Below are 71756 nucleotides of genomic sequence, written 5' to 3'. Positions count from 1 at the left end.
GAGCCATTAAGTTATAGATTATTGTGTGGCAAAGAGATCATATTTTCTCATATACTGACCTTTGAGAGTCAGAGAGTGTTATTTTTCCCTGATGAAAGTTTTGTCCATAACGACATTTAAATAAAAATTTTCTTAGATTGAGCTCATTTGTACATATAATGGCTGTAAACAGCATTCGGAACTGGATTGAAGACTTATTTTGGAAGCAGCTTGATATAAATTATCCAGGCATGCCTGATGCAATGGTGTGTTTGTTAAAGTTTGAGTTCAATTTATTTTTTGAAGTATGGACTGCCATTTCTGATATATTATTATTTGCTTCAGGTACACTATGGATTTTATTATGCATACCATAATACAACTTTGCGTCCAGCAATTTTAGATGCTGTTAGAAGAGCAAAGAAATTTTATGGAGATATTCAGATTATTGTGACAGGGCATTCAATGGGAGGGGCGATGGCAGCGTTTTGTGGGCTTGATTTAATGGTAACTGTAATTTAGGATTTTTTATTTGACCAGGAATCAAGAAATGCTGTTTTATGGCTTCAAGTTCTCTTTACTTCCTTTGCATGGTTAGTCTGTGTTTTGCTTTCAAGTAGGGGCATCCAATTTCGTTTGAAACAGTTGTTGCATTTGTTGAAAAGTGGGTTTGTCTGTTGTTAAAGGTGAAAGGCACAAGGCTAGTAAAACGCGTTTGTTTCAAAGCACTAGAAAGGCACATGCCCGATTGAAGTAAGGCACTACCATGTGAAAATGCATAATGTATAGACAACACATCATATTTAAAACGCTAATTGTAAATTTATTCAACCTTCATACTCCAAAAACTTGTGTCATATGAAGAAAACATAGATAAAAGTAGCAATCATGTTGTACATTATGAATAAATACTCCAGGAAATATCAACCAAGTCCCAAAGGCACGCTTTGAGTGCCTGAGTGAACCCATCGCCTCTCTTCACATGAGAGGCGATGAGGCTGTTCTGCTCCTTGCCTCAGCGCCTAAGGTGCAAAGGGATTTTACTATCGAACGTAGATTTTACTTATGTTTGTGATGGGATTTTACTGTCGAACGTAGATTTCAACTTTTTAATAAATGTGATTTTGTTTCAGAAGTAATAATGGAATAGTGCTGAAGCTAAGTTCTTTTATTGTAATGTTTTTCCTGGACCATGATTTTATGTTTTCACTTTATGATTGTCCTGTTTCATTAAGATGAAGTGGCGTATTTGTTTTCTTTTGCATGTTTACAGGTCAATGAAAATGCGCAGGATGTTCAGGTTATGACATTTGGACAACCTCGTGTTGGCAATGCTCCTTTTGCATCTTATTATAGCCAACTTGTGCCAAAGACAATCCGAGTCACAAATGAGCATGATATTGTTCCTCATTTGCCTCCATATTATTCTTATTTCCCTCACAAGACATACCACCACTTCCCAAGAGAGGTATGCCATGGTATATTGAATGATTGAAGTGATAGAATTTTCCCATTAAACCTGTAATGCCATGGTTGGTTGTCTGTCGAAATATCAAATATCAAGAATGACTATGTTACATGCAGTATACCTCTTTAGTGTTAATATTAGCTCTTGCTATTTCTCAAACATCTCCAATTGTCTCCTCCTGCTGAACTAATGGCTATCAAGATTCATGCGAGCTCACTATTGTATACTTGGCTGTCATTGATCATGTAAAATCAGAAATACTGCCAGTGTGCTAATTTGTGATGACAATATAATTTCATACCTATTTTAGGTTTGATTCATCAAATCTGCTGGGCTTGTCCACTGTCCAGCAATGGGAGAGGGTTTGGATTCTAAAATTCTCAGATCTTTTATCAATATTCTTTCTTGCTCCTTGTAAAGCATGAAATTTTCTGATGTTGTCTATGCTGTTTGCTTATGATCTATTGTCTTGGTTTAAAGTGGAAATTGACTAAGGTGCGGCATATCTTTTTAATTTATTTTCCAGTTCATAAAAGTGAGGAATTATTGTGAACTGCAGGTATGGCTTTATAGTATGAGATTTGGAAGTCTTGTTTATAAAGCTGAGAGAATTTGTGATAGATCTGGTGAAGATCCATCTTGTAGCATGTAAGTCTTTTTTTTTTTTTTGGTCACTATGTCATTGAAATCATAAAACCTGTAAAATTTTGCTTCTATTTGTATGCGTGATGTATGAATGATCAACTTGTGGGGGGAGCTTTTAGCTATTTTGCATAGGTAGCTGTTAGACAAAATACTAGAGAGAATAGTTAAAGTAGTGATAAAAACTTCATATGGCCATGCAGGTCAGTGAGTGGGAATAGTATCTCAGACCACTTAATCTATTTTGGCGTTACAATGCACTCAGAGACACCAGCATGCAGATTTATGATGGATCCTCATGTTCTGGGTTATAGTGAGAGAGATCAAGATGGAGACTTAATATTTTCCAGGGAACTTGCAGCTTCCCCTCTTGAATTGAGTTCCAAGGTTGAAATCCATGGAAAGCGTGTTAGCGTTGATTGAATCTACATATGATGTACATAGCAAGGTTTGTGCAAGAGATCTGCTGAGGAGGTAACATACTTGTGAATGATTTATTTATGCTTTCTTTAGGATCCTGACAGATGAATGGGTCATAAAGCGGATGAATTTTGTACAGATCTGTCAGAACTTAAAGGAGCTTGTGTAAATAGTAAAAGCGAACAAATTCTGTATATTCTCGTCTTTGTAAATATGTCAGGGACTACATTTTTAGGCGAAATTCCTTGTGTTTGCTAGCAGATTCTTCTCCTCTCCTCCTTTTTCGGCTATAGCTATCAGATTGCTCATTAAAAGCAGAGCATGTGGGGGAAAAAATATTTAATACCTAGTCATGTGATAGTGCTGTTGAGTTGTGAAACACCAATTGTCCGGCTTTTAGGGAAATCTTTGCTAACAATCATGTCAAAACTGCGTAGAAGTTTTAGTCTAGTGTATAGTATTAAATATCAAACAAATTATCAATTTTTTTTTGTTATTATTAGAAAATTATTGTTCTTTAGTTAATACTTGAAAAATTTCTTCAATTGGTCAAGTGCGTTTAGGCTGGCCTAAAAATAAAAAAATTTGGAATTTGTAACTGACAACAATCTTCTATCCTTGTATATAGAAATATAAATTTTTTTTTAACGAGAGTTGAATTTAATAGAATGAATTAATTTTTTATAATATGACAAATAAAATTTGAATTTCTATTAAAAAATGTGTATACAGTCAGTGTGAACATCGTATTTTATTCGGGCATTTTTTTTAAAATTTGATAATAAATAATAAAAAAATATAAAAATATAAAAATAAAATTTAATCCTTTTTAGGATTATATTTTAACAAAAAAAATCTTGTTTAAATCTTCTAAAATTCCTCTTCAAATTATCCCAACCATTTAAAATATTAGGAGTTAATTTTTGAGAATCAACTTTTTTTGAATTTCTTTATTTAAATTTTGTTATCTTCTAAAAAAATACATACTTGCTTAATTTCAAATTAGATTTTTTTCTCTTTTTTTTTCTCTTCTAATTTTTTTTAAATTAATAAACAGGATTTTAAAAGAAAAAAAAGAGAGAGAAGAAAGGATTATAGATTTTTTTTTCTCTTCAAAATATATATATATATATATATATAAACCAATGGGTTAAATCTTAACCCATTGGTTCCAAAATTTAGTGCTCAGAGTTAGAGGAAGACGAAGCCAGTGAAGAACAAGAAGGAAAGAAGTAGAGCAGCAACGTACGGCAATATCAGAGAAGACACAACAGAAACATGCAGAAAACAGAAACACGAGCGGAGAAACACAGCACACACACATGCAAAGAAAAGGAGTCAGAGACGCATGCAGAAAAAGAACACGCACGTACACTTTCGGCTGGGCGCAGAAGAAGCAAAACAGAGCAGAAAAAAAACAGCAAGCAACCGGAACACGTACGCATATGCTTTCGGCTAGCAGGAGAAAAGAAACAAAACCAAGGACGCACGCACACATGCAGGAGACGGCACAGCAGAGAAAGTAGATGGAACAACACAGAAAAAGTGAGAAGAAATAGAGGCAGAAATGCAGAAAAAATAGAGACGGAATAGCACAAAAAAAGGAGAAGAGACAGAGGCAGAAACGAAGAACAAGCAGAGCAGGAGAGTAATGATTCACATTTTCCATTCTCTATATAAGGAGAAGCTGGGTAATCGAAGAGAGGAGGCTGGGAAAAACTGAAGAAAAACAGGGGCTGGGCCAAAAAAAAACTAGAGGAGACGGAGGGAAGAAAAACTGAAGGAGAGAGAGAGCACATGGACGAGAAAACGAAAAACAGAGCATGAAGAAGGAGCAAAGAACCTGGACGAAAGTAGAAAAGGAGAGGAAGAGAAGAGAGAAAAGGAGGGAGCACTGATTCAAAACTGAAAAAAGAGAGCTAGAAATGAGAAGCAGAGCACCGAGAAGAGGAGGAAGAAAAGAGCACGAGAAGCAAAAAAAATAGAGGAGAGACGAAAGGAAAAAAGAGACAGCAAAAACGCGAGGGAGAGGTGAGTCTAAGGAAGAAAAGAGAGAGATGGAACGAAACTGGAAAGGAGAGAGGAGAATAGAAACAAAGCATAAAAGAGGAGAGTGAGGGAGTGAGAGGACAGCGATGGAGTACTCTGATGTGAAGAAACAGAGCATGCATGTGCACGTGGGTACTGAACGAGATTATCTTCTTCTTCTCCCTCAGTTACGTGGGCTCGGTTGCCAGCAATGCATAGGTTCTGATTCGGTCCATCAGTTGGAGGAAGTGATATGGCTTCGAAGCACATCTTGAAGGAGCTTAAGGACTTGCAGAAAGATCCATCAACTTCATTCTGCGCAGGTTCTGATTCGGTCCATCAGTTGGAGGAAGTGATATGGCTTCGAAGCACATCTTGAAGGAGCTTAAGGACTTGCAAAAAGATCCATCAACTTCATTCTGCACAGGTTCTAATACAAGTTTTTCATAACTTCATGCAGCCTTATATTATATCAGCCTTATATTATATCATTTCCTAATCTCAATGTATGCATAGCTTGTTATAAGATACAGTGATGGATATATCACACTATAGATTTGATTTTGGCCGCCTATAATTAAAACTCAAACATACTTTTACAAATTAGATTCTCTTAAGCTAAAAATCTTGATTATATAATGAATGTGTTTTTGAACAACCCATATCATAAGAAATTTTTTTTATCATAATAAAAAATTTAAATCCCCACAAAATGATCCTTTATCGTGGAAATCAATAAGATTTTGTGGGTACGAGGATCAATCTTGTAGGCATTTATATTCAAAGGCCCATTATTAAATTTTTTTATATAATAAATATTTAAATCTCACGTGAGATTTTAAGAATCTTCGTAGAGAATTAAATTAATCACATTATCGTGTGGGATAATAAATCCTCGCAGATATTGTGATTCACAATTTATACAGTAAATAAATAAATGAGTTTTGTAAATTAAATAAAAAACATTTTTTATAATTTTAATTAATTAAATTAATGAATTTAAATTATAATTATATTTACCCATTATATCTTTTGGTCATGTGAAATTTTTGAAACTCCGTAGACCTTTAGGATAATCGTACTACCGTGTGATTCAATAAGGCTTCGCAGGTATAACGATTAAGATTTCTATGTTTAAAAATATGCGTTGTATAATTACGCATTAAAATATATTCAAAGTGAATATTATTTAATCTTTTTATCATGTGAGACCTTGTATTTCTGCAGATATTTAGGATAATCTCGTATCATATAAATCAATAAGGTTTGCAGATATGAGAGTAAAACTTATATGTTAATATGGGTTCAAAAGGCCCATTATTAAATTTAACTTTCTTTTTTATAACCCAAATTAATAATATATTTAAATTTATGTGAGATTTCAAAAATCTTTGTAGAGATTTAAATTAATCACATCATCGTGGGGATAATAAGTCCTCACAAATATAGTTATTATCAATTTTTATAATAAATAAATATTTTTTGTAAATAATCATGTAATACACAATTTAGAAAAATTAATTAATCAAATTACTGAATTTAAGTAGTAATCACATTTACCGATTATATCTTTTAGTTATGTGAGATTTTTAATCTCCGCAGACTTCTAAGATAATCGTATTATCGTATAAGTCAATAAGACTCTGCAGATATAACGATTAAATTTTTATATATATATATATATATATTATATAATTAATTAAATCAATTAATTAAATTTAATTCCTTTATCGTGAGAGATTTTAGAATCTTCGCAGATATTTAGGATAAATCATATTACCGTATAAGCCAATAAGGCTATACAGGTATGATGATTAAAATTCTTTAAAAACATATATACATACTTAAGCAAACTATTATTAACACTTAAAAATAAATAAATTAAATTGCTAAATTCTTTTATCGTGTGAGGTTCCAGAACCTCCGTAGATACTTAGAATAATTGCATTACCGTATGAACTAATAAGGCTCTGCAGGTATAGCAGTTAAAATTCTCAATCATAAAACATAAAAAAAATAATAATTTTAAACCCTTTTCTTTCTTTATTCCAAAAATTTAAAAATGGAGAAAATAATTAAAATTAAATCACCTTTTACAATTTAAAACACACATATCAAAATTTCAGAAATTGTTTTATTTGCAAAATGGTGAATTATTTCTAATTAATTTTCCTTCAAAAAGTATTTTCACCAACAAATTTTTAAGCCCGAACTACGTGGACTTTGATCCCCATCACAGGGTACGTAGGCCTCAGAGTCAAATTCTAAGTCAAGTCCGTCCTCCCAAATAAATAAATATTTTTTACCTAATCTTATCATTTTTATATCAAACACATGAATATAAAAGGGATAATTAAAATAATTATAAAACTATATTAAAAAAGCACAACAAACTTTAGGTAACCGTTCTGACGAACGAGTGTTGTGGGGTGCCTAATACCTTCCCCACACTCAACCGACTCTCAAACCTATTCTCTGATTTCGCAGACCACCCTTATCCTCCCTTTAATCGGTTTCCCGAGATTTACCTCAAAATCTCGGTGGCGACTCCTCATTTCATCCGATTCCCGCCGCGAAGGCCGGGACCTCCGCTCGTGCGCCGTCCACATTGCATTTTTCTGGGTGCGACAGTTAGTTTTCAGTCATAATTTGAACAAGATTATTTTCATTAGAAGAAGGATACATGTGACTACTAATTGTTTTTTTTCAAACCCTAGTAACACTTACTAATTTGATGTTTATAAGAAAAAAATATAAGATGTATTTTGCAATTTTTCTAAAAATTTTATGAAATGATTTATTTTTTTAATCAAAGAAACTTCAAGTGTGTTTGGATTAAAAAATTCACAATTGAGGTTATGATTCAACTGAAGTTAGGAAAAAAGTAACATGATTTATGTTTGAATACTTTTTTTTTAAAGTTAGTTGAGCAAATTGAAATTTGTTTAGATGATTTGATTGAAAAGCCAGTTGAAATGAATAATGACAAAAATAAATATGAGTTTTGTTATATACATTTTTCTGACTAATTTGATATTTTTAGGAAAAAGATATTAAGTTTAAAATTACAATTTTTAAAAAATTAAATTACAAATATAAAATACATTAATAAGTCAAATATCTTAATTTTTAAAAAGGTAGAATTAAATAATAAAATTTGAAATATTCAAAAAAGATAAAATAAATTCATAAATTATAAAATATTGAATTCATATTATTTACAATTTAATTTTAGTGTGCAAATCTTATTTCATTCTAATCTTATTATATTTTCTCCCTCTATTTAATGTTTCACAAATAAAGTTATGTTAAATGGAGTGTATTTTAATTAAATAATGAAACAAGATTTTAATTGTTTTTCTTCCTTTACTGTCTTAATTTATAAATTATAATTAAATATTAAATAATGAAACACAATACAATTATCTTCTTCCTCCTCAAAGCTGAGCGCCGTGCATGCACACTCAAAAAACATACACAGTGTCACAGTGAGCACCTTCTTCCTCCTCCTTCTCCTACTCTCTTCCTCTAAGCTCTTTGTTTCTTCCTTATCTTGCAAAGTCTCCACAAACCCTTTCAACTTTATCTCCCTTCTACACTCCTTTCCTCCATCTGCTTCCCCCTCTCCCCACTACCGTGGATCTATCGTCTCCCTCTCTACCTCAATGAATGAAGGAAAGCAACAAAGATGGAGCAGACACGATGATCCTCAACCTCCATAGATGGTAACTGTGACTAGCGCTAATACAATTAACGGCAACAGTGTTGGAAATAACGGTTGGTGCTTATTAAAGTGAAGAATGCGCAGGTAAGGTGAGAGAATATGAATTGGAGAGAGGAATCTGACAAAATGCCCAGCCAACGTTCATAACATGCATCAAAAAAGCTTCCTCATCTGGCTTCGCAATCAACGCTCATTCAAATTTTTTTTTATCCAAACATGTTTTAATGAGCCTTTTTTATCTCAACTGAGGTTAGAGTCTCTCTAACCTCAATTAACAAGTAATCCAAACATGCACTTCATCACTCAAACAAAGAACAACAAACTCACATATTACATTTGCAAAAAACTGCATTTTCACAAGTAGAAATAATGAATTACTATATCAATATGTGGAATTCTTTCAATACACATGCCACGTGATCTAGTTGTATTAATATATTGAATTCAATATATACTATGCAGGCAAAAGTTTAAAGTATATATATAATAAAATAAAATTAACTCATATACATATATATATTATATGAAAAAAATTACTAAATCGGGAGGTAAATGACACTACATAGAGATCAACAATATAACTATTTTTTTTTAAAAAAAAACACTCATTTCAATGGAGGAAGTCCAAAGTTTTATTTTTTTATTTAAAATGTAAAATGAAAAGCAAGTATTTTTAAATTCTTTATAATTTCCACCCGAGAGTAATTGAGCCACAAAAAAGCAAAAAAAAACAAAAAAGAAAAAAAAATAGTGCCAAGATATTCCATGACACGTGGGATTCAAAGACATTTTAGGTGTTGATAAGATCGCGGTAACTTCCATCTTCTTGTCTCTTAAATATTTTTTCAACTTTCAGATCAGATCTCCGCTTTGGCATTGTCTTTTCCGTACATGGATACATAGAATCTCAATTATTGTGGGTTCCAATAATGACAATCTATTATTTATTTGATTAAAAGATTTAATTTACATGAAATTATTTATATTTTTATCACAAATTTATTCAATAATTTTAAATACAAACATAATTAATCTTAAAATATTTTAAAAATAAGTTGTAAATAATAATTTATACAAATTAAAATAAGTCTAATTATAATTTAAGAGTTTCATTTAAAATTTAAATATTTTATCAGTAATTGAAATGTTAAAATTTATAATTATTTAAATTGATATTTTTAATTTAAATTTTTAAAAACTATATTCAAAATTTAATTATATTAATTTAATTTTTTTTAGACTTGTATGTATTTTTTTTTAAAAAAAGGGTAAAGAGATAAAAACACCCACAAAGTGGTCAGTCAATGACACCCAATATCCTAAAGTGAGGAAAACGGCATGAATATCTATAACATTACATAGGTTAGTGTAAAAGTGACTAAATCATTAATTTTAACCTAATACTGTTAACTTTGATTGTTAAATGTCAACTGTACGTGCTACATGTCAGTTTTTACTGACGTGGACTAATAAAGGGGTAAAAATACTTAAAAAGTCATTGGTCAAGAGTAAAAATAGCATAACGTTACCAAAGTTGGTGTAAAAAAGATTAATTACTCAAATCACTTAAATGTTGACTATTTAACTGACGCCTACGCAAAAGTTGACAATTTTTTCACTGATATGGATAAAAAATATTCCAAATAAAATTTTTGGAGGTTAATGGTTCATTGTATGAACATCATGTGAGGAGTTTCATTTTGACAAAATATTAAATTAAATCGTTTGTTTCTTTACAGTAGTAGTGAAAACTATTTGACCGAATATCAAATTAAATTACTTGTTTCTTAAGGTAGGGCGACGTAGGAGGTATGCTCAGTCTTGATTTTTAATTGTGTACAACCTATCTCATTATGTTGAATCTCAAGTTTTACAGACAATAAAAATGAATGAAGAGAGAGGGAGGGAGAGGGCAAGATATGTGACAATAAAAAAAATCATGTTGCATGAATTTTGAAAGATTGGCCACTCTTCCACCTATTAAAGTAACATTATGGGTATCCATATGATAATCGATCAACATTCGTAAAAAATTTATCTCGAAATATTTTTTTTCTACATCAACAAAAAAAAAGTCAATTTTAACTTAAGTATCAACTAAATAATCAACATTTAAGAGATTAGATGTATTGGTCTTTTTTGTGCCAATTTTGGTAACATTATGTATATTTTTGCTCTTAGCCGATGATTTCATAAGTATTTTTATCCTTTTATTAGTCCACGTCAGTAAAGATTGATACGTGACATGCATAGTCAGTATTTAATGATCAAAATTAATAATATTAAATTAAAGTTAATGATTTAATCACTTTTACACTCACTTATATATCATATAAATATACCTGTTTCTATTATTTTATGAACATTTTTATCCTTTTATAAAAAAATAATAAAAATAAAAATCAGTGCAATCGATTTATTCGCTGATGTTTCGGCGGGTAATCCTTTTCTCTGTTGCGGAAGCAATCTGTTTCTCGCAAGGCAAGCCCACCATATTATCCTTTCTTTCTCTCTCTCTCTCTCTCTCTCTCTCTCTTTCGTCCCCAACAAGTGGGCATGTTAGTGATCATCCATTTATTGTTGTTGCTGCAGCAGCTACGCTTGCATTTTTGCCATTAAAATAATCTCATGATAAAGGATCTTTGTTCTTTAAGCATAATGGCTCCATTCCTCCTTGAGGATCACGACAATCCAATCCCACACTTCTTCCCAAGTCAGGAAACCCCTCTCTCCTTCTTCTTCTTCCCCTTCCCTCCTCAATCAGAGCCTTCCCTTTTGCCTCTTTTCCAAATCTCATGGAAGGCTCTGCCGATGAACGCCTTCACTTCGGCAAGATGGGATACGGGTACTAATCAATCGGAGCCTATCGCATTTGCTTTTTGTTCATTGATGGATTTCGTTGTTGTCGATGTTGTTTGCATTGCTTATTTGTTGATCTTTGGATGTTTATTTGATAGGTGCAAACATTATAGGAGAAGATGCATGATTCGAGCTCCTTGTTGCAATGAGATTTACTGGTGTCGTCATTGTCATAACGAGGCAGTGGTATTCCTCGATGTTCTCCTTTCTTTCTTTTTTTTCCTTCATTCTCTGCTCAAGTTTCTTGCGTTTGGCTGATCCGGATTCGTTTTTGTTTTCTTAGAGCATGTTGAGGAATATCTATGATCGGCATGAAATAGTACGCCAAGATGTTGAACAAGTAGGGTGAATTCGTGACTCTCTGGATACTCGGTTATTGAAAATAATATCTTTTTTTTTTTTGTGCTTTCTTTTGTATGAGTTACTGGTAAAAGACGATGATAACCATGCCGTTTTTACATTCCATTTCTGTTACAGGTTGTTTGTGCAGTTTGCGACACAGAGCAGCCAGTATGTATTCTTTTTGTTTTTTGATCCTTGATCGAGAACATTGGTTTTATATTATTTACGATTGGGTTTTAATTCTTCTTGTTTTTCTAAACTTATTCATTGAAGGTTGCTCAAGTTTGCACAAACTGTGGCGTCATGATGGGTGAATATTTCTGCGAAATCTGCAAATTCTTCGATGACGATGTAATGGTTCATTAAATAAATCTTCCTATTAAATTGCAATTTGAATATGATTGATCCTCCTCCACTTTGGCTTGTAATCATGCTTGTTATCTTTGATCTTATCCTTTTATGAACGACGCTGATTTTTGTCATGCAGACTGGGAAACAAGAGTTTCATTGCGACGATTGTGGGATCTGTAGGTGCGTTGAATGTGTTTGTGTTGAGATTTTTTTTTTCTGGGGCCTTTGAAATGGATCAGGTTTACAAAAAATGTGTTGGCTAATCTATTCATGAACACATACGAGTTTACCATAAAGGATATCTAACTTGTGTATGTGTATCTTCATGATTGACACCGTCTACTTATCTTTTACTCACCAATTCTAAAGAATCTCTGTTAGAGTATACATGTCTTTTTAGGCTCTCATTTCAGTTATGAATTCATAAACATTGATTTAATTCTTGGAAATGATGAATTATTTGTCATTGGAAACAGAGTCGGTGGTCGTCAGAATTATTATCACTGCAAGAAGTGTGGTATGTATTCATCACCACACCTCCAATATTGCTTGCTTCTTCATTTGGGCATGACAAATTGTTTCCTTGACATAAGGCTATGGTTTAAAATTGTTCATTCAAGTATTAATAGCAGATTCATGGCTTTGCCTCCTTTGTTTCTCAGTATTCACTAGTTCAGTAAACGTTAATTATTTCCTATGAGCCTGGCTTAAGGGCCAACTCATTTATCTTCTTTCATTACAAATAATAATTTGTGCTCAAGGGCAACTCATTGTTCATAGCTTGATTCAGACTTCCAAATTTCCAAACATGTGAAGTATTTTGCTGTCCATATCTTCCCCTGTCCTTATTACAACTTTTCAAAATCCATTTTGGGGACAAAAATTGATTTTAGAAAGAGGCATTCCTATGTAGGCTCAACATCCATAAGCTTACAAATCAGCATTTGTTACTCAATATTCAAGGTGCAAAGACTGATTCAGAGTTTCTAATGTTTTCATGGTTATTTTCACTTGTTTGTGAGTAGAGTCCATTAATATGTGCACGGCTGGGCAGAACAAATTAAAAAAAAAAAATCATTCTAGAAATAGATTGCTCAATGCACACATTTCTATTGGGGGTTTCTGTATTGAAAAAATGTTCTATATGCTGCAGGGTCCTGCTATTCAGTTGCCCTTCGTGATAATCATTCTTGTGTAGAAAACTCTATGAGGCATCACTGTCCAATTTGTTATGAGGTGTGTGCCTCTTTTCCACCGTCGTAGCTCAAGTTTCCAATCAAGGGGGAAATTTCATTGTACCTTGAGGTGGAAATTGAGAATACTCTGGTGTGACTTTATTGTGTTTGTGCAGTACCTTTTTGATTCATTGAAAGACACTACTGTGATGAAATGTGGTCACACGATGCATTGTGATTGTTATCAAGAGATGATAAAGCGTGACAAGTGAGCATATTACTTATTTGTTTGGTGTTCGTTTTATGAAAACATTTTCTACCCGTTAATATGAACTTGATTTGCTCTCATGGTTCAGGTTCTGTTGTCCCATATGCTCCAAGTCAGTGATCGATATGTCCAGTACGTGGAAGAGAATTGATGAAGAGGTAACCTCTTATATCAAAGTCTGTCGATGCATTTGCCCTAGTTGCATGCCTTTGATGGTGTGAAGGACCCTCTTCAACTCAGAAAACCCAAGATCAATGACTCCTTCAAGTTCAATGTGAAAGGATGTGATAGAGATTACATAAAATTATAGTCAGGCTTTAAACTTTTGGGACGAAATGTTTTTTTCTTTTGACATTTAGCATGCAATTATTTTGTCAAGAATATTACTTACAGAAATATCATATTTTTATTATGACGTCACTGTCTCATTTCTTCTTCATTTATGCTAATATCAGATAGAAGAAACAGTCATGCCTGAAGATTATCGGGACAGGAAGGTAACATATATTCTTTGAATATATATATATATATATATATGTATCCAACGTCCACTTCTATTTTTCTCTAAACCACTGTCCTTTACCATTTATTTTAGATTTCTACAATCCAGCAGTGAGTAGGATAACCATGCTAAATTAATGTAAATAAGAAAATGTTCATGATTTTAAACTTGTGTAATATGTGGCCATGACACTTGGTACATATCAGGGCACATGTAAATTTCAACTTCTTGAGATTTGCTTCTTGGTAGAACTTCTGAAAGAGCTAGCATGCACAATTCTCTTGAACCAGACATGTTTTGTCTAGTTAACGGAATGAATTGTATGTTTCATTGTTTGTGAATAATATGACATATTATAAATTGTTATGTAATGCAGGTTTGGATACTGTGCAATGACTGCAATGACACAACTGAAGTTTACTTCCACATTATTGGGCAAAAATGTGGTCACTGCAGCTCATACAATACTCGTACAATTGCTCCTCCTGTTCTTCCTCACTGACCTCCATATTCTTAAAGTAATTACCCCCCATCCCCATCGTTGTAGATTGTTCTGATTCAATAATTTTGTCCTTCGCTGGATATGAAGTGAATGAATTGCGTATGGTGCTTCTGGGGGGAATTCACTTCATCCTCATGGTGAATTGCCAGCAATTGTACTTCGGTACTTGTTAATGATGATGATGTATTTAAATTGGATTGTAGTGATACTTGTGTTTGCCATTGAATTTAATCAAAACACAATGCTTGCATTGCAAGGCATATGCTTTGCAATTCATTATGACTATCACTGAATTGTGATAGTTTGTTATCCTGTCTTTGTCACTCTCTGTTCTGCTGAGGTCCTTTCCTTGTCAAGACAGTTGATCTCTTCGTGATAAACTTGAATCTATTTATATTTTTCCCTTTATTTTTATTCATTATTTTGATATTTCTTTTGTAACCAATCCGGAGTATTCACTTGTTACTGTGCTTCTCTATCAATATTAATTAAAATTTGAAAAGCATTACTTTAAGTCTCTACATTTACTCGAGTTTTATTATATGTTCATGTATTTCTTTTTTTTTTTATGTTCTAGGTCTTTATATTTTTATTTTTTAATGTTTTAAGTTTCTAAAACATCATTCGGGTTTAGAATACTAAAAAACAAAAAAATAGAGATTTAGAATACACAAAAAAATATAGGGATTCAAAGTTATTCTATTAAAATTTATAATTCGTGAGAATGATATCTTGCTTTTTTCTTTCCTTCTTAATTTTCACCTTGATAAAGTGTGAGGAAGGGACTAAATATAATACTGAGAAGGGAAGTTTTAAACACTTCAAAATTGGAGAAGGGTCACTATATTCCATCAAACGTTTATCTACCCAGCTTAAAGAAACATCCTACTTGATCTGAATCAAATTTATGAGGAGTAACCACGGGCTAGTTTAATAGTAAAAATGAACATTTAATAGATACTTAATTGCAGTTAAAAAATACTGCTGGTGAATACTTTTAGTTCTTATTTGAGTGAATCATCTTTGACTTGAGGTCTATAACATTTGTCCTATCATATCTCAGCCACAAATTCTATAAATCATCATTATATTTGTGTATAACACAAACTCTAACATGTAATTTTCATGAGTTATAAACATTATGATTTTTTTCCCCCGGAACTCGATGCAGTGTACGGGGCTTCCAACAATTAAAAAACAAAAAGCTTGAATTAAACAACAACCATATGATGCCTTTTGTTGGAAATTTGTTTTCAGCTGTCGTAATCATCGACTTTCTTGTTTTAAAATATTTAACATAATTATTGTCAAACAAAGTAATTCTCCCAATTCTTTCCTGTGGAATTCTCGTTCCCAACTACACGGATTAGAGTTTTTCCTTATTGGAAAAGAATACAATTTTAGAAAAAAAAAAATTCTGTAATAAAAGAGAGCCAAAAAAAATTCTAATCCAACAGATCATACTTCAAATTTGGAATGGTATTTTCTGTTCAACAATTATTCCTGAAAAGATTATAACCTAGCAGTAAAAAAAAATGACATTGAATGTTTCATGGCAGAATAAAAAGTTTTTAACTCGTAAGATACACATAAACCCTTCAAAAAGTATATGGTTGTTTTGCGTGAAATGAAGGCAATTCCCAATTAATCTATCCTTTACAATAACTATAAATAAATCTTAAGGTCAATCATTACGCCATATCAAATTGTATTTAACAAAACTTATATTCACACATGATCAATTATATATAACATTATTAAGAGTAAAATGCACAGATAAACTGAATATTTTATTGCACGATCATGAAAACGTTGGTTCAAGTATAACAACAAATGTGGTAAACCAAGAAGTTTTTAGGAACTTGTGAGATCAGACATATTGTTCTTCCATTGTATGTCTAATGTCAAGAATGATTTGTAATGTATTACTTTCTCTTCCAAATTATAAAATACTTTTAAACAAAATCTTATACATCAATAAACCTCATTAAATATATTTAACTACTTTATCTTTTTAAAATAAAAATATAAACTTTCAAAAATACTCATCATTTAATATATTGAAAGAAAAATGATGAAAATTAATTATAAATAAAGAAATGGTCATATTGAAATTAGCACATCTAATTAAACTTTAATTTATTCAAAATCTTATATTTTGGGATAGAGAAATTCCTTCAAAAGTATTTTATAATTTGAAACCAAGGAAATATCATTTTCTAATTTGCTCTGGGCAGATTTCTCTGAAATGAAACAAGTTGAAGTGTATTTATTGTAGTATTTAACAAACCAATAGAGTTTTTATATATTCATAAATAAGTTGTGATAGACGGTAACATAAATTTGCAATGGTAAATTTTGAGTAGTCTGAAAGTTAAAAAGAAGAAGGAGAAGAAGAAGAAGAGACAAAAGGCAATATTGTTTCATTGCATATCATAAATTTCCAGTACAAATGAAAAAATGTGTTGCACTTCTGTGAGAGTAATGCATAATTATATTTTTCATGTTTCTCCCCCAAAAAAGTAATTTTAATGTTTATCTCTTATTTCTCACTGCCACTGAGGGGCTACTTGTCTCTCTACTCAAACTCCAACATTGATTCTTCTCTGTGTATAACTATATTGAAAAATAAAAAACAATCAAACCTTGAATCTACAAACCCAAAATCTCTCTCTTGATCTTCTCAGCAATTACATTTCCATCATCATTAACTAACAAAGCCGTGATTGCCAATGTCAATTCTCCATTGTTGACAGAAACATTCGCAGCCAAAATTTCAGCATTGTGCTTATAGAACACCTTGAAGATCATTGTGATCAAACCAAATCGAGCTTTTGATTGAACCCCAAAGAAGGCAACGTTTCCAGATACAGAGACTGTGATGGAGGAATTCTTGTTGCTTGAACATGGAAGCATCAACTTCCCTCCAGCTTCTTCTGGTTCCATTATTAACCCCTTAAGCTCTTCCAATCTTTTCTTCTTCTTCTCAAGGTCTTTGATATAGTTTATTGTTTCGTTCACAATCACTTCCCTCGTAGCCTGAAAGAAAAAATTTAAATGATAAACAGTTTTCAGTGAAGATCGTGAGTCAGAAACCAGAGAACACAGTTTGAATTCTAAAACAATCAAGATTGAAGAACACTCTTGTCTTCTCACATTCAAAACCCAGAAGACTCGCGAAACTCGTGGTTTTCAGACTATGATTCGCAAGATTAACTCAGTGTAGAATCATAAGACTCTGATTCTACATGAGAATGATCATAAATTTGAGGAAAGAGGGCGGAAACGCAATAAGATTGTCTAAAACAGTACATCAACCCTGTGAGATTGATTTACAGGAATGAACACAAACTACCAAAGGGGAGAACCTCATCATCAATAAAAACGAAGATCGAAGATCCGAAAAATGAAAATAATCAAAGAACCCGTTATTCATATTACGAACCTTGGGAAAGAGACCAGGAACGGTGGATTGAAGCTCATTGAACATGTGACTCATCTTCATCCTTCGATCACGCTCCAACACAAGGTCGCTCCTCTCTAGACCACCCATTTGTGTACTACTAGCACGCTTGCCGGGGGTTTTCCCCGTCTCGGCCATTGCAACAACAACAACAGGTTCATCAGAAGAAGAAGAAGGCGGAACTTGATCAGAGACTAATGGCAACAATGGTGTAACAGAGACAGTTCTGAAACGTTCCATGGCAGTGATTGGAAAACGATTTTGTTGATGATCGCGATTTCTCCGATCCCTTGTGACTTCTCAGTGAGCGAGCGAGTGTGGGTGTAAACACACACACACACACACACATGCATATAACCAAACGGTTTTGGAATGATTAGAGAGAGAGGAGGTAGTTTGATTTGTGAATATTGGTTTCAGAAACTGTTAGAGAAACTCATCATTGTGGGGTTGTGAGTGTGCAGAAATAGGACCTGCCATCGAGAGGCTACATCTCAGTAGTTTAGCTACGATTGTGCTTTTTATGTTCAAACCAAATTATAAGTCCTGCTTCTTTTGCCTGGAATGAGTTTTATGTACTTTCATTCTGAAAAAATATATATGCCCTGCCGACGAGGCGTGACATAAATATTAGGTTAATTTGAATTTTTTTTGTTAATACAAGGTCCACAGTAAAATTCATGCAAAATAATGACAAATCAAATCATGTCAAAATACAAAAAATCCATACACTCATTAGGTGGAATATAAAAAATCCTAACGTCTGAATTATTATTTAAAGCTTGAGGTACAAGCCAAATAGTATATTTATTCGTTTATTTAACGAGGTGATCAGACTTGATTATTTAGTTTCTCGTGACAAATTCCTTCATTTTTCTAATGATTTTAACGAGGAGGTAATTTTAAGATAATTTGTGTTGGATGAGTGTGAAAGCTTTGAGAGAGTCAAAATAAATGTTAACTTCATCAAACTTATCATTTCAATAAATTTTAATTTCTTCAAGGATACCCATTAGTGCTACCTCTGTAATAGAGTGGTAGTCAAGGTATTTAAGAAGTTTTAAATTTAATTATCTTAGTTGTCCTTCATGAGGATACCACAAGCAACAACAATGTAATTGTTAATTGAACCATCGAAACTGAGTCTTACCCAACCTACTTTAAGAGACATCATCTGATTTCAATTCTTTCACCTTGCCATTATAGGTGGTTGAGCCTTAATTGAAAGTTTAGATTATTAATTATATTTTGGGTGGGTATGAAAGTGATAAGTTTTTCAACAAATATGAGCAAAAAGTATTTACCAATAAGTTTTCCCCATATTTAATCCTCCAGCATTATTTTTTATATTTTATAACATCTAATCAACCAAAAGGGCATTTGTTAAAAGATGCATCCTTATTATTTGAATTCTTCAAGCATTTGACTGGGGTTTAAATTAAATTATCCCGTATCCTTTAGGAAGAATGACAAATAAGAATCTTGTAAAAATATTAATATCAAATTAAAATTTTTCAACACTAACGTTCTCAAATTTCAATACTCCTTCTATCATGTTTTAGTACTAAAGTTTTTAATCTAATATTAATATTCTTATAAAATTCTTACTTATCATTCTCCTTATACTTTAAGCATGTGACCCAGGCTCGATTCCTAGATTATGTGTATGAGAAAGCATTTGTTAAAAGATGTCATTCTTTAAATGGAATTTCAATGCCTCAAAGGACTAACCTCTAACACTTACATTGTGAATAGCAAGAGAAAATCCAACAAAAAGATGACCTTTCATTTTCTCTCTTATTCTCTACATTATTTTCTAAAATTTTTCTCCATATATTTTATACTCCTCTCAGTTTTTATTATAAGATAACTTCTAAAGAAGATTGATGATCTCTAATATGAGGCATTTGGTGGTATTATTAGTTACATTTTTTTTAAATATTATCCCTATTTAAATTTATTAATTATGATAGAGAATGTAATGCAAATTTTAAAAATATTTAAATATGAATAAAATTATTGGTTTATTCTTTTTTCAAATTACATTTTTTTATTCTAGTGAGATGGTTAAAAGTGCTTAGGAGGTATTGATTGATTTAAATTCAAATTGGATGGGACTAATTAGGGGAAAAACTCTTACAACATAGTTTTTCTATAAAAAAAAAGTATCAATACTTAAATTGAGGTTAATTAAAGACTATTGTTAAGCGACTTTATAATGCTACAAAATCCAATTAGCTTGTGATTTCCTGACGCGTGCCATGTTATTGTTGATATATTTGTCTAAAAGTTATTAAATAACAATAGTATTTTTGTTTTGGGTTAAATGGTCAACTTACCCTTAAACTATTAATTTAGGAGTGGTTTTTTTTATGCAATATTTTCCTTAATTTTTTTCAAATGGTACAATGTCATCTTTACCATTAACAAATGTCAATTGACAAAAAAAATATAAAAAAGGATCTCAAAAATTTTAAAAAGGGACTTTCTTGGTTTTTGTCTATAATTATCCTTTTTATTATTTTGTAGTTAATAAATGGTCAAAGTTAAATTTGTTACGGGGGTGATGTTTTTAAAAATTAAAGAAAAACATTGCACAAAATGATTTAGGGTCCTAAATATTTCAAAACTTATAGTTTAGAGTAAAATTGCTCATCCACCCTTATATTTTGTTGTTGTTGTATTCAATATTTATATTAATGAAAGGGTATTTCAGTACAAAAAAGTTACTTTTAATGATTTAATAGTTTGTTAACAATTGATAAAGAAAACTGAAATTTTCATAATAAATGGTAGGTTCGTGAGTGGAGGTTTGTCCATGTCTCCAAAATAGAAGAAAAATATTTTTAACTTGTCAACGTGAATCACTAGAAGGCTGATAATTAATAGTAATAGAATTACACAGTTGAAATACATTCTCCTTCCTGTCTTAAATATTAGATAGATTTTAAAGTTTTTTATCTTTAACATAAAATAAAATTAGAATAATTAATATTTTTTAAATTTTACTCTTTTTTATTTATTATAGTTTAAATTCTTAAACAGCGATTTAATGTATTATTGTTAATTGCAAAGAAAAGCAAAATTAAAAGTTACCTTTTTATTTTTAACAATTTTAAGGATATAACTATCATTTATTTATAAGCATAGAGTTAGTTAAATTTATCTTATATTAAAGATTTGAGGTAGTATAACATGAAAGAATGCAAATGAATGAATTTAATCAATCAAAACTAACCAAATCCATTAAACTAATATAGGTATTCATTTTCCTGTCACACACACATTACAATAAAACATTAATCAAGACCCCACAACATGATCACTTCCCTCACACATCCTTGCAATAAAAAAACCTTCATCAAGTTGATTGAGGAGGAGGAGGAGCTTCAACTTGATGGCAAAACCTCCCAAAGTTGCCACACACCTTGTTCCAATACACATGAGAGTTGCCTTGCAACCCAAGCAACCCTACCACCAACGCTGCTTCATTCCATGATAATGCCGCATACCCACATGCCATGGCATTTATGATCACCACCAAGTACCTATACATGCATAGGTATCAATATTAGTTAGTAATAACTATGTAATTTACCAAAACATGTGCGTGAGGGCACTTATCCTTAGTGAACATGCATAAAAGTAGAGAGATAGTGCCACTTGGCAATGAGAGGAACATTCAAAGGAAGCAAAAAAGGATGAGATTTGACGGGAACAATCTTTGTCTAATGATCAAAGCAAGAGTGAGAGCAACTACCACCATAGCTAGCACTAAAGCCACACCTCTGGTGTTGTGTGCATGGTGCGCACGCTAAAGCCACACCTCTAGCAACACCTTCATGTGTGTGTGTGTAAAGGGCCCTACAGTGGCAATAAGAAGGACAAGTGAGGGAAGAGGGTCCTACAGTGGCAATAAGAAGGACAAGTGAGGGAAGAGGGAGTGCCATACATTTTGTGTGGACAGCCATTTATAGCAAAGTATGTTATCCACCATCTTTACATGTCTCCTTTATCTCCTAACTCCTTCCTAAATGAGTGTCATCTACAATGAAATTTGAATATTCATACAAGTTTAGTTATATCTTCACATACAGTTAAGTTACATTATTATTATTATTATTTTATGAGCTTTCACTTTTTTAAAAGTTTGATAGAAATATTTCAATTCATATCTTTTTTTATATATCAATAAAATACTTTAGTTTTTTTCTTTCTTTCTTTTAAATGCATACAGCTATCCGAATTCCAATTCAATCACTATCTAAATTATAAAATATCTTAGTTTTTAATAACTATTATTATCTACGTATCTATCCACCTTTATCAATAACTCCACCATTCAGGCAATAAAAAAAATACCTTTATGATAGCTTTCCCTAAAAGCACTTTTTTAAATTGACACAAGCTTGAATTTAAGGTCTCATGCTTAAATTACCATAGCCTATTAGCATAAGAACTCGTTGGTGAATTGCCTCAGTTCTTAAAAGTCATTATTTTCATACAAGGTCCTTCATTGTCATTTTTCCCATGTAAGTCCATCAAATATCCAATCCAATGGTTGGGCTTTAGCATGAATATGGGCTTATGGGCTTACATACAACTAGCCCAATTACACATTTTTGTTCCCATCATAGTACGAGGAATTAAGACTTCATCTATTTATCCACACGTATATAATAAAGGGAATCAAGACTCCACATATTCATTCATAAATGTTTTTTCTTTTCTGTTCTTTTCTTTTTGTTTGATAAATTTATGAATATAATTAATGCATAGCATTTATCTGCTTTTCTTTTTCTCACTTTGAGGGGTATATAATTATTGAGAATTGGAAATTCAACATATGTGGAAATAGCCTAATATAATTGTAAATTACAATTTACAATAAATTTTCAATTAATATAAAATCTCACATACTTGAAAATACAGCGAAGACTTACCATGTATTGTGTAATTTCATCTTAATTTCTTTTTATTCTTTTATTCATCTTAATTGCTTGTAAATAAACTAAACAAGGGGCACCATGCTTTGTATTTATATAGACATATCTCGAAATGTTCTGAAAATTATATGAATTTATGTATGCATATCCGGATAATGTAACTTCAAATTCTTGTGTTTGGGTAGTTATAGATTTGGTTTTTTAAAATTAATTTTTATCATTTTAATCTTTAACATTTTGCAAACTTACATAAGTAGTCCTTAATTTCATGAGAGAAATTAGCATCATTAGTTTATATTAACATGGTTAACAAAATGATAAAGTGACAGCCATGTAAATAATAATAGAAATTAAATTTAAAAGACTAAATTGATAACTCTATCAAATATAAAGGATTAAAAGATGTTTATCACTTTATATTTTATACGTCATATAAAATTTATGGAAAATTACACTAGTAATAAATTATATATATAACGTGACTTATACTTACTAGTACTCCTTCAAAGTTCAAATTCAAAAATATAATTAATTTTGAAATGTCAACTTCAAGGATCTATCATTTCTTCACGGAATTTACAGTATTGGTGAAAGTGAAATTAAGGTGAAGTGCAGATCCTGCTGCTTCCCACTAAAAATACGAAGTTTAAAATTTAATTCTTTTTTAAAATTAAACAGATCACATGTACTTATTTTTTTATGAAAGTGAAAAGAGACTCTGAAGTTTTTTTCTTGACGGAGAGAACACTATACGGTGTATAAAAATTCTCTGAAATTTATTTTCCCCCTCAATTTTTTATTTTCATACTTATTTAGAATGGAAAAAATTCTTACCTACTCAATACTCTCTTCATCTCTATATATAAAGTATTTTTAATTAAATTCTGCATACAAATAAATATTTATTATTTAATTAAACTTACATAAAAATACAATAATTTCTCAATTTTACTTTTAATAATATTATAATTAATATTATGATGATGGTAAAAAAAATATACAATTAATGATTTATTTTATTTTTAGAGAATAATAAAATTATCTAATTATTTAAAAATATTATTGTCACTCATTATATTTAAGAATAAAATAAATTTTTAAAAAATATTTTATATATAAAAATAAAGAGAGTATATATGTGTGTAATTCAAATCTCTAAGGTTGAGGATAGAATGAGAGTCACCATATCCGAGCACTTGAGAACCTACCAAATTCATTAAATTCGTAGTAAGTTCAATCACGCATTTGACTATGCCCATCTATGTGTGTATATATATATATATATATATATATATATATATGAGTTTTATCTTACCAAAACAACCCCACCTTCTTTGCTAACATCTTTGTATTAATTTTTATACTTTCATGGAAGAATGATAAATAACACTCGTTCAAATAAGTAAATGATAAAAGAGGACTATAAAATAGGGTAATTATTATGAAGTTTTTAAAGATTTATTTGACGTTATTTTTTTTCACAAAATAACCATAACGCTCTAAAGGTAAATGATAACTTCATAGTAATAAATGAATATTTTTATCAAGCGAGTGGTTAAAATAATTATTTGACATTATTTTTGTTTCTTAATTTATTTCAAAATGTTGAAACGTAAAAAAAAAAAAAAGTAAATGACAATTTCATGATGGTAAATAGCTACTTCCATTCAGTAAGTGACTAAATATTGTAGGAAATGATTACTTTGATTTCTCAATATTTCATTTCATAAATGTTGAATCATTGTGACAGTTTCATAGTAATTAAATGATTATTTTCATTAAGCGAGTGACTAAAATAATATAGAAAATAATTACTTTCATTTCTCAATTTTATTTAGTAAATATTGAGAAATAGAAGTAATCATTTCTTACAATACTGCAACCACTCGTTTAATAAAAATAGTTATTTGCTATTCTTAGATTGTCATTTACATTTGAAAGTATTATGGTCATTTCTTCAAAAAGAAAAATTAATATCATATGATTCTTTAGGAGCTTCAAAATAATTACCCCAATTTATGGCTTTGTTGTGTCATTTGTTTTTTATGAGATTTATCGGTGATTCTCCCTATTTTGACACTCTTCTATGATATTTAAGTTAAATTTAACTATTATCATATCTGAGTAAGAGTATTATTCTCAAGGTGATCTTTTTCTACAAAAAAAAAAAATTGAATTTGGATCCAACAAGCACTTTAATGAGTGTCTTATATGGCATGATAATAAAGATTTAATTTAATTAAACAGCTATTAAAAATTTTGTTATATAATATTAAAACAGTAGCCAATCTTAAATTTTTGAAGGAGACAATACAAATAAAGAGTGCTTTGATCGTGTTGATTGTTTTAAATATTTTTAAAAAATGTCTTTAATAATTTTTAAACATTTATGAAATCTAACTGTTATAATTGAGACTCTCATTAAGTGGGTATACTTAGAATATTCACCAAATTTAAATTCAAAATTCAAATGCTCAGCTTGAAATCATATATTTCTTTTAAAAGATTTTTCTTATTTTAATATAATGCCAATAATATGCGTAGGTATGGTCACCTTTTTGTCCAAACGCATGAAAGATCATGGAAACAAAATCGAGGAACCTGTATTTCAATGTCATGAGGTTCAATTTGACAAGAAAAAACCTACTACATTCAATTGTCCTGTGTGTGACTACACATAACGTAACGTGCTATTTATTTATTTATTTAATGGATGTAATTTTTATATTTGCTTCACTTGTACGATAACATCGATGGCCATCTATTGTTACATCACATATTGTCAACGTTTTAATTATCTGTAATAGAAAAAATCGTCTCAAGAAAACAACTCCTGATAAGGCCGTACTTCAGTATGAGACAATAATACTAGATTTCATATAATTGAAAAAAAAAAGTTAAATCTTATTTCCAGTTAAATCTTAAAATCAACAATTTCAATTAAAGCAATGAGAGTGAATTATTTGACATTTGATAGATATTTGAAAGTAAAACCTGCAAAGTTTTTCTAGAAATAAAAATACCAAATAAATCATGCATATTCTTAATTTAGATTGTAGCAGAGAATATAAATAATGTCTGTGACTAAATATATTTCAGATTTTAATTTCCAATACTTTTTTCATGTAATTGTAATCATGCAAATAAGTATGGAATTTATATTTAAGAGAGAATGACAGTTTGGTTTCAAAAAATAAAATTGATGACATGTTCCCAACAATTTTTTCTTAAAAATGAATTGCAAATGTTGACTTAAACAAATCTAAATTAAAGAGTCTCAACTCTCAATTGTAAAGAAGACATTTTTTTAAGCCAACAAAAGACATTTAAATTTTAAATGTAACTCTTTGCTTGTAATTGATATTTTTTGTTTCCAACTATTTGAATTGGTATTTAAAACTAATTTTTTAGGAAAATGTTTTCAAAGACTTACTGTCATTAATTTAATCTTGAGACTTAAATATCATTCCTCATTAGTTAAGCTTGATACACTCTTATTGATTATATTCTACTCCTTCTAGTCCTTAAATTAACCAACTTCGTACTCAGTTAAAAAATATTAATTATAACTTTAAAATTGTAAAAAAAATTGTAACTTTTTAATTTTTTCCTTCTTTACAATTAATAACCATAAAAAAATTACCTAACAATTCAAATGACAATAAATAAATAATGAGTAAAATTTAAAAAGGTATTAATTACTCTAACTTTATCTTATAATTAAGGATAAAGAAAAGGAGATAATGAAACTTTTATCCCTTAAATTTGTCTAAACTATCAATTTGATCTCTTAAGTTTAATTTTTTTAAGTTAATCTCTTATGTTTTCTTAAATTATTATGCAGTTCTTTTAAGTTTTAAAATACATATTGACTCAAAATAATTTAATATATAAAGTACATTGATAATTTAACATGTATATGTAGCTAAATAAAAATAAATTAACCTTCAAATAAATTTAATTTTTATCTATATAATCCCTTATAATATGTTTTGTTATCTTTTTTTAAAAAATTTATTTTTTTATATATAAATAATTATACTTATTTTTATTAATTTACATGACTACATCAATATTTTATTTATTCAAGTTAAAAAATTTTTAACAATGTAACTTTTTTAAAAAAATAATACGAATTAAAATAAATTTAAAATATTAAATTAAAAAAATTAAATTTGAGAGATCAAGTCAATAATTGAGATAAATATAAAAAATTAAAAATTATATTATTTTAAAAAAAACTTTTAAACTTTATCTTGTATTAAAAATTGAAGAAAATATATCTAATGTATAGAAAATATTTATGTTGCTATTATTGAAGAACTTTTTGGGTTAAGAAAACGTCAAATCACCGAGAAACTCCCTCCCAATTATGCGCCCCTTCTCTCTCTATACTATTATTCTCTTTTTGTCAGATCGGATTCAGATTATTATTCCCTTTTTTTAGTATAAGAGGAATTGTTAAATGTTTATTTATTTTTCATAAGTGAAATTATAAATTTCAAAAAATATAAATATTTTTTAAAATTATTCCTGAAAAACTTAATGTTTAGTTTCACGAGACAAATCTATTTCATTAATTACTTGAATAATTTAATCTAATTTTTTAATTTCAGAATAATAATTATATTTAATCAACAATTTTTTGAAATTATGTGAGTTGATTATTATGTTTCTTACCTTTTAAAATCGAATGTAGTATTTCTTTGCTAATTATTAGTGGCTATGGTTTGTTTCTTGGTGAAGCTTCATATATACTCTTTCGTAGCAGAAGAATGGTAGGTGCTACGTATTCATTTTCACAAGTTAAAATGAAATTGGCCAACTTCACATTAACAAAAGATATTTCTACAATAAACAAATGAAAAATAAAAACAAAGTAGGCCACCCACATACGAATCATTGAATGTATCTATCATTGGATTCTTTCTAGTAGGTCCCAACCATTATTATATATTTTAACAAAGTCGGATTTGTTTAAGAAAAATCCTAATATTAAAGCCAAGCTTTTCTAATTAAACTAATTGAAATATAAAGAATCGTTGCTTCAAAAGTGGAATCCTAAGATCTAAAATTATACTCTCTCAATTATAATATAAGACAATGGTAATTATTGTACTATTTTTAAAAAATTAGGTAAAATTTTAATCTCTAAAAATTATAATTAAAATTTTCAATACATCATTATTTTCAGAAAAAATATAAATAAAATAAGGGTAAATGGGAAAATAATTATAAAATCTATCTAGTACCCTATATATATCAACCAAGGTTTTTAGAATATATCATAGGGAGAATGATAGAGAGATCCTAAAAGAATCAATTAATTCAAATTAAATATCAAGTATCAAAGTTCAGGAATTTGCAGCTCAATCTCTTAATTTTGTAACTTTACTGTAATGAATTTACAACTTATATTCTAAATTTTAACAAAAAAATAATTTTTTTATTCTTCAATCATGATAAAATTTAAAAAATAAGTTATAAATTCATTACAATACAGTTACAAATTAAGAGATTAAATTATAAATTTCTAAAATTTGACATTTAAAACCTAACTTGAATTAATTAATCTTTTCAAGACTTCTTTGTCATCCTCTCTATATCAAATATTGTGATCGAAAAGAGCAAAAGATAGTACAGTTATAAAAATATTTACAATTATTATATCAATAAGTTCACTGAAATTTGAGTTTATATTTTTATTAAATATGAGCCAAGCTTAGCAATTCGAATGAGTTTTAATTTGCTTCAGAGTTGAGAATTGAGATAAGCAACCTATACAAGGCTTCTAGGACAAGAAGCATCCACATGAAGTTTATATATATATATATATATATATATCACTATTTTTTTCAATCATCTTCTTCTCCAAAATACACTTGACTTTATGTAATTCAGCTTCTTTCTAGTAATTTTGCTTTTAATTCACTGTTCAAATTACATGGCTAATTAAAACAATTCACTTGCAGATTATTCTTAATTTTTAAACTAATTTATATGGACATTTTATTAATTTTATAAAAAAATCAAATTTTATATCTATTTTAAAAATCTGCATGAACTTTATTTAAAATTATACATGGCATCCTTAAATTATGATAAAATCATGCATACCTCCATTTTTTAAGAAAAATTTGTTTTGATTTTAAAATAGGGAGAATAACAAGTATAATTATTTTCCATAATTTAACTTTTTTTTTCCTATGAAATATTCCAACCTAAAAGTCTAAGACAAGTCCAAAAATACACAGCCTAGATATCTCCACTCTCCACCTCTTATGAATAGATTTTGTCATAAGAATTAAAACAAACAGTGCTATTTATTATAATTATAAACAATGCAATTCATTTCTAATGAGACACAATACTTATTATATATATAACTTGAAATGCTTGAAAAAAAAATATAACATGCAACTAGGGGTGATATTTGTTTTGTGTGTGTGTGTGTGTTTTTTTTTTTTACAATATTTGTCTAATTAAGTAACTCTTAGAATTTTTAGTACTATTATTAAACTTTTATATTGAGAATAGCAGCAGCAGTAATAGTAAAATTGAACAAGCAAACGTAAAAAGTAAAGAGTCCGGATAATTCTTGATTATTCCAATATTTGTAAGGGAAAATCACAAATAACAACACGTGGAAATCAATAATAACCATTAATTACCATAAAATCTTGAAATTAAATTTAAATACCAAGGTCCTTTTATACAATTTACATATTGTTGTGACTAAAATACTTCTAAAAATAAGTGACCAAATTTTGCATTTAAGATGTGAATGTTTTAGTCGAAACATTATTTTTTACATTGTAAAAAAATAATGGTCCTTAAATTCAATTTCAACATATTGTGATCTTGAAATGATTACTACTTATTCTCAAGAGTACATAATTGCAAATTTTCTCTATTTTTAAGGGAGATTCACATGCAAAGATCTCCTAAAACAATTATTTGTCAAAAAGAGTCAGTAATAAGTAAAAAAAATTATTATTATTTTAATTACAAACATTTTCATATTAATCTTCATTTACGAATAATTTTTTTAAAAGTTGTTTGAATGTGATTAGAAGTTTGAAATATAATTTATTGATTATTAAATTTGATCCAACACTTCTATCATTGCAACGAGGAAAAGCAAATCCACTTACGTACTTGATTCCTCTACAGACTTCTTATTGGATGGCCTCAACTCTTTTCAGTTCACAAATCATCACCATAATTAATTCCCTCATAAAAGTTATGAATAAATAAATAAACTATTCTTTAAATTTTAAATTTAATAGTATCATACACTCTAAATTTTTTTATTATACAAATTATTTTATTAATTTTTAAAAATATATAATTTAATACTTATCATTAATAAAAGTTAACTTTTATTATTAATTAATAAAAAAATACAGAAAAGACATAAAAATTACATACAAAGATCTAAAAAATTATAAAAAATGATCAAAATTTTTTTGGATGTTGTCAGTAATTTTTGAGTCCTTTATTATAATTTTTTTGTCCTCACTTGTAAATTCTGATGTTGTTTCTATTATTTTATGATCAAATACCTATTACAATTAGCTTTTATTAAATATTATACTATTTTAAAAATTAAAAAATAATTTATACAATAAATAAGTTTAAGGTTTCCTATAGTGCTACTAGATCTAAAATTAGGAAATAATTTATTTATTTATTTACCTAAATTTTTATCAAATTTAAATAAATAGTTTTTTTTTCGTTCAACTGATGAATTATCAAACAATTTTTTTAATAACTATACGTAAAAGAAAAATATCTTTACATGCAATAATAATTCACCTGAACTAAATTATAATGTGTATAAGTACAGCTGATTAGATATCATAAATATCATTTACAAAATATCAAAAATCTAATGTTTAAAAGCGATAAATTGCCTGTTGGCCCAAAAAAGTCAATAGAATTTCTTTAAATCAATTTAGGCCCAAATTATTTTGTACACGTTTTATGATAAAATGTAAAATAAAAATAAAGATCGAAGAGGAAAATCAGATGAATTACTTGAGACACGAATAAAAATAGAAGAGAGGCTTGGCTTATACTATAACATAACACCTCTAACAGTGAAATTACAAAAATAACATTATTGCATGATAAGCTTTTACTAGTTGATAAAAAATATTTTTAACAGTGATTATAGAACTACTATTATTTCAAAAGATGTTAACAATATATAACTTTTAATAACGGTTGTTCAATTATTGTTAAAAATAAATTTTTAATAGTGATTATAAGTTTGCTGTGAAAAGTTGCTCATTGATTTTATTTTTTGACAAAAGAGAAGCTTTTAACAACGGTTAAAGGCATAATCGATAACAGTGATTTTTTTAAAAAAAATAATTCTATTCCAATTATTTTTTCAATTTTCTACAAAAAATAAATATTTTATACAATTTATTACCAGCCAGTCAATTCCAATACATATATTATATACAATTTATGTGCCCAATATGTGAGGATGTCATCAATTTTTTCCTCAAAAAATGAATTTGCAATATCAAATATCTAAATTAAAGTATAAAATTATAATTAAAATATTGACTAACTAATTCGAATGACAATAAAATTTGTTTTTAAAAATATAGTTATCTCATTTGTAAATTCAATTATTCCTAATGTGATGATGTTGAGCATGTGTTTCATTACATATACACATCACAAACTAGTCTTCTATGATTGCATATGACTCTATATAATATATATATATATATATATATATAAGCAATCAGGAATCGGCAATAAATATTGATAATTGAATAAGTTAATAAAATATTAATTCACTTACAACAAAAGGTGACATGTTAGAAATAAAAAATTATTTTATTTTTAAGTTTTAAAACTTTTTAATATGAGGTTAAACTACACCCAATGTTAAAAGTTTTTTTTATAGTGGTTTAATTTTAAGCCATTGTTAAAAGTTCTATGGTGATTGCAAATATTATAAAAATACTAACACCTTTACTTTCAATAGTGGGTACTTGTTAATTGATATTAAAAATCTCTTGTAAAAGATAAATTTTACACTAGTGTAACCCAATGCCTAAAAACCAACCGCATCATTTTAATTTTTAAAAGGTTAATTGTTCTATCGACTTTAATTATCCATAACTAATTTAGAACTAATATTTTGATTTCTGTCATTCGTTCGAAAGGGGTAATTCTTTCTTTCTTCTTCTTTTTTTTTTTAAGAAAAATTTTTGGTGAGTTAAATGTCAGGAGCTTATAACTTAAATTACACAGGTGTCAATGGGCAACTTATGAGACATCTTTTCCATTGAACATGTAATCTCTCTTGCAAACCTACGCCTCCAAGTCAATTAAAAGTTAATTTTTGATATACATAATTCCAAAGTTTTGTTAAAATGTCAATTCTACTGTAAAAAACTAATTTTATAAAATGTTATTCTCCATTCAAACCACATTATAAGGCATATATTAGATGTCATATTTTTTTTAAATATAGAACATTAAATAATTTTTATAATTATTGTTTATTATGCCTTTACTTTATTTATTATTATTTTTTTAAAAATATTATATTAAAATTTTAATTATCATTATCAAAATACTTATATAAGATATTTAATGATAGTATAATTAAAAGGATGTAATTTTTTTAAAAAATTTAGGTTTCAACTAATATATTTTTAAGAACCATAAATTAATTACTAATGTCCTATATTATAATTTGAAAAGAGTATATGCATCAATGGTGACTAATGGGGACAACATTAATGTTAATGAACTAAATCAAATCAAAGCATTTTAGCTAGAAAGGAACTCCAATTTTGATAGATTCTTTTTTTTATAGATTCCTTTTCATATTAGTTTTAATAAATTTTTTGATAAAAAGATCAATTATATTAACTACAGAAAAAAGGAAAAGAAAATCAAAAAATTAAATTTATATTAATAAACTTATATTAGTTTTAATAAATGGTGAGATTAATTTTTATACTCAAATTTGTTAATATTTTTATTATTCAATGTAATTTAAATCTAATTATGTACGTATTATTAAAGACGAAGGAGGAAGGACCACCAGGTGGCGATTTATGTCACTTTCCTCTAGTCCCATAGATACCAACATGTTTACCTCATTCTCACACCAATAATCAGTCAATAATTAATTATACAATTAACATCATTAAATGGTAATAGTAGTAACAACAATAATAACATCAGCCACCACCATTCTTACTCTTTCATCTCTCTTTATTTTTAACGTCTTATATAAACTCCTTTTTTAAAATTTGAAATAAAATAAAACAAATAGAAAAATCATGGCCGGAGAAGATTTAATTCCGTCTTAAATTATAAGACACTCTTAAAAAAAATTTAACGTCTCAAAATATAAGATACTTTGATAAAAATAAAGTTTTATTAATAATACTTTTTAATATTATCCTTATCATATACTCTCTCTCCTCAATATTATTTCATCAGTGAAGTATTAAATGAGAGCATTTTTAAAAGTTTATATTTTTATCTTTAAAAAGATAAAGTTGTAAAGTGTATTTAAGAAGTTTTATTAATATGTGAGAATTTATCTAAAAATATCCTATAGTTTGAGATGGGAGGAATAGTATTTATGGTATTTGGCCACAAATGAAACCTATTACTAGTAATTAAATTTTTATTTACAATTTTTCTATTATTTGTCCTCATGTTGGTAATCACTGAAAGATCATCAAAGTCATTAAATATTTTAGGTGATCATGTAAAATTTTGTTTTTTTTTTCTGTCCATTCTTATCATCAATTAAATGCCACAAATTTTAGATAACAAAAAAGAGTAACATATACTCCCTCTGATATAAATTATAAAACACTTTCAATCATATTTTACATACTAATAAAAGTAGTTATTTTTTTTTATTTCTTCCTTGAAAAAATAATATGGCTTTCAGTTTTTGCCCTTAATCCGAATGAGAAGAAGTATTTAGTCAAAGTTTATACTTTTAGACTTCTAATTTTACTTTGGTCTTGTAATTTTATAAAAATTTTTTTTTAATTTTTTAATTTTAACACCGTTAGTTTAATGTCAGAATTTTTGTTAATGAAACTAACAATAATAGGGTTAAATGATTGAAATTTTTTTATAAAATTAAGAGATCAAAATAAATTAAAATTTTAAAGTTTAAAAGCTTAAAGATGAATGTTAACCCTAGTCAAATTATATATGTTTCTCATACACACATTAGTTAATACAAAGATAAATTTAAAAAAATAACTTTGAAAGTAATAAGTGTTCTACATTTTGGATCAAGTTTAGCTGGAAAAAATCTCGAACAATTTGGACAGAAGAATCTTTTATACGGGGTATTTTCTAAGATATGACATATAATTACATTTAGATATTTGTACTGAGGTTTACTTAGGGGTCAAAATTAAAAATATGAAAAGTGAGATCCATGACAAGATATATATACTACGTTCACACACACACTACGTTCCTGGAGAGAGAAATTAATTGGTTGTCAAAAAAAAAAAAAAACAGAAAGATAGAAATCCATTTGGGGAGAGAGAGAGAGAGAGAGAGAGAGAGAGAGAGAAAAGAGAGAGGAAATTAAAGATCTTGAAGGACTGTTAGATGTATGAGGCTTATCTAATAAGGACCAACTAACGAGCCAATGTTCAAACCCACCCAGAGATCCCTTGTCGTGCAGGAAACTCTCTCTCTCTCTCTCTCTATATATATATATATATATGTATGTATATAGAAGTGATATATATACATGCAATAGCTAGCCAGCCAAGCTAAATCATTGCTCATTCAGACCTGCGACAAGCTCATATCATCATCACTAGCTACATGGCTTCTACCACAGAAAAGCCTGCCGACCCTGAATATAGGTCTGAGGCGGCGGCGCCGCCTACTCCTCCTCCGGCGGGCTTGTTGGATTACTTTCAGGCGGACGTGGCTCTGAGGTTTCTTCTGTTTGCGTCAAGTTTGGTGGCGATCGTCGTGATAGTGACGAGCCAGCAAACAGAGCTCGCGCCAACTCAACCGCTCGGAGGGCCTCCTCTTGTGCCTAAGCCTGCTAAGTTCAAATACTCTCCTGCCTACATGTAAGCTAAGCTCCATCATCATCATCACCATCACCATCACCATCATCATCATGGTGTATGTGCGTGTGTGAGATAGTGGTATCAGATATCTGGGTTTGTGGGAAAAAAGTTAACAATCCTACTTATAACTGAGGGTGTGTTTGGTTTTAACTCAACTAGGGTTTGATTTGAATGGTCCAAACTGGGATTTGGTTCTAAAACTTCAATTGGATTCAAGAACATCTTGTTTGGATAGAAATTGTAGGAAAATTAAATGGTTTTTGGCTCAAACTTTAAAAACTGTTTTTTTTTTTTTTGGATTTTGGCTTTTTGTGCTTATTTATCAATTTAGTTCAGATTTTTTTGAATTTTCAAATAATGCTTCTTAATTAATTATAGATGGTCCAAACTGGGATTTGGTTCTAAAACTTCAATTGGATTCAAAAACATCTTGTTTGGATAGAAATTGTAGGAAAATTAAATGGTTTTTGTCTCAAACTTTAGAAGCTGATTTTTTTTTTTGGATTTTGGCTTTTTGTGCTTATTTATCAATTTAGTTCATCTTTTTTTTTTAAATTTTCACATAATGCTTCTTAATTAATTATAGATGGGCTCTTTTTTATTTTTAAAAATTTTAATTTAAAGTTTAATATTTTCTCTTAAAGAGATCAAATTACACAAACAAATATATATATCATAAAATTCATTACATTTTCAATTATTATACGTCCAAACTTGCTTTTCAATTATTAATCATACAAATAAGTATTAGTTTGTTAAAATAACTTTTTAAGGGAAAAAAATATTCAAATGTAAATCACAGTAACTGCTTTTATAACCTAACTACGCATACGGATTCTTTTTAGTTCATTTGGGTGGGTTGAAAAGAAAAATTAAGCTTACCAAACACCTAAAGATCAATGAGTAAGGTGGAAATTTATTATTGAGGAAAGTTATAATTAAGCACTGGGTTTAATTTCATGAACTTCGCTCCAAGTATATCTGTATATATATATTGAAACGACAAATAAAGAAGAGAATTAAAGTGCTCTTTGATTATGGAAAGAAGTGAAAAGAAATAAATTAAAAAAATTAAAATAAAATAAATTAAATTATTTTTTTTTCTCATAACAAACATGATAAAACTTGTTAATATATAATATAAATATAAAAATTATTACACCCTTTAAAAATTTTATGAATTATAATTTTTAATTTTATTTTTTAATCTATTTTATTTTATTTCTTTTTACGTTAACCGAACAAACCTAAAATCTTTGACAAGGTTGAGAGTTTGTCCCTTTGGCTTTTTCATTTTTTTTTTCTTATATAGTAAATGACAAACAGTGGTACAATCGCATATTTGAGCAGCCAGAAGGGGAGTGACAGGACTTGGGAAGAATCCAAAGATAGCTTTTAAAGAACAAATTGCTTTGTTTTTTGGTATTCAATTATTTAACATATTAATTCAGAGAGCGGACTGGAAAAAGGAATATGCAGGCTTTTTCATCAGAAGATGCTTCTGGTTTAAAACACACCTGCATCACTCTGTGCTTCGATCTCATGCAATAATTATCTATTTTGTCTTATCTTTTTGGCCTCTATTTCTACTCAAATATGCGACAAATACATTATATACACACACACACACACTTCATTCTCTTTCTATTCTTGTCTTTCCACTAGAGAATTCTCAATTCGATAATAGGATCTCAACTTCGATTTAATAATAGTTAGGCCTCAAAATTTTTTGCTGAAGTTAAGGTTCAAATAACGTTACAAATAGGAAAAGTTTAAAATATAAAGTAGGAAGGTAAACTTAAAGATACTAGCTTGTGTCTCAAGTAAGGACGTATTTAAAATATTGTTGGTTGGTTGGTTGGTTAAGTGTTGGGTTAAACATATATATATATATATATATATATTCAGAAATTCAAATGTCAAAGTCTTCTGGTATGTTCCATTTCATCATAAAAGGCCATATATTTGAATTTCTGAGTGACACGTTTCAAAGAATGAAGATTTAGAGATTGTGACATGATGTGATAATGCAGATATTTTGTGACGGCGTTCTCTGTTGCTGGGCTTTATAGCATCCTCACCACTCTCGCATCAATCTCAGTCATGTCCAGACCTGACCTCAAACTCAAGTTCCTCCTCCATTTTATATTCTGGGACACAGTAAATTCACCAAACGAACCTTCTTTTTTCTTTTGCTTCAAAGCTTTCTTTAATTTGTATCCACTTAAAAGAATCTGCAACCATATGACATTACTATGCTTTGGCCATGTGCAGCTGATTCTGGGGATAGTGGCCTCAGCAACAGGGACAGCAGGGGCAGTGGCATACTCGAGTTTAAAGGGAAACGACCACTTTAATTGGAACGAAGTGTGTAATGTGTACGACAAATTCTGCAGACATCTTGCTGGCTCCTTGGCTGTCGCTTTGTTCGGCAGTGTTGTTGCCGTCTTGCTCGTCTGGCTTTCAGCCACTTCCCTTCACAGTCGAATTCCCAAGTAGAATGACGACGACGACGATTGTGTTGTGCTAGACTGCCTGCTTCTTGGATTCACCAAGTCATTCAGTGTGTATCATAATAATAAGTTCATCATAATGTTTGCATCCAAACACTCTGTTCCCTGGGTGTTCATTATTTGTGTAAATGACAGTTATCTATTCTCATGTGACCCCTTATGTATTTTGCATTCTATTTGAGTTGTAAATGATTTGTAATTATTCTATCTGTATCAGAAACAGACTTTGTCGTTTATATTTTCCAGATAGTTCTTTATCTTGTCACTTAAGGAAGTTATATGATAGAATCTCATGGTCAATGATATTTCTAAACGGTTAATAATTGTGGAGTTCCTCCTCCCAAATGCTTTGTTTTTCACAGATCTAGGAGAGAAAGAGAATGGAGGTGGTTCTGTTCTTGGATCTTAAAGTTTCAATCTGAGTTGCTAGTAATTCAAATGAATGATCAAAATGACAGCCACAAGTCAACAGCTTCCTAAGTTTTTTCTGAAATTTGAACGTATTTACATTGATAATTTTATTGTATGCGACTTCAGTGTTCCTGAACTTACAAACAGTGGTCAAGCAGACCAACAACAGCCAAATAGATAGATACTACGGGGCCACTTACCGGAAACATGCATCAGAACTCAACCTAATAAGCTTAAATATATGACAGCACGTACATTATGTTTTGTTGTGATAAACACTATACAACTATTAGTATTGCAAGGATATGGAAATAAACACCCCTAACCATGTCCCTGGGTGATCTGGGCAGACCAAGGGTTTGTGTGGTGATCTTCTTCGCTGGATATCTGAACACGTAAAACCTCATGAATTGCACCCCGGATAAGCACTGCCAGAAGGTGTTCATCATCATCAGTTGCCAAATCAGCTAATGAAGCCCATCGGGAATGCGACTCATCCCTCATGCGGAAGCCAAAGAACCATCTCCCAAGTTTCCACCACTTGACGCACACATGACGCTCTGCAATCTCACTCACCTGAAGAGCTTCTTTGAGTTGATCACCCTGCCAAGAGAGGAGGTTGGATACCAAAAAGCGAACCATGACATCATTTAAGATTTTCTTTTAGATTCCTCATCCAGTCCTTTAACAAGGTTAGGGCAACACTTTATCTCTATGTGCATTTTTTCTCCGTAGTGGTTTGATATCTGTCTAATGAAGAATGAGAAAAACAATATATATATATATATATGGATAAGACCAAGGTTCTCCCTTAAGTTTATTTGTTTTTTCTATATACAAGGTACAGAACAATTTGGGGAAATTTATTGAGATGTGCTGATAAGACTAAGGTTAAGATATCTACTGTCATGTTTTCATAGTAGAACTTGATAATAAAATCCTAAGGCATTTGCTTTAGTTTTGAATCTTATATGAGTACCATGAGAAGCAAGCATCTATATAATTTAATCCACCTGGCAACCTGGTTTGTGGCCTCATACTGAGGTGTACATATTTACAAGGGGCACGTCTTTCATAATTAAACATTGGATGCACTTCACTACCTTGAAACATTTTTAAGAAGGGCAAAAGAGAGAAAAAGGACTGCAAGATATAATATTGATTGTGATTCCACTTTTTTTGAAGAAATGTTCAGGTATAGGACCATAAAGAACAGGAATGAATTTCTAAACAACAGAGAAAAGCAGAGAGAAGAGAACTAAAATCTCTCAAGATGAGACCTCTTAAATTGAGCTTCTTTTGGAAGCTCCTCAAGAAGCAAACTTGTAAAGAAAGACAAAGGACACAGCAAGTTATATGAAGTTGCATGACCTGTGATGCCATTTCCTTGTAAATGAAAAGTCGAAAATAACTTTGAACCTGAATTTGCAAGAATTGATTAAACCATTAACAAAATTTCAAATAGCCATGCAAAATAAACAATTGAAGCATAACACAAGTTCATTTATTATTAATTTAACTTGGTCCTCAACAGTATGACGAAAATAATATTAGAGCTGCTGCAAAAAATCTGAAATACAGAAATCCACATTTAATTGTCAAAATTAACATTCATCAGTATAACACAAAACCCATGAAACAAACCTTCAACCAGTCCCATAGGAATACTTAGGTAAATCGTACATTGCTTCAGTATCATATATACAAACGTAAACTTTTGTAGTACTATGGCAATAAGAATAACTAAGCAGCAACTACAAAAAAAAAGCATGTACTACAAGGATAATCAAGAAACAGAGAACATTTTCATGTTGCTAATATATTTGCATATATTGAACTATCAATGATATCATGTCCAACTACAGGATAATCCAGAGGCAATAATTCAAGCATGTTCATAGCATCATTATGTACTAACTGATCAAGTCCTAAATGATCAATTTTACATAGTTATAAGAGTAGCTTTTAGTGTTTCTTTTTTTAATCCTCCTTGCTGTATTACGCTGTATAACATGAAGTGAAAATAAAAAGTTAAAGGTATCAAACGTGCAGCCAAGATATAAGTTTAAGGTTCATCACAGATAAAACTTAATAAAACAAAAGGTATTAAGTTTAAAGACATACTCTTTCAACTTAAGTGGAAACCATATTATAGGAATAAACTACAGAAGGATAATTTAAAAAAAAAAAAAAGTTTTCAGGAAAAAAAGCTTCACCCTGGATCCTACTAATGCAACATGAATCATGACAAATCCTAGTTGGCACTGAGTGACACATAATTGATGATCAAACAACTCCTTGGAAGGAACAAGAAAGGGGCTTGATTAGTTAAACTGCAAGTAAAATAATCACCGTATGGATGGAATGATGGGAATACCGGAATTCTAAGCCAAGTCAGGCAATAGTGCAGGCCAACCAAGTTAACCAGCACCTTCAGGTTAGGCCTGAAAAGGCACATCTGGACATCTTTGAAACCAAGCTTCATGTCATCCAAGATGCTAATTGCTTTCAGATAGTCCCCAACTTCGAGTGATTTAGAGGGCGAGCTCTCTTCCACAAACTTGGCAGCAGCTGCTGCTCTAACTGCCACCTCATTGTGCTTCTCGATGTACAATTTCCTCCATTCCTGTGGCCCAATTTCCAAGTAAATACATAATAATAAAACTGGCCCAATCTCAACTATGCCAATAGTAACAGGAAAAAAAAATGAGTACATTAAATATTTATGACCTTAATAGTTAGTCCCATTCCCATTGACCTTGAGTCTATGGTAATTAATACGCGCCCACGAGTTTATTGTTGAATACAACACTCTCCATGGAGTAATACCTTTGTTAAAGGTAAACTGGTCTGACTTTTAGGGCGCAAGTCATCAGCTTACTCCAGACAAAACGATGTGAAACGTTTTAATTTTTTCCATCCACGAACATATGATTAAGACATTAACACAATGATAATTACTTACCTTCGAAGCTCAGTAGGAGCAGGGTAAAGGACCTTGGGTATAGTCTATATATCAATAGACTTGGGTATAGTCTATATATCAATAGAAGTTATTAAAAATGAAAGAAATGTAATAACTTGCGGATGTTGATGATCAAATATTACAAAGTCACAATTCAGAAGCTAAAAGAAGATAGCTGGATAACCCTTGAAAAAATTGGGGATACCTTGAAATTGGGAGCGTTGGGAGGAGCGGAAGAAGAAGACGAAGCAGAGAAATCAAAGCACACAAGAGAAGGCCATCTTTCTCTAGTTAAAGACTCCCAAATACAATCTGAGCCACAAAGTTCCCTCCAAAACCTAGAGCAACAGCCCAAGGCGCACAAATCTCGTACCTTCTCGCACAAACCCAAGGAATCAAACAAATGAAAAGACCAATAATTGGAATTCATGTATGCTATGGTGGGTATAAAATCATACCGAAAGCATCGAAACTATTTTGAGGGCAACATCTCCAGGTAGCGTGTTTTGGATAACTTCGAATTGCTTCATTTCTCTTCGGTCTTCGCGGAAGGACAGCACATGAAGAACGGATCGCTCAGGAGTACGCAGCGAAGGATGGACAACGGAAACGAAATAGATCAAACGGCAGGGACAGTTTAGGGAAAACATTATGATTAAATTAAATTAAATTAAATATTAGTAGTAAATAAATAAGGGAAAATTAATTTTTTAGTCCTTCAACTTTTAACTCACTTGTAACTCAATCCCTCAATTATAACTCGATGCGACTCAATCCTTCAACTATAACTCGCTGCAACTCAATCCCTCAACTTTTGATTTACCTATAACTCAGTTCTTATTTTTTAATTTTTTTTTAAATTTTTTTATCAAATAAGAGAGGTAAAAAAATGCTCATATATTATTTTAAAATACCATCTTCTTATTTATTAATGTGAGATAGAAGTTAACATAAAAAAAATTAACAAAAGTTAAGGGACTAATTTGTAAGTGATTTAAAAGTTGAGGGACTGAGTCATAGGCGAGTTATAGTTAAGGGACTAAGTCATAACGAGTCATAATTGACGAATTGAGTTACAAATGACTTAAAAATTGAAGGATTAAAAAATTAATTTTTTTAATAAATAAATAATAGCAATATGGTTTCTCGATATTATTCATAATACAGAGGGCCCATCTCAACTTTTTTTTAAAAAAAATACACACCTTCAATCAACTATGTTAACTATTGCTTTTGCCCCCCCCCCAAAAAAAAAAAACCTTCTTAACTATTGCAAAGTCCTGTGTGTTTATGTTAACATAAATTCCTAGAATTTTTTAAAATAAACAAATAATTAGTAGTTTTACGTGAGATTTAATTTTTTGAAAAAAAATGTTGTTATTGATTGTCGGACATGATGTTGGCATATTTAATTATTTTTCATCTCTCTTATTTGTTCATCTCTATCTCCCTCTCAACATAAATGCTGTAATTAATGTTGTTATTGGTTATGACAAGTGAACAACCAAACTCTTTATATTTTTCAAGTTGTTAATTAATGAATTCCAGTTTGTAACATTCTAATTTTTAAATAAAAAAAAATTATGAAATTTAAGTTTTTTTTAAAATGATGATAATAATAGGAATTTATATTATTTGAGGTTATTTGAAAATAATAATATGGTTAGACATTTAATTATGAATTAAAAACTTAAGTTTAAAATTATATAAAAAATATTTTATTAAGATATAATTTTAAGATTTTAAAAAAAATATTATTAATGTGTGTGTGTGAGTTAAAAAAAAAGAGAAAAGGAAAGGAAAAAAAAAGGAGAGGGGGTTTAGTTCCACATCGGTTAGATGTGAGAATGAAAGGCACCTCCTCATGTATAAAAAGAGGAGGTGCATTGTGGAGGAAGCATGAAGAATTTTTTATTGTAATTTGTGAAAATTACAATTAAGAGCCCAAGATACAATTTGTAAAAATTGCAAGTAATGGCCCAAAAGTTTGAATAATTAAATTCAAACTTATAGTTTTTTTTAATACAATTTTAGGACTACAATCCCATTTTTATATTATTTTTCTCTTTTCCTCTCACGTTGCTCGGCGTTTTCTCGCAAGGGAGATTATTTTCTTTTTCTTCAGGTATGTTCTAACTTTCTTGTTTAGATTAGCATTTAAAAATTTATTTAATTACAAAATTAATTTTATAATTATTTTATAAATAATATTAGCTTTCTAGTGATATGATTATTTTATAGGATAGAGTAAATATTCTGATTAGGATTTTTCTATATGATAGTTAATCTGATGATATGATGGATTAAAAATATAGGTTAAAACTCTTAGGGATATAATAAATATTATAGAATATTTTTTTGAGGTTGAAACTCATGTTTAAGAATTTTTGAGTTAAAATCTAGATCTATATGGTTGAATTTATGTGGAATCTGAGATGTAGGGATAAACCTATGATTATTAAATATTTATTTAAGTATGAATAGGTATTTTTGAGGTTATAGAAAGGTGATTTGAGGCTTCAGGATAATTCTAAAATTTTTAATTTATTTTTAGATGAATTTTTAGAATATAGAAGGATGAAATTGTGATACGAGAAGTGATTTAAGGATAAAAAAAAATAGTTTATTAGGGTACGAGAATTTTAGAAAAAGAATTTGGGAAGTTAAATGAGGCATAAATCTTAAATTAGTATTAACATGGATTATAGATCTAAGACTTTCTAATTCTTTAAATTAGAGTTATTTATTTTAATGTAAAATTAATATATAGTATTGTGAAATAATTATGTAGATTATATTGACAAAGATAGTGGTGAAAAAGGAGTTGTAAAAGGAAACTTGTTATTCAAGACACAAGATAACCATTATTAATGTGTTGTGATGGTGTGTTTGTGAATGGTTATGTGTTGTTTTGTTATTTGAAAAAATTATGAATTATTGAAAATGAATACTGTTATATACTTCTGTGAAATCATTGCAAGTGGGTTAAAAATTTATTTTTGTTTATCATGATGAGATATTATTGTTCGGATATATTTCTGTTTGGATATTTGAATGCTACATGACTTGTTAGGGTATTTTAATGTATGGTGTTAATAGGAATTTTTGTTCGGTTAATTATTACCACGTGGTAAGCCCTCATTAGACCCAATGAGTGGCGTGTCGCTTGGTCCAACTCACCTTTGGCTGGGTGATTTGACGCCCGAGCATGAGGAAATGAGGATATAAGGTGTAGTCATGTAAATTAAATACTTATTCGGTTTGTTTGAAAATATTGTTCGGTTAAATGTTTTGTGTGCCCACTTAGTAATCGCATGATTAGTTACAACCGCAAGCATCATTACATATTAATTTTTGGTTACTGGGACTTTAAGTCTCATTCTCCGTGGTTAATATTTTTACAGGATCGAGTCTGGTTGAGAAAGCACCAGAGGTGTAACTATGGTGTATGAGACACCATCTTTTACATTGCCTCTTATTTTGGATTATACAATGTATCTTGTGCCAACTTAGGACATATCTTCTTTGTGAAGCATGTAAACTCTAAACCCTTTTATTAAAAGTATTTGTATCACCAAGAGGATTATGTCTGTCCCTCTTGATTTATGATCTGATTTGAATATCATGCCATGAGGATTATGTCTGTCCCTCATGGTTTTAATTGCCTTTTGGATATTTTAAGACTTGCGTTATGTCTTGGATGTATCATAGTAAGAAAATTTTCTACCATGATAATGGTTTTAATAATTTGCGAAAAATCGGTCTGTAAGTTTTGAGGGTGTTACACCGCTTATTAGATGGGGGTTGATACTTGTAAATTAATAAATGATTACTTATTATAACAAGTATTATATTTGTCTCTTCTCACAATCAAATTTTATTATATTTTTAAACTTATCAATTAATAAATAACTGTTTGTTAAAATATACATGATTACTTATAAATTAATAATTAGACACTTGTTTGAACAAGTATATCATTTGAAAACTTAAAAATTAATAAGACAATTTATATTAAATCTTGTCTTATATAACTAAAAAAATGTTGTAACTTGGTAGTTCTAAAACCTTTTGGTGGCCAAGGAGTTTTACGTTTAAACCCTCCTTAGCCATTAAGAGGATTTAATTGGTTGTCAGCTGAAGTTTTGGATGACAATGGTCCAATGTCCGTCAATGGTAAAGAGAATTTAAAAAAAAAAAGTATTATAATTTTTTTTCCTATCCAAAATTATTTTTAATTAGTCCTCTGGTCCAACAATAATATATCAGAATGTTTTGATTCTTTGGGGCTATTAAATTCTTTTTCTTTTGACGTTCTTGAATGTTATTCTCCCTTATTTCAAATGCTATCTACTCTAACTCATATTTTTCCATGTTCATCTCTCATATCTTATTTTTTATTGTCTTTAAATTTGAAATTTTTTCTACTATTCAAATAAAGTTTTTAAAAACATGAAATTTTATATCTAAATCCAAATTCAATCTAAATACTACCTGAATATTTTTTTTAAGCAGTTAGATATACGTCGCAATGGCAAGGTGACTCGAACACACAGCGAGGGAGGGACACAAAAAAACAAATTGGAGGGACAAAAAATGGGCTACTATATGGGCCCATTCACTTTTTGGGCCTAATATGGGCCAATGGACTTGAATGGCATTTTCTCTACAGCATAAGAGAGACATGAGACTCTCAATCCAAAGAAAAGAAGACACTGAGCGAGACGCAAATTAAGCGAAGGTAGATTAGATCATGTATTGAGGCTCACGTGGTAAATCTATTCTAGGTATAGCATCATTATTTTATTCATATTTTTTGGTGAAATTTTTTGTTCACATTTATTTATTCATAAAACTTAAAACTTGAGCTGTTAATTAAAAGTATTTAATTGTTTCTATTCTATCCAATTTCATTGACTGTGAAATCAATTTTTTTATAACAAAGAGAAAATATTTTTTAAAAAATATCTACGTTACTATATTTATTTTTTACAAAAAATGCTGCCCGAATATTATTTTTTTATTCAAAACACTCTCATAATGCCAACAATACCATATTATAACTTGAGTAAAAATAATAACATTAAAAAATGCTAATGAAAAAAAAGGCTACATGAATTTTTGTGAGACTGATTAAAGATTATTTTGAAAAAAAAAATCCTAATTTTTGTTCACTCAAATATACCTAACAACTGTAAAATGTGAGTAAAATATTTATAATTAATTAAGGGGTTTGACAAAGTGAGTGCACGAGTTTGACAAAGTGGTCAAAAATTTCTGATTTCCTTCTTCCAACTAATATAATTGTGTAGCAGCCATGTGTGTGTGTACACACACATATATATTGTAACCAATTAAACGCGCACACACACGCACACACATATTTGTAACCAATTAATTAGTTTGGTCAACTACTCTGATGTTTCACCAACACATTTCAATATCCTTCGGCTTCTCCATTTCTCAAACTGTTTTATATGTCGAAGTATCCATCAATTCCATTTTAATCTGATAATATGTGATATAAAATAATAAAATCTTTGCAGACTGTACTATGTGAATAATATTATTAGTTCTTCAAACTCTAAAGTACACAAGACCATGCGTCTAATTTCTAATAATTATCAATCTTAATATTAATATTAATATATGTAAAATTGATAAGAAGTAACTATCAAGTCATGACTATGTGGTTAATTGTAATGTGACATACAAATTTATACCAAATATTATTCACTTATTAAAAGAAATATTTTGTTAGTGGGAGTACAAACTCCTCCCCTTAACAAATATAAGGCAAGGCATTTTTTTATGTTAAAAGATATCAGAAATTTTTAGCTTTTCAATGTATAACTGATAATTTCTTTTTTCCAAAAAAAAAAATCTACGTTTCACACAACAGAGTAATTGGTTAGCATCTATTCAAGATATGAAAAGTATTGAGAATTGTATTCTTTAAAGAAGAATGATATTAAAGGATTAAAAAATTGGATTAAATTTAAATAAGAATTTAAATATTTTAAAACCTAAAATAAGGACCAAATTTTTTTAGTAAATTAATATAAAAAAATTCACCACTCTCATAACATTATTTGCAATTATCAAAACAAAAATTTGTAAATAAGATTGACTAATTTGTAAATTAAAATATTATGAAACATTATCTCCGTTTTCGGTGATTTGACAATTACATGTATTTATTTGTAACCTTGAAAACATGAATTTTCAATATCCATCGATTTTGTGAGGGGGAAAAAAAATTTTAAGTGATGATATAAGTGACAAGTTTTTCATTTACAAATTAGCATTTATAAGATATGAATAATACAAGTCATCGGTGGTGAAACAAGAGCAATAAATGTGGGGGCCAATTTTATGTTATTTGAATTTTTTTTAATTAAAAATAATTTTATAATAGAGTTGATAAAATTTTTAAGACAATAAATCATTTATAAAGTTTTTTTTGTCTAAAATCATTTATAAACTGAAAAAAATCAAAAGGAAAAATATCATCTTTATGATTATCAATATATTAACATTGAAAATTTTCAATAATAAATTTTTCCAAAAATTCAAGAAAATTTTTTTACAAAGAATATATAAAAAATAAAAATACTTGTCATTTATTCCATATCAAACTTTTATTATTAGTATTATTAATATATTTAAATTTATTTATTTGATTTAATTAGATAGAAGTATATTGAGTACATAAGGCTCGGTATTTAAGTCTTGTCCGATAAAAAAATTCAAATTTTATGATTTTAAAAAAATGGTTGATGACAAAAAATAAAAGAGATTAATGATGTATTCATAATTTTATCTATTACTTCCTGTAGAGATGAAGAGAGATAAATAAGAATAATTGATATTGAAGTAGAGATTTGTTTTACTAAGTGAAAAAGCAATATCAGCAAGTGTAGGAAGTGAGGAATGCAAAATGAAAATATTAAGGTAAAATTTAAAACTAAAAATTTAAGGATCAAAACAATAATTTTCTCCTTTAGAAACTGCACCCTCAAAATCATATCCCATTATACATAGTTAAAAAAATTAAAAAAATCTTGGGGGCCGTGGGCCCCTTCAACCATAACCTCGGTCCGCCCCTGCAAGTCATATTAAAGTAAATATATGGGTTTGTTTTAGTTATTTATTTCTTTTTTTTTAAAAAAAAAAAGATGAACCTAAAAAAGAGCAACAAATTTAAAAAAAAAAAAAAAGAAAGGGACAAGAGGGAAGGTGAAGTATAAGGTGACCAACCTTAACAACCAATAATGGTTGTGTCAGTTGATGAAGAAGCTGTCCTTATACTTCAATCCTTTCTTTGCCTTTCCTTAATATTAAGCAACTTCCTTAGCTTCTCCTCCTTTTAATTTATTCCTCATCATTTCCTATCATAAACCATAATTTTTTTTTAGCAACCTGTTAAAAATGTTGGGCTTAGTTTCAACGTTTATCATGGTGCTCATAACTATGATAAGACTTGAGTAATACGAAACTAATTTTAATGGTTTAGATTTAAAATTTTTAACCTATAATTTTTCATATAAAAAATAATTTTTTGTTAGAGTAATATATATAAGATTATATTTACTAGGTTTTTTATATTATTGTTACTATTCATTCAATTATAGATGAACAGAATTTCTTTGACAGATATATATAAATTTTAAGTTTGTACTTATAAAAATAAAATTTTATTAAATCTAGAAGGTTTAAATTGGTATTCATCACAAAAATGATCAGCACTGAAATTGAATCCTAAAAATGTTACTAATTGATTTATTTTCTCAATATTACTTAAAAATTGTTGGTTATTTACTTTTCCATTTATTTTTCCTATATAGCTAGTAATTTTGTATTTGACAGCTTGGTATTGGAGAAACTTTGAATATTACCACCATCCACCCAAACTAATTCTTGCCTTTATTATGTGGAATCATCATTACTAACGGTGACCCCGTAGGGACTTTGAGAATTCCTTTGATAGATTTATTTAACATAATTGTATATTTTAGACCTCAAACTTAAGATCTTAAGATATTTAGCTAACAATTTGCTCAAACCAGTTGAATCAAATATCTTTACATACCAAATTCTACTCATTAGCATTGGCATGCATCGCAATGCTTTGTTGTTGTTCAAAATATATCTTCTATTACACCACTAGTGTTAGATTGGATATATGACAAAAGTTTCAGAAATGAGATGTACTATTCATTACCCAAAAATAATGTATCTCTTATTTTTCTGTAAAAAGACACACACACACATTAATTAACAAATAAAAAAAGAATTAAAAATTTAATGTTATAATAGAATTAAGAGACCTATTAGGAAAAGTAAAAGCAAGATAAGCAGAAATATCAAGACCACACTTTTGAGTTATGCAGTTGTTAAAATCTTGTAAGAGTAATCAAAGAAATGATTTCGTGTAGAGCAGAAGCAAATTTCTTTATTGTGCCAAACATGCAAGTTTCCCAGATTTGGCCATTCTTGATAAAGCCTTAGAGAAAAATTCTGAATCCAAAGCAAAAGAGCTTAAAAACAGAAGCAAATAATGTAATTTGTTAAAGTTTTTAAGATGTGTATGATTCCATTTATTTTTCAAATTAACAAGATGCATTTCTCTAAAAAAAATTTAAAATAATTCACGTGATCAAAACACTCTTAGTGTATGCTATCCCTCTAAAACTGTGAGATTTAGTATTTTTTTAAGTATTATATGACAAAATTTTTAATAGTTATTCAATTTAATTAAATGATTGTTATTGTATCATATGAGACAGTCATTAAGTAGGTGAATTGAGGCAACTCACTGAATTGAAAAGTATGTTTAATGATTCTTATTGTCATGTGTGATCTTATCTAAAAGTATTTTATAAATTGAAATGGTGAAAGTATTGCTTTTAATTACAAACATCTTTTAATTAATATATTTACATATTTAAGTATTTATTGCAATAAAAATTAAATTAAATATTTAGTTAAATAATTTCAAAATTTAAGTTTATTTATTCAAAATAAATTAAATTTATCATTTCTAATTCAATAAATAAATTTTTAAATTATTTTAAAATACACTTTAAATATATAATTGATTATTATATCCAAATATATGTTGGTTAAACTATAACTTTAAAGAGATATTATATTATATATGTTTAAGTTATTTAAAATAATTATGCAACTAAACATGTCTTGTATTGAGTTTTTTTCATAAGCTTGGATATCTCATGTTTTTGACGCAGATTAATATAGTCAATAGTTTATGAGCGTCTCTTTAAAAGCGCGTCTTTTATCAAGAATTTAATTACTATTGTATACCTCAAACTCAAAACTTTTTGTCAAACTGAATTAATCGCCTTATGATCCAACTGCTTGTTGATTCTTGCATGGAATTTGAAATGAGCCATTTATCACCAATAAGAAGTTTCAGTTATTAAACAATTTATATTTTATATTGATTATTTTACTCACATTTTATATTTTACAAGAAAAATGATAGAAAAATATTCTCAAAATAACTAAAAATTCACATAGAAAGAAATAATATTTTTTATTTTTATGTCATTTTGTCAAAAATAAAAATGTCAAATAAGTTATCAAGAATTAAATAATAATTATCAAAATTTTTGGTATTTATTGCCATTTACATATTTGGAGGGTATTGTTTTGTTAGTGTCCCTATTTTATACTCCTTCCATTTAAAAATGTAAGATATTTTTTAAAGAGTTAGATATTAAAAATGTAAGATATTTTTAGTATTTTAAGGCATAATTATTACTTTTTTTAAAGTGCCTCTATTGATAATAACTTTATATTTATTGTAGAATATTTAATAGAAATAAATATAAAAAGATAGGGTTAGTTGAAAAATAAATAATTATTTTACTAAGATAAAATTTAATTAAAAATATTTTATATTTTTTAACGGAAAGATTATATATTGATGATGCTACATGCTCTTTTTTTTATTGTTTATAAGTATTCTTTTTATTAAAAATAATCTTATTTGAAATACGGCCAGTCATTAAATGTGGGTATCTTTTTAATAAAAATTTAAATTTTAATTAATCATATTATGAGTAATTAATTATTTTTACTAGACTCAACCTGTTAATATTTTTATTATTTTACTTTTGGATAACCTACTTGCTCTTTTTTATTTTTGTTAGAAGTTCATTCGCTCATCACATGAGAGTGAATCTTTTCCTTCCCCGGGGAAAAAAATAAAGAATTGAGGGAAACAATGATTACGTAAATGTTAAGTTTTTCAACCTTATGTCAATCATACAACATTGTCGTACACACTTTCATGCTTTTCCAAAATTTGAGCTTCTGCTTTTTCCTCCTTTTCACTTTAACCAAAAAAAGAAAGATAGAAGGAAAGAAAAAAGAAAAATATCATCAATTTTAAAATAATTTTTCAATAACTACAATCCAAATTTTAATGTTACGTTAAAAAATTTAGGTGGATGAACAAATTAAAACGCATAAATTTTTTTTTGTCACCCGTATATGTGTGTAGATTGTACACGTATGCATGTAGGAAATATCTTAATAAACAATATAAAATAATTAGAATAGAATTTAGTGGGCATGAATTTATTTATCTAGATAAAATATAATTTAATAATAAAACATCAATTACCTTAACTTTAGACAGACTTACAATCTATTAGACTATCATAACTTTTAAAGAGTACAACAAGAAAGTGGAGATAATGAAAAAGGAGATGTGTCCTTGGTTATTGAATGATCATATCTTGTTATATGAATCATATCAATAATAACCTTAATAATAATTAATTAATTAAATTTTCATTTCCTTTGATTCAATTAATTAAAAGATAAAGAATAATTGACCGTTACAAGTTTGAAGGTTGGGCTTCTACTCATTTTATAATTGACTGTTATATGGATTTACTCATAGGACCCATATTACAATTTACATAGGATTATAAAAACTAATATATTTTGGGCTCAATATCTAATTAATGCAAATTTATAATATATAAATATTTTATAAATATTCAAACAATCTACAACTTGAATTGTGTTGATTAAGTAAGTAATATAATCAAGCCACAAACAAAATTCAACAAATGAAATTTCACAAAGTCACTGATTCTGCAGGAAAACAAGTGATACTAAACATAAATACAATGTTTAATAATCTAAATAGAACATTATATGAAAATTTCATCAAAGCTCAATTCAACAAAGAGAACTATACAAGATCACTGATTCTTAAAGGAAAACAAAAATGTAGAGTATTGGCCAAAATATCATTGAACATGAGAGAAACAAATGATAAAGGGCAACACACAAGGTGCGAAATCTACTTTGAACTAAATATAGAATAGGTCTTTGAATCATAACTTAATAAAGGGACGATACAAAGTCACTGAATCTTATAGAAAAACGAGTGATATTAGGTACACTAACACAAAATCATTGATTTCTATGAAAAAATGAATGATATAAAGCACCATAATATCTATGACCCAAAACTAAAACTTAGTAGATAAACAATACAAGGTCACTAAATCCTAAGAAGAAACAAATGACCAAAGGTGCATAACACAAATCATTGAATATTATTAACAAAATAAATTATATAAAGCATCTCAATGTTTCTAAAACAAAATTGAGCACAATAGCAAAACAGTCATAAATTATCAAATGTCCTTAAAAGGACACAACTTAGACTCTTACTAAACGAATACTATAAAATAAGACTAATAAACCCACATGGGCGAGCCTTTAGTCATATAAATACATAATCATGGGTTCATCACAAATGTGAATCATACAAGTTTGAGCGTAAATAATCTTCTCTCCAACAAACAGAGGTCTAAACCAATATCTCTTACTATTTAAGCCCCTCTTAAAAATAGTAATAAAATTTAATCAACTTGATAGTAAGTAACAAACTTGGCACCTTCTTGATCATAAGCAATAATAAACAATGAATTCATTAATATATTTTAAGGTTAAGCTTCTTTAATTGAAGATCTCACTTATGATTTTCAGCTAAATACAAATAATTTTGTCTTATATTGTTACTTTGTTAGAAGGATTACAACATAAATTTATTTAATGTCACCATATCTATAGGGTAGAAGAAACAACAAAACATTAAAACATTTGTTTTCAAACTTGTTCAAATAAATGCCCAACTCCAATAATAATAATCTCTTATTTATAGATAATGTCCTTTATCAATATAATATTTATAAATAATTTTAAAATTTTAAACACAAATTATATTGACAATGACATATTTATATGGTAAAATTGATTGTCAACATAATATTTTCAAATGTTATTCCCAAACAAGACAATCATAATTGGATTGGGCATACAATCACTAAGTATAAATGACTCTCACAATATTTCAAAATATATATCACTAATTTATCTGTAAATGCCCTTAGCACATAGATGGAGCCAAAAAATTTCAAAAATTTGTAATTTATTATCCATCCCTCTAATGAATCCGTTATCAATAGTAAACATTATATACATGTCACGATATAAAGGATTTACATGCCCAAAATATCAAGAGTGACAAAAGTTATAAGTCTATAAAAGGCAATATTTCCAAGGTCTAGTCTCCTTCTTATCCATTATCCATTAAACAAAATAAAAAAAAGAAATTAATAGATTAAATGAGATGATAAGAGGTATTTTTTTTTAGTCTAACAACTCTTACTTAAACGAGCCTTTCAAATTATTTAAAACTTGAAATGCTTTACCCCTTAGATTGGAGGTTCTTATGGGCAACTATTAATATCACATGATCCATTAATCTCTCCCCTTTCTTATGAGAAGGGAGAAGACATCAAGAATTTATATTTAGATTGTAGCAATTTACAAACTAAGAAATACTCCTGATCAACCTCGTACAAATTCAAAATATGTACCCTAACACCAAATGTCCATTTAAAGATGAGTGATATCAAGCATCAAATAATAATGTAATATTGAGCTTAATACACTTTGTCAATTTATATATATATATATATATATGTATATATGTATAATTGATGACTTTCAAATATTCACTGAAGTCATTGCCATTAGAGATGTTGTCCCTAATTCCTTTTCACAATGGTGAATCTAATTACTCCTAAACAAATTTGGTTAGACTTATGTCATAGCAAATGATAGGTCTTGTCAAAAGCACTAGATTATGAAGTCAAACCCATTGGTTCGAGTTTTCTCAAAACTAAATCTTTTTCAATAACGGTAAAGTACATATTAGGGGACTCTCACAAAAGATCATAATTGGTCCTATTAAGAGCATTAACAAAAGATAATTGCTTAAAACAAAAATTAAAATTGCAAAATAGAAAATAAAAAAATAGTAATTATGTGTGCACAACATAATTATAATATAGAATTCCCAATGAATGAATTTCAATTATGCAACTGCTATCATGCACCAATAAAGTTCTTATACCACATAGATTTGGCTCACACAAAAGTTCATACCCACAAATACATTAAATATTTTCATATTTATGGAGTACAATAAATATTTAATACATCATAAGTGCTATATGCCTGCTCTCCAAAGTCCAAAACCTCAAATTTAATGTTAAGTGTCACAAAATTATGAGACTTTATGACCTCCAAGACAAACTAAATAGTCGTTGGGGTTCTATTAGGAATTAGGAGAAAAAACATTTTATAAATATTCCAACAATACAAGCATGCTATGTCTCGGCTAGTTCAAATATATAAATGAAAACTACACTATGATTGGTGATGAAATTTTATTTTTCAAAATATTTTATATTTTAAAACACCAAATTATCTTTAAAAATATCTTATAAAATGGAATGAAGAAAGTACATTTTGGTTGCCAAAAACTTTATGTAGCAAAAGTTACTCCCTTCATTAAAAAATATAAAGCATTTTTAATCGAATCTTACCCCTAATAAAGTAGTCATCTACTTTCAAACTAATCCCATTTTTTCATATTTATCTCTATTAAAGACCCTATAATAAATATAAAATTATTTATCAATAGAGGTAGTTTTAAAAAAAAAAGGCAATGATTGCATATCAAAAGACTAAAAATACCTTATATTTTTTTACATCCAACCCTTTAAAAAATACCTTACATTTTTTAACGGAGGAAATATTACTTTGCAATCTTATATTATTTAAATCTGAATATTAGTACTTTTGTCTGAGTATTCTACCAGTAACATCCCTAATCTTGTCATCTATACTGAATGTAGATATGGCATAATAAAAAGTACAAGAAAGAAAAGAAAAATTTGTGTTGATATATATATATATATATATATTCACATCAAGTTATTATTCTTCAAAGTCACAGGAAAAATTGAAAAATGTTTTAGTTTCTTATTAGCAAACAGGGCAATGCCCAAACAAATTAATCAACACAACATTTTAACACATTTAACATCTCACTATAAGTCTAACATCTATTGCCAAACGATAACAAACTTATCCTACTCCTTCATTTTTCCAAAATCCTCAACTTCCCATTCCAATTCCTCCTCTAATATTCCCAAATCCACCCAACCATCATTTTACACGAACAAGTAATTCTTTATAGATATCAAGCCAATAACATTATTAGAGGCATCTTGAGATTTTTACTGCAATTTTGTGATGGATACTACTCTCTGGCTGGCCTTGGTTTGAATAAGCATTTGATTCCTTCAACGAACAAGATTCCTTTATATGTGGCACTACTAACAACGTTAATGTGGATTGTTCTAGACTTTTGATGATAATGCTTGTCAGCGTCAAAAAGTGATTTTAGTTATTGTAGGTAAAGCCTTTTATCTTATATATCAAATGCCCTAATTTAAGACTATTTGTGCCGCATCATCATCCCTTTGAGCATATTTATTAAAAATAAAGGGACTAACATTACATATAAAAAAAATTATAAGGGCTTGAAATATTGAAAAAATTATAGCGACTAATAACAAAACATAGTAAAAACTAATAGTTATGTTTCCAAAAAAAAAATCATAATACTGACCTAGAAGATCTAGTAGCCAAGCCTAAAGCGCAATATGGCTCATCTTCTCTTTGAAAGGATCAACATCTGGTCTCCATGTTATAGCCAAAAGATAGTTGTCATTGAGAACCTATGGTCCTCCATTGAAAGCTTCTTTATATTCACATGCATCTTTGAATTGTAATAAGAAATAACCATTCTGCTTGTCACTTGTTTTGTTCTTGGCCCAAACCTAGCTCAATTTGTTCTTCATGAAAAAGAGAGAAGGTGGCTTCCCTAACAATTTCACAATGATCAGCACAAGTTTAAAAGGCTTATATATAGATCCTCTCCTTTTCTTTCTTATCAAGGGTGAAGTTTGGGCATGAAGGGTTAGAGAGATCCACTATTATCCCCTTATATGGCTTTTGAACCTTAAAGAAACTTGTATATGCACTTTCATAATCTATCGTTTCCCCCTCACCCTGGTCCTTCTCTGCTTCCATCTCCTCATCAGATTCATCATCTCCTACAAGCTTAGCTTTAGATTCATCTTCTCTGCAATTGTCTTCCATCCAATCTTCTATTTATTTTGTCACCGACATACTTAATCCTTACATGTATAAAAAAGTTAAATTTAAGGGAAAAAAAAATGTTTTTGCAACCCAAATGTCAAACTGTATTGATTATAAGCAATCCAAAGACAAATAGAGTTGATAAAAACTAAATTTTCAATTAATATAGTTAAATATAAGTTCATTTCTTTTAATACTGTGATTGATTAGGGGTAATCGGTGATTTTCTTTTTATTATAATTTTCTATTTTATTCAAATTTATTTCATTACATTAATTATTCGGTTGTTATATATTATAATTTGGTTTTGTGTTTATTAAAGTTTCTAATTCTTATTATACATAACTTGACATATATTAAAAATAAATAAATACTTACTCTCAAGACTGTGTGTGCCCTTACTTAATTAAGGCGATTGCCTTAGGCTTCAAAAAATAGTCACTCATACCTTTTATAACTAGTCATTATATTTTTAAGTATTAATGTTAATTATATATTTTTATTTATAATTTATTACTAACTTATATCTTATATAACCACTCCTTAAGAAAAGTGCTGTAAAATAGATATAAATAATACTTTCTTTAATCCTTATTATAAGGTGCTTTTAACAACTTCATTGGAACCAAAAATGTCAATTTACTCATTTAATATGTCTTAAAATGAAAAAAAAAATTAACTCTACCCTTATTAAAAATAAAAAGTGAGAGGTTTGCAATATACAATGAGCTATAAAATTAAATTTATAATAGGGGTAAAATTGAAAAAATAATAATAAATTACCCTCCATGTATCTTATATTAAAGATTAAAGAATTTTTTTAAAAGATATTCTATAATAGAAATCAAAGAGAGTAATACATTGGACCTCTTAGATAATTTTATTTTAAGCCTCAAAACTCATTCACATAGCCCTGCTTACTCTTTTTGTGCCTTCAACCCTTTATTTTCAAATTTACCTTTGATCTTTTATTACTTTTTTTTAGCCTTTTTTAATTATAACTTATTTTTTATAAATAAGTTTAAAAATAATAATAAATTTGATTTTCTATATTATTTTGGAGCAAACTCTGGCATTGCGTTTACTTGCAACGTTTTTTTGTCCCAAGAAATGTTTTCTTAAATCTTAGGGAACCTAAAAAGAATCTTATTTATTACTATTCTGTTTTTATTTGTAAGAGAAATTATCAATTTTTATTTTTCATATAAGTAAAATTACATATTTTAATAAAATTTATTACATATTTTTTAAATTTTTTCTTATAATTTACATTAACAAAAAATAATTAATATATGTTTATATTGATTAACATAAAGTATTTTAGTCTAATTTTTTTAGATATAATTATTATAATTAATCAATTTTTTAATATAATATATATATATATATATATATAAACGAACGGAGTATATCCAAAGTAAATTATTCCAACCAAAACATAGAAACAAACAACAAACCTTGTAATAAACATGGAAAGTTGGAAACTAATCAGTTAGTCGTGCTTTTAAGGCTAGCTTAAGCCTAAGATACATGGGACCCACGTGTTGTACCTACTCAACCAATCACGTATTGCCACGTTAAAAGAAATGCGTACAAAAAATGTTCGTGGTCGCCAAAACTTTGCCACGTGTCTCTCGTTTGGCTGTCCGATCTTGATTGGTTGGTACGGGTGAACCATGGAAGCTTCCTCGCTGCATACAAACTCTCAGTACTGTCTCTGAAATTCACAGAAAAATAACCTGGTGGGCCATACAATTTGATGATTTTTTTTAATTATTTGAATTGAATCTTCTGTATTTAAAATATAAAGAAAGATACGAAAAGAAAGAAAACGAAAGGAATGAACATAAACAAAATTTATTCATTTCTTTGTTTTATATTATTGATTAAATATTATATCAGTTTTTCTAATTTAATTATTTTTTAATTTTACAAAGGTATTATCTGAATAATTAATTATTTTAATATCATATAAATAATTTATTTAAATTGACTTTCATAATTGGAACAATATTGAAAACATGGACCCACGCGAATTGAAAAGGTTTTTTTTTTTTTTGCGCCTTATAAGGGCCAAGCCCTTAAACTACTTGTTGAGGTTTTGTAATTTTTATAGGGGATAAGTCTTGGAAAATGAGAGATTTTTTGTATAAAAAGACTTATGATGCCAACCCTTTTAAGCCTAGCTTGTTAAAAACAAGCTTTTGACTGAGTAATTCCTCTAGGCCCTAAAATTTTCTCTCTATTTTTTTCAAGACATTATTTGGTTAAAATTGTTTGATTAAATTGTTGATATTGCAAAAATAATATGGTTAAAATTGTTTGATTTATTTTAATTTTTAAATTAATTTGTGAAAATCATACAATTTGTTAAATGGTGTATTGACATAACTAGAAATTTAAATTAAAAAATATGCAATCATTTTAGGTCGGTTTCAAGCCTTGTCAACGAGAGTTAGACTTGAAAAACATAGTTGCTTTAAAATATGTGGACTTATACTTGGAGATGTTTGGTTCAACTAGTTCAAAAAGTTAAATCAATTTATTATAGCATCTCATGTTTGAGTTTTAAAATATATGGACATATTAAATAAATATATTAAAATGTTTACACAATATATGTGATTATTGATAATAATGATCCCATGTACCAGGAACTTGGATTAATTTGGACAAGTGTTGGCAATATTCTCAAGTTTTCAAGGATGCTAGGCATTGGAATAAAAAAAGAAGTAGGGGCTTATAGACTTCAACAGTTGAACCTTCATGAATCAAGTTAATCCTTGTAAACAACTCTACTTGGGTTGGAGTGGGGTGGCTAGGGTAGGTAAATCTTTATAGTTTAAACTCAATTAAACTTTGATCAGTGCAACTTAATTTTTAAGTTTTAATTATTTAAAATATTGGTTTTTAATGTTCTATAAATAACTTTAATTCTTGCATGTTTTTAATGAAATATAAGACTAACATTTTAAACAATTAACTTTAAGATTTGGTTGCAAAATAAAAATTGAAAAATTGAGTTTTAATTCAATTAAAATTATATAGATCAAATTACACTGAATTAAAGTCAAATGGTTGAATTTTAACAGTAATAAGCAAATAATTAGTTTTCTCTGTAAAAGATAATTCAATTCCTTATCTTCAGTGCCCTAACAGAAATTAATTTGGTCCGCGAAGTAGTCTACTTGTTCATGAGAAAAAGAAGGTTTTAAAAAATATTAAGAATGTTCAGATAATATATAATTGGCCAAAATTTCTAACGTAGATGTGTAGTTTTCTTTTGATGATTAATTACTTTTATTTTATGGGGACTTATCTATTTACTTTTTTCTCAGTCTTTGCTAAAAGAATCTATTTAAACCGTTTCGCCGAAAACTCAAGTATGATTGAGGAGTGGTTGGCGAGAGAGAGAGAGAGAGAGATGCACCCAACAGAGAGTTCGTGTCCCGGAAACATTCTTTTCTTTTTAGCACATCTTTGAATCTGGCAAGTCCAAGCTCAAGAGCCACAACTTAACTGTTTTAATTTCGATTCCTATCCCAATCCAAAATCAACACTTGAACTACAAAAGAAACACTAGAAAGAAAAAAACTTTTACTGTTTTTTCTGCTTTTTCTTCTTTTTCTTCTTCTTTTCTTTCCTGTGTCTGGGTGGTCTCATAGAAGCTCATTTTCTTTGACTGTACCTCATTTTGTGGGTGACTACAAATCATTGCTCTTTAACCTTTTGTCTGGTAAAGTTAGGGTCTCTTGTATTAGCGTATTCTCACATTACATTTATTATAACCCCTTTTCTACTTTTCAAGATCGGTGAGGAAATTATTATTAGGGTTGTTTCATTTATTCAATTTTTCCCCTTTTCCGAGGGCTGGATAATCTCCGCAGGTTGAGATGTTTGGGTGGGAGGAAAATGAGGGAAAATGTGGATGGAGCGAGTGTTGTGGGAATGCGATGAGGAAGAGAGCGTGAGGAAGTGCATTGAGTGAGATATGGGCTGTGTGTTCGGAAGAGAGGCGTCGGCGAAGTTCGCCGGAGAGACAGTGTCGGAGAGGGAGGAGAGGAAAGAGGTAGTTACAGCTGCGAAAGCAGGAGCGAGTGAGGTTCCAAATAGTGGGAATCGGAAGGAAGGTGGTGGAGAGGAGAAGAGTGCACGGCCAAGAGGGGAACGGCGGCGATCGTCGAGGCCAAATCCGAGGCTGAGCAATCCACCGAATCATGTACATGGCGAGCAAGTGGCGGCGGGATGGCCCGCTTGGCTCTCCAAGGTTGCAGGGGAAGCCATCGATGGGTTGACGCCTAGAAGAGCAGACACTTTTGAAAAGCTTGATAAGGTATGAAATCTGGAGGTAATCTTTGTTTTGTTTCCATTTCAAGCTTGTGGAAGGGGAACTCAGCTTTCTTGGTTTGATTATGTTGTTTGCATTTGAGGAAGTGTGATGTAAGGAGTTGACTGTCGGGGGTGTTAAGTTGCTTCTATTTCTTTTTTCCTGTTGTTTTACGCTTCCTTAAATGGAGAATGTTGATGTTTTCACTCTTTAAGTTTAAAAGATGAATTTCATTGGTAATGCATGCGGTCAATTCTTTGTCGTCTGGTTTTTGAAATGTAAATAACCCCTAAAATTAATAATACGGCGTTTTTGACATGGTTGGATTGGAGTTTTATGCTTGCATAAAATGGTATAGATTTAAAGGATTCTAGTTTCGTTAAGCCCTCATATATATAAGCCTTAAGACTTGTATATATTTTTTAATATTCAGATTGGCCAAGGCACATACAGTAATGTTTACAAAGCCAGAGATACTTTAACCGGGAAAATTGTTGCCTTAAAAAAGGTTCGATTTGACAATTTGGAGCCAGAGAGTGTGAAATTCATGGCCCGAGAGATTCTTATATTACGTCGTCTTGATCATCCCAATGTTGTTAAACTGGAAGGCTTAGTGACTTCTAGAATGTCATGTAGCTTGTATCTTGTTTTTCAATACATGGAGCATGATCTGGCAGGACTTGCTACAAGCCCATCAATTAAGTTCACTGAGCCTCAGGTATTGACATTTTGGGATTTTGTTGGTTCAAATATAATTGTTTTGAGATTTATATATAGATATATAGGCGCACACGCACACACGCACTATTTTTTTTCTTGAGGTGAATTTTTTATTTAATTTATCATATCCATATCTATTTTAGGTTAAATGTTACATGAAGCAGTTGTTTTCTGGTCTGGAACACTGCCACAACTGTCATGTGCTTCATCGAGATATAAAGGGGTCAAACCTTCTTATTGACAATGAAGGGATCCTTAAAATTGCTGATTTTGGATTAGCTTGCTCCTTCGAACCTGATCACAAGCACCCTATGACAAGTAGGGTGGTGACTTTATGGTATCGACCTCCAGAACTTCTTCTCGGGGCCACTGATTATGGCGTAGGAGTGGACCTCTGGAGTGCTGGCTGCATTCTTGGAGAATTGTTGGCTGGAAAGCCAATTTTACCTGGTCGAACAGAGGTAATCTTTAAATGACTGAATATATCATAGAGTTTCTCTAAATACTGTCTCTTTTAGGGCATCAAAATGTATTCACTTCAGTAGTCGATGGTGCAGGACTTTGTTGCCATTGGCTTCTCAATTTTCCGCAACTTCTTGTTTGTGAGGTTGGTGCTTTTGTTCTCTTATATGATGTTATTCATGCTTTCTAGGTGGAGCAGCTACATAAGATATTTAAGCTATGTGGTTCTCCTTCTGAAGAGTATTGGAAAAAGTCAAAGTTGCCGCATGCTACAATTTTTAAGCCTCAACAATCATACAAGCGATGCATATCAGAGGTATTCAAAGATTTTCCACCATCATCCTTGCCACTAATTGAGACCCTTCTTGCAATCGATCCAGCTGAACGTCAGACTGCCACTGCTGCATTGCAAAGTGAAGTAAGATTTAAATTTTGGTTCCCAAGTTTACAGTTCAAAATCACCTTATTTTTGTTGTCGTCTCTTTCTCCTTGATTGGTCCCTTCTTGTCACATGCTTGAACGTTTTTCTAAAAGAAATTCTGGGTAATATGTTGAAGATCTGTGCTTGATTGTTTCTCTTTCGCAGTTCTTTACTACAAAACCTTATGCTTGTGAGCCATCAAGCCTTCCAAAATATCCTCCTAGCAAGGAGATGGATGCAAAGCTACGTGATGAAGAAGCTAGAAGGTGGAAAGGCTTTGATTACTATTTTGAGTCCTGATTCATTTGAAATTTTGAACAATCATCCAAGTTTAGTTCAATTATAAGGGCAAACCGTACTCCTTTCTATATAAGCTTTCAACTGTCTGAGGAACTTCTGGTAATCTGCATATAATATATAATGAAACCCATTTGTTGGTCAATATTATATCAGTTTCATGCTGACAAGACTCTGCTTGTGATTTCATTATAACCCCTTAGCTTCATTTCTAAATAACTTAAACATGTTTAAGTTGCTGAAAATGCATGCATTTTGATATTGAACTTCACCAATGTAGATTGAGAGCAGCAGGTAAAGCTAATGCTGATGGTGGCAAGAAATATCGTCCACGTGACCGGGGAGGGAGGGGAATTCCAGTTCCAGAAGCCAATGCTGAGCTTCAAGCAAATATTGATGTATGTCCCTTCACTTTATTGTTTTGTGGATGTTTTATTAGTCTTCTGATCTGTCACCTTGATGCAGAGACGACGATTGATAACGCATGCAAATGCAAAGAGCAAGAGCGAGAAGTTTCCTCCGCCGCACCAAGACGGAACTCTAGGCTATACTCTGGGTTCTTCACATCACATGGATCCAGTTTTTGACCCTCCTGATGTTTCCTTTAGCTCTACAAACTTGTCATACCCTAAAGCCAATATTCAAACTTGGTCTGGTCCCTTGGTGGAACCTGCTGCCCCGAGGAGAAAGAAGAGCATGGCAGGAGCATCCAAATCATCAAAAAAGGACTCCAGAAGATGATATGAAACAAAATTCTTGTAATATAGATGCTGCTGATTTGCTCAAGCCATTAATCACAGTCACAGAGAGCCATTTCTTTCTTGATCGGAGGTTTCATCTCTATCTCGTCTATGTTCATTTTTTTTTTTCAAGTCTAATTAGATTAGAGAGGAACATCTAATAATAAACTGCTATCAGTAAGTATTCATGTTTTATTTCTCCCTAATTTTGTCATACCTTTTTTCTAAACCCTGTCAATTCTGCACTACTCACAGATACTTGTACTTCCAACAGTTGTTCAACTTTGTTTCTGGGCTAATCTGTCAATACTTTATTCTCTCGCATTAAAAGCATTTATTTTAGGTTAAAATATATTTTTGATCTCCTACATTATAATTGCCATCTTTCTTTTTTATTTTGCTCCGTAAATATAACATTTAAGGTTTTTTCATCAGGAAAAAAGTATTACTATTTTTTAAAATTTATTAACCGAATTAAATTATAAATAAAAGGAAAAGACTAAAATAAAATTACTAATTGAAATAAATTAAAAGATAAATGATTGAATTGAACAGTTGAATGCCCAGAGGGGAGAGGCTCGTTAATAACCTCCTAAGTCCTAACAAGTAATGGTCCCCGTCACGTGGATATTATTGGGCCAATCATTGGCCATCGTACGGATTCTTGCGAGATGGATTCGGCTTCTGTAGCCCAAAAAAAAAAAAAAGTTTCGGATGTGGTTTTGCTTTGTCCTTGAAAAAAAAAGTTGTGGTTTGCCATGTGGCGATTGACTGGGGCTAATGACTGACATGGCAAGACGTGTGGTGGCTGACTCAACTGATGAATATGACTAAGGGTTGACTGGCAGCCATGTGGAAGGGTGACTGGGATGATGACTTGGACTAAGTGATGACATAGTGTTCATGTCGGTGTCACATGATGACTAGGACTCAAATAACAACATGGTGTCAATTGTGTCACCCTGACTGGGATGATGATTGGGACTAGTTGATGACATGATGTCCATGTGGCAAAGTGAAAGTAATGTGACTGGACTCAGTGATGACATGAACGTGCATGTGGCATGGTGACTGGTACTTTTTGCTGAGATGGTGTACCATGTGGCAGGATGACTGGGATGATGATATCCTTTACAATTACATGACATCCTGTGGCACAATGACTGGTCTAAGCAATGACGTGGCATCCCATTTGACACGATGACTTGGCTGATATCTGGACTAAGGGATGACATGGCGTTCCAGATGTCAGTGACTGGGACTCATCTGACATGGTCTGCTTGTGTCATGCTTACAGGATGTTGACTGGGATTTGTGGCTGATATGGCTTCCACATGGCTCGGTGACTGGGATGATATCTGGGACTAAATGATTACATGGCGTCCGTATGGGGCTGACTGGGTTAATGGACAATGAGTGGGACTAATTGATGACATGGCATCAATGTGACCGGGTGACATCGCTGAAAGGCTGATTTGGGTGGCTGATGGAGGTTATGATTTGATTGAGGGTTGACGACAAGACGTGGCGGCAGCTTCAGGAATGGGTTATCTCGAGGCATTTCTGATTTTGACGAACCAAGACGGCTTTAAATTGTTGGTAAAACCATTTTAAACTCAAGACATGTTCAAAATGGCTGAAACAATTGAGACATGTGTCAAATTGAGCTTAAACGATAATCGTGATAAATTTAAAATTAAGGTGGACTACACAGATCTAGTCTTATTTTATTTTTTTCAAAAAATTTATCTGCGAGTACTTTTTATTTTCTCAATCTCAAATTATACCCTCAAAACTTATTTTATATTAATCAGAACCCTCCTACAATTTGGCCAATTAAATGTTAAACTTAAAAGTTAAAATCGTTAAAATTTTCCGTTAGAAACTGAAATTAAGAAATTTATAATTTTATTTTAAAACTAATTACATAATTTTTATAACTCAATTTATATAATTAGACTATGTATTCAAAATAATTTATAGATTTTCATTAATAGTTTTAGCTTTAAGGGATTAACATAATCAAACAACAAAGAATTTGATTAGAATAAAACTACAAAAACCTAATTTAAAATTGAGAAAAAAACCTAATAAAAGCTTGCAGACCAATTTTCCCTTATTTTCTTTTCAAAAACTTTGGAAACAGTCACAGGACCAAATGATTTTCCATCTTTTAATTATTTTTCCAATTTCTTAAAACTGACGTTTAATTGTTTATATTTTGAAATTTGAAGTGAGCAGACACAACGTATTGCAAAACAAGAAAATGAAGGAGATTCTTATAAAAAAAAAAAAGAAAATGAAGGAGAAATAAAGAGTTGATTTATGTACAGAAGGAAATGGAATATTACAAGAATTTCCACGAAACCTAGCCAGAATGGGTCAATTCCAGTCCACAAGAACAAACTCATACAGCGCCCACTTTGCATCCACCACATTCAGTCTCCAATACAACCAATTTTGTCCCCACTGACACGGCATCCTTACCTGGACAATGCAAAATATATCAATTCTTGCTTTTGGGGTTTGATTTGTGACGCATTTACCATAACCTATGAACACACCTCAATCAATTCTTGTGTAATTTTGCCACCATTATTAACACGTGCAATCAATGATATTTAAGTTCCACGGGTTATCCGTTAGATCAAATCAAAACTAATGCTTGCTTTGCTACAACTACTTTTTCAGTGATCCGTTACCTGTTCAAACATGTTCATTCACACGCGATCTTGGTATCGAAACTGCTGAGGCAGATTGCGAAAGCCTGAAATGCCGAGATGGGGTACCGGTAATCCATTGTAAATAAATCCTTCCCAACTTTACCAAACTGCAGGATGATCTTCTCATGTTCTGGTCCAGCAACCCCATTTTCTGGGGAAGCCACCAGCTGAAAGTTTTTTACTGAAGCTACCGTCACGCGCCCATGAAAGTTTAAGCACCAACATTGGAGCTGTTCATGCCACCTTGGAGATTTGTTTTTCAGCACTAGCACGCCATCTTTTTTATCACCCAGGGGTCCAGATTCGGATTTTTCCATATGATTTGACTTTGATCGGAAGAATGGAAATGAAGGAAACATGTCAATGTTGCTCAGAGAAAAGTCAGTCTGTGTCGGCGCTATCCCTCCGGGTTCAATTGCAGAGGCAGGAATGGAGTCCATGACACAATTCATTCTCCGAGGCCCCCTGCTTGTTACATACATGTGGTGAGTATAGCGAACATGGGAATGAAATGCTGTCACTGAAGAATATGACAGGTCAAAATTTACCCCGTACACATGCACCATGTGATTACCTGGAGCCTAACACATTTAATTCATATGAAATGTGGGCCACTGGATAGTTACCAGTGGGGACCCGGGGTGAAACTTGCTTCAGATTCACCAGCCTAGTGGAGCGGCTTTTCGAAATTTTTGCGCCTGCATGAGGTGGCTGGCCATCATATATTGTGAACTTTGTTCCCAGAAAATTTGATCTAATCAAAGGAGAAGAAACAAACATGAGCTTTTGCTTCCTTACAAACAAATGACAGGCAACATATTAGAAGTCACAGCGCCTAGTTAAGAGCATACCGTAGCTTCCCAATATAGGTGTAGCTTCCATTGGACACATCATCAGCATCTAGAGAGATGATATAATCTGTGCAGGTCGGACGCCTGCACTTGCGTGCAGCCAAAAGAAACTTCCCATCATCAGCTAGAGCTGCAATGAGGAAAACAAAAGGTCAGAAGAACACATACATGTTTCCTGATTGAAAAGGAAAACCAGGGATAAGAAAAAGATGGGACATTATCCTGCAAATAAATAACATCTTTACATGGAAATCCGCTGGTACTTTTACCAGACAGAAAAAGAACAGCACCATATTTTGTGGAAAATTATCTATATATGTATCCAGGTCCAGAAGACTTTTACAGAAAACCAAATTAGAATTTACTCCATGCCAAAGAGGAGGTTCTGTGCTCACCACTACTTAAATTGAGATACAAATAATATGTTTGGGAGGACCGGTTGCGCCTTATAAAGCACTGAAGAAGATGATCTCTAGGACCGGGCTGCCAAAAGCAGTCAAAAATTGAACATGTTAAGTTAGGGCAATGCTAAAGGGTAGGTAGGAAAGCAATACATTGATGGATAATTTATCACGTTCAATCTCAAGTCATCAAGCTTCTGCGGAAATCTAAATCATCATACAAAGCAGGGGAAAAGAACAATTTGAGAATTAAATGTGCTTTTGTCTAGATTTCAGAAGTAGGTTTGAGCCAATCGAAATCACAAGCTCCCAGTAACAAGAATTGAAAAAATAAATAAATAAATAAAAACAAACATTTACAGGCAGTTATACTGGAATTAAGCTTTTCTTTCTCAAAAGATCTAAACATGACTAACCAAAAGAGAGAAAAATAAAAGAGCAAGAAAATAGACAGTAATATCTCACCAATAGAAGAAGACAAAGGAAGCACGTTACACTTTGTAAGGTAATAAAGAAAAAGATTGATTAGTTCAACCATACTTTTGACAGCCACATGCTATCCTCACGATAAGAGGTAACAAAAGCATCAATTTCTGGTGTTTTACAACTGGACACAGCACCTACCCAAAAATGAGCACATTATTGTTCACAACAAACAGTACATCACCAATCAAACCCTAGTTTCCTTCAACACAAGCATAGCCGCCGTGATTAAACAGAGGGATCAAAACTCAACAACGTACAATGTCCAAACTCAACGACGCTAACCAACAAAAACATCTTCCTCCCCCGGAAGGCCCGTGATTCCAGAAATTCAAGTCGGGAAAATTGTTGAAAACATGTCATAAAAATAAACCGAAGCAAGACTTAGTGAAGAACCATTGAAATTGCCGAACATGAAGCAAGTACAAATCCTTAGCTGACGGCATTGTGAACGAACCTGCTTGACGGAGATCGGGAACGTGATCTTGGCGGAAACTTCAGGTGGCTTGACGATTTCCTTGGTGATCTCCCTCCAACTCCGGCACACTCCAGCGCAGGCCACCACACTCTTTCGCGGCGGCCAAGAGCTCTCGGAGTCCTCAATTCGGAGTAAAACCTCCCTGAGAAGCTCCTGAGGCATGTGGACCCAGGAACTCTGCTTCAAGCCATCGGTCACAGGCTCCTCCATTGGGGAACCGTCCTGAACCACACGGCGCGACCTGGATCTCATATCGTGGATTAGGCTCCGAATCATAGGCATGGATGGATGTGTGTGTGTGTGTGAGGTTACAGCAAGGTATGAAGAAGAAGAAGAAGAAGAAGAAGGTGAAGGTGAAGGGTCTTTGAATTTAGGTGACAAAGCGAGAAAAACGAAGTGGGGGGTGATCAGTGCGTTGATTGAGGAAATTTCTTCTGCAAAATAATTTGTCTTGGAAAAAAAAAAAGGGTTCCTTTTTCAGTGGGTTTGGAATACAGAATGTGAATGAGAGAAAGAGAGGATTCCGATAAGGAAGAGGCTAGATACATGAAATCACAGATCTATAGAAAAGACAAGCAAGAAGCTCTTTCTTACCCACACACACATTATATATTCATTTTCCATAGCCCATTCATATTCCACACCCATATTATCAATAAATAAATATTATTTATAAAAAAAATAAAGGAGAAGGACAATTACGTTTTAGAATACTGAATAAATAGTAGTTAAATCCTCAGTAAAAAATTTTTATTAAATGAATTATAATTATTAATTTAAATAATTATAAATAAAAATTTAGGTTACAATTTAAGAATTATATTTGATAATTAAATATTTATTTTTAATTGAAATTTTTGAATTTCTCATTATTTGAATCAATATTTTTAACTAAATTTAAAAGAAAAAGAAAAAAATTAATTCTCATTAATTCATTATTATAGAACTTCACTATCATTTTTTTCAATACATAACCTTTATAAATAAATGTTATGTATGTCTGTATCAGTTGATAAGATATTAATTAAATTTTTTAATTTTGCTGCTATTAACAGGTACTAAGCATAAAAAAAAAGTAATATAAAATATGAATTTTTTTTATTTAAATATAGTAAAATAAGAAATTTTATTTTATTTTAAAACAACAACAATGACTTGACACTTTTTTTTAACATCCAATGAAGTCTTTAGAAATATCTTATAATAAGGATCCGTGTTATATAATAAGTACTTTTTTTTTATTTTAATTATAAGTTCTACTTAATGTTAATTTTAATAATTAAAAAACTATGGATTATTTAATACGTGTCGGGTATTTCCGTCGCCTTCAAGCTTTCTTTTTTACCCTCTTGTGACGTTTGATTTTCAGGTTGTTGTATATCAAATTGGTCTTTTTAATAATTTGATTAATTTGCATTCGTCAAATACACCGATTAGATCAATAGGTACGAGGAGGAGATGGAATTATGCAAGTGAAATCAAAGGGAATAAAATGTTAATTTTTTGTCAGTATCTTTTCATTGCTTACTGTATTTATTTGATTATGAAATATATATTAATATAAATAGAAACTATTTATCTGTAATTCTCCTCCGACTTGTAAACTGAGGTTTAATATTTTTTGTTTTTTTGTTTTTGAGTTAAAGCATAATTTTATCTTGTAAGTCTTTTTAGGATGCACAATTAGGACCCTAGTTCAGGCGAAGTAATATCACCTGGATATAAAAGTTACTCCTTCTATTAAAAAATATAAATTATTTTTAATCAAATCTCATCTCAATAAAGTAGTTACCTATTTTATAATTAATCCTATCTTTTTATATTTACTCTTATTAAATACCCTACAATAAATATAAAATCATTATTAATAGAAATAGTTTTAAAAAAAAGACGGTGATTATATCTTAAAAGGATAAAAATATTTTACATTTTTCGACGCAGGGATTACATTTTGTTCTAATTTTTCTTGTTAAATATTTAGAGTATATTATATTTGTAAGTAGTATAGTTTTGGAATATTCTTCACTTTTCTAATTTATTACTATGATTTTATAAAAGAAATTGTTTGTAAGGGGTAATTATCCTACAAATTAATAATCATGCGTTGCATCATCATCTCATTCCTTTTCAACAAGAGATTCTTTTAACCATTAAGAAATAATATGCATAAAATAAAATATTAGTTGTTTGAAAATGAATATATATAAATATTATTATATTGTTTTTTCATAAAATATATTATTTTATTATTATATTGTTTGGAAGAGAGAATTTAACTAGAACAAGTTAATCAATATTCACATAGTAGTGTGAGTAAGTCGGTAATTCAAGCTAAGTCCGACGGACTAGCCCAAATTAGCTCGAAAAATTTTAGGACTGAACTTAAAAAAGGGATTTTTTTTATGTTACGGGCCTATTCGGGCCCGAAAAAATTCGGGCCAAGCCCGATCCCGAATACCCGAATAAAAAATTATATTTTTAAACATATATAAAATATAATAAATATTAATTAATTCTTTAAATTTTAGATCATTTTATACTAAAATATCATATATTTGAGTTCTAGACATCATTTAAGTATTAAAAAAATATATTTTATATTTTTTATAAAATAAAATAATTAATTTCAAAGTAAAAAAATAATTAAAAATAATTTTAAAAATTAAATTCGAGTATTTAGGCCGCCCGAAGCCGAAGAAATTCACGCCGGGCTTAGCTATTCGGGCTTCTCAAGGATACGGGCCTATTGAGCTGAGTCCGAATAAGCTCGGCCTGCCCGAATTCTTGGCTCTAAGTGTGAGGATTATTTGAATCCTAAGTGCTGGCCTAATTTTAATAAGTTTATCAAAGCTATACTTTCCTACACTTTTTTATATTAAGAAAAAAATATTCACAAGGTATTTGTATCACATTTGTTACAAATAAAAATAAACATATTTTTAAATAAAATTTATACACCCGTCCCTGCATTCAATCAACATCATTAACGTATTTGTGCTGTGTTACATAATTACATTCTGGTGATATACATATTTGACTGCCGAATAGTGCAGTTCATTTCATTTAATAGTCAGATAAAGTAATTATATTTCATAGTGTGGATTGAGTTGTTTTCAAATACTTTTTAATCTATAAAAGTTTTAAAAAAATATATAATAATGATTATGTATAGACTATAGAGGAAAAAACGACCACCAATATCACATTTATCTCTGTGTATATAAAAAAAAAAAAAACACACATCCACAATTATTTCTTTTTTTTAATTGCTAACATGTTTTTTTATTGAAGTTAATAATGTTTGAAGTGCAATCAAGCACTAAATATGAATACTTTTTCTAACAAGAATCAAATCTTAATTTGTCACATTGTGATTTAAAAAAAACTAGCCCATTCTATTAGGCTTAATGCACACAATAATTTTTATTGAATTAAAAATGACATAAATATTTTTGGTGTTATTTAAATTTGATTGATATACGTTCTACTTTTATTCTTATGAAATGATATGAACAGTTAAACAGATAAATGTGAGTCAGATGAGTTCTAGAATAATTTATTCAAGGAAGCATCAAAATATAATTGATCAGGTTCCATGAATTGTGGATAAGAATT

At 29.9% G+C, this 71756-nt stretch overlaps 7 protein-coding genes across 9 annotated transcripts in view; 4 read left to right on the top strand and 3 right to left on the bottom strand.

The window, feature by feature from the left end:
- LOC129293916 (lipase-like) overlaps window positions 1-2750 on the top strand; it is a 5110-nt gene extending 2360 nt beyond the window's left edge. The window contains exons 7-11 of the mRNA XM_054932043.1: window positions 173-245; window positions 325-486; window positions 1253-1447; window positions 2007-2095; window positions 2293-2750. Coding sequence (XP_054788018.1) covers window positions 173-245; window positions 325-486; window positions 1253-1447; window positions 2007-2095; window positions 2293-2512 — 739 coding nt within the window. The 3' untranslated portion in view covers window positions 2513-2750. The remainder of the gene's footprint in view (window positions 1-172; window positions 246-324; window positions 487-1252; window positions 1448-2006; window positions 2096-2292) is intronic.
- An 8039-nt stretch (window positions 2751-10789) lies between these two features.
- LOC129292119 (E3 ubiquitin-protein ligase MIEL1) lies at window positions 10790-14674 on the top strand. The gene is made up of 12 exons (XM_054929641.1): window positions 10790-11106; window positions 11219-11306; window positions 11404-11460; window positions 11598-11630; window positions 11736-11813; window positions 11950-11993; window positions 12290-12330; window positions 12967-13049; window positions 13165-13256; window positions 13345-13414; window positions 13712-13753; window positions 14135-14674. Exons 1-12 carry the CDS (start codon window positions 11057-11059, stop codon window positions 14258-14260), a joined length of 804 nt encoding a protein of 267 aa, XP_054785616.1. The 5' UTR covers window positions 10790-11056; the 3' UTR covers window positions 14261-14674.
- A 2128-nt stretch (window positions 14675-16802) lies between these two features.
- LOC129292120 (transcription factor bHLH167-like) lies at window positions 16803-18221 on the bottom strand. Its single transcript, XM_054929642.1, has 2 exons — window positions 17706-18221; window positions 16803-17299 (listed from the first exon to the last, which is right to left on the bottom strand). The coding sequence occupies exons 1-2, from the start codon at window positions 17961-17963 to the stop codon at window positions 16913-16915; spliced, it is 645 nt and encodes a 214-aa protein (XP_054785617.1). The 5' UTR covers window positions 17964-18221; the 3' UTR covers window positions 16803-16912.
- Window positions 18222-34409: 16188 nt separating this feature from the next.
- On the top strand, window positions 34410-37557 carry LOC129293015 (CASP-like protein 1D2). The gene is made up of 3 exons (XM_054930800.1): window positions 34410-34779; window positions 36813-36939; window positions 37054-37557. The coding sequence occupies exons 1-3, from the start codon at window positions 34523-34525 to the stop codon at window positions 37276-37278; spliced, it is 609 nt and encodes a 202-aa protein (XP_054786775.1). The 5' UTR covers window positions 34410-34522; the 3' UTR covers window positions 37279-37557.
- A 358-nt stretch (window positions 37558-37915) lies between these two features.
- Window positions 37916-41279, bottom strand: LOC129293014 (uncharacterized). Its single transcript, XM_054930799.1, has 4 exons — window positions 41127-41279; window positions 40874-41041; window positions 40081-40329; window positions 37916-38306 (listed from the first exon to the last, which is right to left on the bottom strand). Exons 1-4 carry the CDS (start codon window positions 41196-41198, stop codon window positions 38025-38027), a joined length of 771 nt encoding a protein of 256 aa, XP_054786774.1. The 5' UTR covers window positions 41199-41279; the 3' UTR covers window positions 37916-38024.
- Window positions 41280-59643: 18364 nt separating this feature from the next.
- Window positions 59644-63522, top strand: LOC129292768 (probable serine/threonine-protein kinase At1g54610). Of its 2 annotated transcripts, XM_054930409.1 has the most exons (7): window positions 59644-60571; window positions 60999-61283; window positions 61429-61746; window positions 61938-62165; window positions 62334-62434; window positions 62746-62863; window positions 62931-63522. In XM_054930409.1, exons 1-7 carry the CDS (start codon window positions 60230-60232, stop codon window positions 63204-63206), a joined length of 1668 nt encoding a protein of 555 aa, XP_054786384.1. In that variant the 5' UTR covers window positions 59644-60229; the 3' UTR covers window positions 63207-63522. The 2 variants fall into 2 exon arrangements, with proteins under 2 accessions (XP_054786384.1, XP_054786385.1); XM_054930410.1 differs by lacking the exon at window positions 60999-61283.
- Window positions 63523-65456: 1934 nt separating this feature from the next.
- LOC129292769 (tubby-like F-box protein 3) lies at window positions 65457-68713 on the bottom strand. 2 transcript variants are annotated; one of them, XM_054930412.1, is made up of 6 exons: window positions 68121-68713; window positions 67175-67262; window positions 66780-66909; window positions 66503-66682; window positions 65908-66393; window positions 65457-65757 (listed from the first exon to the last, which is right to left on the bottom strand). In XM_054930412.1, the coding sequence occupies exons 1-5, from the start codon at window positions 68421-68423 to the stop codon at window positions 65922-65924; spliced, it is 1173 nt and encodes a 390-aa protein (XP_054786387.1). In that variant the 5' UTR covers window positions 68424-68713; the 3' UTR covers window positions 65457-65757; window positions 65908-65921. The 2 variants fall into 2 exon arrangements, with proteins under 2 accessions (XP_054786387.1, XP_054786386.1); XM_054930411.1 differs by having other exon boundaries at window positions 65457-65692; window positions 68121-68712.
- Window positions 68714-71756: the final 3043 nt, after the last annotated feature.

This window comes from Prosopis cineraria, unplaced genomic scaffold (assembly GCF_029017545.1).
Source record: "Prosopis cineraria cultivar Desert tree isolate PC_DT_omini unplaced genomic scaffold, ASM2901754v1 PC14, whole genome shotgun sequence".
NCBI classification, from domain to species: domain Eukaryota; kingdom Viridiplantae; phylum Streptophyta; class Magnoliopsida; order Fabales; family Fabaceae; genus Prosopis; species Prosopis cineraria.
This window is presented reverse-complemented; position numbering and strand designations above follow the sequence as displayed.

What these genes read in the sequence shown, in the direction of transcription:
- LOC129292769 (XM_054930412.1), bottom strand. Translation starts at nt 68,423, where the DNA reads ATGCCTATGATTCGGAGCCTAATCCACGATATGAGATCCAGGTCGCGC. An exon ending in GTATCTCAATTTAAGTAGTG is followed by an intron (nt 66,910 to 67,174) that starts GTGAGCACAGAA and finishes TCCTCATTGCAG; the next exon opens with CTCTAGCTGATGATGGGAAG. An exon ending in TTAAATGTGTTAGGCTCCAG is followed by an intron (nt 66,394 to 66,502) that starts GTAATCACATGG and finishes TGTAACAAGCAG; the next exon opens with GGGGCCTCGGAGAATGAATT.
- LOC129293015 (XM_054930800.1), top strand. Translation starts at nt 34,523, where the DNA reads ATGGCTTCTACCACAGAAAAGCCTGCCGACCCTGAATATAGGTCTGAG. An exon ending in AAATACTCTCCTGCCTACAT is followed by an intron (nt 34,780 to 36,812) that starts GTAAGCTAAGCT and finishes GTGATAATGCAG; the next exon opens with ATATTTTGTGACGGCGTTCT. An exon ending in ATTTTATATTCTGGGACACA is followed by an intron (nt 36,940 to 37,053) that starts GTAAATTCACCA and finishes GGCCATGTGCAG; the next exon opens with CTGATTCTGGGGATAGTGGC.
- LOC129292119 (XM_054929641.1), top strand. Translation starts at nt 11,057, where the DNA reads ATGGAAGGCTCTGCCGATGAACGCCTTCACTTCGGCAAGATGGGATAC. An exon ending in TACGCCAAGATGTTGAACAA is followed by an intron (nt 11,461 to 11,597) that starts GTAGGGTGAATT and finishes TTTCTGTTACAG; the next exon opens with GTTGTTTGTGCAGTTTGCGA. An exon ending in TTTGCGACACAGAGCAGCCA is followed by an intron (nt 11,631 to 11,735) that starts GTATGTATTCTT and finishes TATTCATTGAAG; the next exon opens with GTTGCTCAAGTTTGCACAAA.
- LOC129292768 (XM_054930409.1), top strand. Translation starts at nt 60,230, where the DNA reads ATGGGCTGTGTGTTCGGAAGAGAGGCGTCGGCGAAGTTCGCCGGAGAG. An exon ending in CTTTTGAAAAGCTTGATAAG is followed by an intron (nt 60,572 to 60,998) that starts GTATGAAATCTG and finishes TTTAATATTCAG; the next exon opens with ATTGGCCAAGGCACATACAG. An exon ending in CTGCTGCATTGCAAAGTGAA is followed by an intron (nt 62,166 to 62,333) that starts GTAAGATTTAAA and finishes TCTCTTTCGCAG; the next exon opens with TTCTTTACTACAAAACCTTA.
- LOC129293014 (XM_054930799.1), bottom strand. Translation starts at nt 41,198, where the DNA reads ATGAAGCAATTCGAAGTTATCCAAAACACGCTACCTGGAGATGTTGCC. An exon ending in CCAACGCTCCCAATTTCAAG is followed by an intron (nt 40,330 to 40,873) that starts GTATCCCCAATT and finishes ATTGGGCCACAG; the next exon opens with GAATGGAGGAAATTGTACAT. An exon ending in TGACTTGGCTTAGAATTCCG is followed by an intron (nt 38,307 to 40,080) that starts GTATTCCCATCA and finishes CTCTCTTGGCAG; the next exon opens with GGTGATCAACTCAAAGAAGC.
- LOC129292120 (XM_054929642.1), bottom strand. Translation starts at nt 17,963, where the DNA reads ATGGAACGTTTCAGAACTGTCTCTGTTACACCATTGTTGCCATTAGTC. An exon ending in TTCCTGGTCTCTTTCCCAAG is followed by an intron (nt 17,300 to 17,705) that starts GTTCGTAATATG and finishes TTTTTCTTTCAG; the next exon opens with GCTACGAGGGAAGTGATTGT.